Source organism: Arachis hypogaea, chromosome 8, assembly GCF_003086295.3.
Source record: "Arachis hypogaea cultivar Tifrunner chromosome 8, arahy.Tifrunner.gnm2.J5K5, whole genome shotgun sequence".
Taxonomy (NCBI): Eukaryota; Viridiplantae; Streptophyta; class Magnoliopsida; order Fabales; family Fabaceae; genus Arachis; species Arachis hypogaea.
In genome coordinates, this window is record NC_092043.1 from 8,517,935 (window position 1) to 8,590,023 (window position 72,089).

General features: G+C 32.3%; 3 protein-coding genes and 2 long non-coding RNA genes across 8 annotated transcripts; 3 read left to right on the top strand and 2 right to left on the bottom strand.

Annotated features, from left to right (window-relative positions):
- Positions 1–16,712: 16,712 nt before the first annotated feature.
- Positions 16,713–17,446, top strand: LOC112705951 (uncharacterized). The gene is made up of 2 exons (XM_025756992.3): positions 16,713–16,957; positions 17,224–17,446. Exons 1-2 carry the CDS (start codon positions 16,816–16,818, stop codon positions 17,295–17,297), a joined length of 216 nt encoding a protein of 71 aa, XP_025612777.1. The 5' UTR covers positions 16,713–16,815; the 3' UTR covers positions 17,298–17,446.
- A 2,154-nt stretch (positions 17,447–19,600) lies between these two features.
- On the bottom strand, positions 19,601–23,595 carry LOC112705952 (mitochondrial carrier protein MTM1). 4 transcript variants are annotated; one of them, XM_025756995.3, is made up of 11 exons: positions 23,250–23,595; positions 22,543–22,799; positions 22,247–22,336; positions 21,975–22,103; positions 21,762–21,821; positions 21,478–21,648; positions 21,021–21,126; positions 20,483–20,574; positions 20,245–20,397; positions 20,084–20,142; positions 19,601–19,988 (listed from the first exon to the last, which is right to left on the bottom strand). In XM_025756995.3, exons 2-11 carry the CDS (start codon positions 22,786–22,788, stop codon positions 19,865–19,867), a joined length of 1,230 nt encoding a protein of 409 aa, XP_025612780.1. In that variant the 5' UTR covers positions 22,789–22,799; positions 23,250–23,595; the 3' UTR covers positions 19,601–19,864. The 4 variants fall into 4 exon arrangements, with proteins under 4 accessions (XP_025612780.1, XP_025612781.1, XP_025612782.1 ...); XM_025756996.2 differs by having other exon boundaries at positions 23,154–23,267; XM_025756997.3 differs by having other exon boundaries at positions 23,177–23,262.
- Positions 23,596–30,967: 7,372 nt separating this feature from the next.
- Positions 30,968–37,852, top strand: LOC112705953 (uncharacterized). Its single transcript, XR_011864516.1, has 7 exons — positions 30,968–31,065; positions 31,151–31,404; positions 31,484–31,584; positions 32,109–32,173; positions 32,613–32,664; positions 35,423–35,501; positions 37,538–37,852. It is a non-coding gene; the product is annotated as an uncharacterized lncRNA (long non-coding RNA).
- On the bottom strand, positions 32,777–34,371 carry LOC140174795 (uncharacterized). The gene is made up of 3 exons (XR_011864517.1): positions 34,240–34,371; positions 34,061–34,121; positions 32,777–33,119 (listed from the first exon to the last, which is right to left on the bottom strand). It is a non-coding gene; the product is annotated as an uncharacterized lncRNA (long non-coding RNA).
- Positions 37,853–50,736: 12,884 nt separating the features above from the next.
- On the top strand, positions 50,737–53,259 carry LOC112708325 (low affinity inorganic phosphate transporter 4-like). Its single transcript, XM_025760501.2, has 2 exons — positions 50,737–51,145; positions 51,922–53,259. Exons 1-2 carry the CDS (start codon positions 50,751–50,753, stop codon positions 53,117–53,119), a joined length of 1,593 nt encoding a protein of 530 aa, XP_025616286.1. The 5' UTR covers positions 50,737–50,750; the 3' UTR covers positions 53,120–53,259.
- Positions 53,260–72,089: the final 18,830 nt, after the last annotated feature.

Sequence of the window (72,089 nt, forward strand, 5' to 3'; positions counted from 1 at the left end):
CGAATTGAGAAACTGAGGAACTAATGAGTTTTGGAATGGAAATGATGAATGGGTAATGGTTGTGATGAGTTGAGGACTCAAAGAGGAATGATGATCTTGTTGAATAATAAGAGTATGCCAGGCACTATATCCTTGGGTTAAGTATGATAGTGTGCAGGGTATTATGTCCCTGGGATTGAATTATGATTGATAATCTTTTCTGCTGTAAGAGTGTGCCAGGCACTATATCCTTGGGTTATGCATGTGGCTGGGCCCGGCACAATATCCGTGGGTCAATAGAGTGTGCCCGACACTATATTCGTGGGTGTGGCAGAAAAGCGACAGGGTTGGCATTTATGAACCGACAAGTGATATCACGAACCAATAGGACAGGCATTCATCATATGCATCTTTTATGTGCTTGTTTGCTTTGATTACGTAAGTTTGCCTAATTGTATAACATGCCTAATTGCTTACTTGAACTACTTGATTTGTATGCTTCTACTTGTGTTTTACTTGTTTGCATTAATTGTGATTGTCTGGTACTGAGGAGGCTAGGTAGACGGTGGCGATGGGATCGCACGGAGGTTAGGTTGGCGACGGCTGTGGGATACAGCGGTGTGGTTAGCATTAGTTAGAAATTCCCTAAGTTTACATGACCCGGTTTATGGTTAAGTTATTTATTTATTTATTTTTGTTCTAAGCTTGAATATCCGTATAAGATGTGAAGTTCTAGGATTGCCTTCGGCGTCCCAGAGCCTTACATCTTACATTATTGGGCACTGTTACCATACTGAGAACCTCCGGTTCTCATTTCATACTTTGTTGTTGTTTACATATGCAGGTCGTAATATACTTCGGTGAGATTGCGGATATGATGACAGAGTGGAGTATGGTTCGTTCCTTGTTTGTTTCTGTTTTACTTTTGTCGTAGTATTCTCTCACCTTTTGTATACTTATCTTTATGGCCTTAGAGGCTTATTTAAGAGATAGGTTGTATAAGCTGTTTTAATTTGAAAACTCTGTATCTGTCTATTTGTAACTAGTCGGCTTAAACTTCGCAAGCTGCAGCTAGTTCTCTATGATTAGTATATTCTTATATTTGTATATGAATTATTCTCTTATACATATATCTTGTATCGTATGTGTTAGCTTCGTGTGAACGCTTCACGCTTTTATAATTCTGTCTTTGAGCTTAATCCTTCATCAGGTTTCTAGTATATATTATTCCTTTCTATATATAAATATGTATAAGCCTTAGGATTGTCATAACCTCTGATTAACCTTTACTTTATGACTAGAGGTAAGACTTAGGATAATTAGGGTGTTACAATTCACATGTTTGATCATGAGATAAAATAAAACAATTATCTCTCCTCGAGTAGCTCCAAACATCTAACACTATAATAAGCTACATTGAAACCCAAAAAGCTAATTAAAAATGGCAAGAGAGTACAATGTTCTTAAATGACCTAATACATTTGTTCTTTCTACTACTACTAAAATCCACTCATCATGTTGTACCATTTATACTTTTATACTCCTAAGTCCTAACCCATAATTTTGTTTTCAATTTTCTTAAACTTTAATACAATTTAAATAACTGTGGTAACACCAACTGAAAAAAGGAATAAAAAAGGGAAAATGGATGGAAGTGTTGGGAGCTGCTGATTGGTGATAGGGAAATGCATTAGGACCCTTTCCCTTCAATTTTAATTAATGCCTACAAGCTATAATGCCACTGCAATTTACAAGCAATAAGTACACTAACTACACTAAATTGTTCAAAAATATAAACTACACTAACTCTATACAATCATTTGACTTGAATGGCAATAGAAGTAGATTAAATAAGACTTATTTTGAATAAGCAAAAAGCAAATTCAAATTTAAATAAGACTTATTTTAACTGATATGACCCATTTAATAGCATTCCTAATTTTAAAATCTTATTTTTTAAATCTGTTTTTTCTTAGACAAAAAAGTGAAGGGATAACCATTTTTATCTAAAGCTTTTTTATATATATAAAAGAATTATACAACAAAACTTACTTAAGTTGGTCAAGTAATTAATTTATTGTCTATTTAAGTAAGTGTTAAAAAATTGAGTTCCTTCTTATATATATAATAATCTATTGGCTAATAACAAATTTTAAAAAGAAATTTGTGACGAATTAGTTCTTACCCTTATAAATTGAAGAGTAAAGTATCATTTTTATCCCCAACATTTGGGGTAAATTCTATTTGTGTCCCTAACGTTTAAATCGTCTTATTTGTATCCCTAACATTTGTAAAAGTGATTCAATGTTATCATGCCGTCAATTACACATCATGAATGCTTTAGTTTGAGTTTTAAAAATCTCTTATTGAAGTTAGAATACAAATATCTGGGATAGAATTGATGATCCACTTCGAAAAATAGCTCATCAAAAGTTGAAACTAATTTCTACAACATTTACATAATTCACTTTTCTAGGGACATAATTGAATCTAAACACAAATAGTGGGTATAATATTAAAATCGAACACATCCAAGTAATACCTAATTGAGAATGAATACATCCAAATGAGAATAATTGAAAAATATAATCTGATTTGTTAGTATAATTGATAGTAGGATAACATTGAATCACTTTTATAAACGTTAGGGACACAAATAGGACGATTTAAATGTTAGGAACACAAATAGGACTTACCCCAAACGTTGGAGACAAAAACGATATTTTACTCTAAATTAAAAGATGCTATGAAAAATAAAAAAAAACTATATATAACAATTTTTTGAAAAAAAATAGGATGACATTATAAATATAAATATAAATAAATGATATAAAGGGAAAAAGGAAGAAGAATAGTGGAATGTGGATGTATGTGGTCCACTTTATATGACGTGCAAATGAAAAAAAAAGAAAAAAAAAAGAAAAAAGAATAATGAAAGTTTTAGGTTCAGTGTGGATGAAGCTACTACTAGGTCCATGCTCTACACCTTTTAATTTCGTCACACTCTGAACCTTATAAAACTTAAAAATATAGAAACTACAGTACACCTTGAAACTAACCATGAAACTGCAGAATCAATGAATAATGGCAAAGAAGACTGAGTATGGAATGGCAGAGACGAAAGCACCAGCAGGGACGAAGGAACAAAGCCGAAACAGCGGAACCTCTTCAAACTTGTTCTTCTTCTTCTCTCTCAATAGTTTCAGTGTTGTTAGTGGTTGTTACTGCAAAACACAAAGCATAATAACATTACTTTGTTAATTAGTTTCTAGCATAATTTTCTATTTTCAATCAAATAATACATCAAAAAATTTATGTAAACGACAAGCAAAAATACACATAGGAATCAGATACGGTGAAATAATTGAAATTACCAATTATGAATAATACACTTATCATAAAAACCTAGCTATAACAAAGAAAAAAAATACTACCAAAATCAATTTGCAGGTTAACCTTGATAATGAAATTTAAATGAGAGCAAGAAAATGAGAGTTTATGGTTAAACCGAAACTCAATCAAGGATTGTTCAATGCTTAAAAATAACATATAAGATAAAACAAGCAAAGAGATTAAAGAATTGACCAAGACTTGTAAGGAGACTCTTGCGGAAATTTCTAAAATCCTTTAGCAAATAAGATTCTTTTTGACACAGAAATCCGTTAAATAGAATCTTGTTGCACCAAACAAAACAATATCATTTAATAAAACAAGGTTAGGAAAAATCCAGCAGCATTTCAGCAATAAATTGGCTATTTTCCAAAATCAATCAATCAAATCAAATTTCATATGAATGCTTTAACAATTAAATTCATCAATATCATATATGCATGCATAGGAAGTGAGCAGAAGAGGAAATGCAAATTGAGAAATTAGCAGCAGCCAATGATTAAGGATGTAATGAGCATGAATGCATAATAAACACAAAGAATCGCAACGAGGAAACAAGTTGCTAACACATGGCGCGAAGCAGCAACACTTATTAAACAGCAGCAGTAAATAGCATGTTTCCGAGGTTCAAGCAAGCAGCAAACAGAATTCATATGACTTAACCAGTTCCACAAACTGAAATCATTGCAGTTCATATAATATGGACCAAGCAACAAGCAGAGCAGCACTCAGCAACAACAAACCAATAAAAATTAATTAAACAGTAACACTTTCACAGCATCTATTTTGGAAAATGAAAAAAATACAATAAACAGCAATCACAAGTCCAGAATTCAACACCAAAACAGCACAATAAACAAGTTCATCCAGCGCAACATTCAGAGGAAAGACAAATTCATTCCGAACAGAAGTAGTAAACAAAACAAAACCTACATCCACTAACCAGTCCAGATTCTCTAACCACCTAATTCAACTAAACTAAATTAGTTGAACTAAACAAGCTAAACAGAATGAGCTAAACTAGATTAATCAAACATAAATAAAATCAAATGAGATGAAGGGGAACCTGGGAAGCACGGAATTGGAACAGGGGAAGGGAAGGGAAAGATTGATGATGAGGAGTGAATGGCTGGAGCAACACGGTGGCGGCCTAGTGGTGGTGCTGGGGTAGCGGCAGTGGTGGAGGGTGGGTGCACAGTAAAACAGGGTCTTGCCATGTTCTTGGTTTCTCAGACAGCGAAGAGGGAGATTGATAAACCACTATTTTATGGTTTATCTTGTGCTCAATTGAGTGGTTTTTATCAAGCCTTTGCCCACTTATTCATATGATTTGCATGGTTTTACATTTTCTTTCCTGATTTTGTGCTATGATTGAAAACATGCTTCTTTGGCTTTTATTTTCTTTTATTTAAATCCTCTCTTATTATTATTTGATGTCTTGATATTTGTGTTAAGTGATTTCAGAGATTACAGGACAAGAATGGCTCAGAGGATGGAAAGGAAGCATGCAAAAGTGGAAGGAATACAAGAAGTTGAAGAAATTGCCAAAGTTGTCAGCCTGACCTCTTCGCACTCAAACGGTCATAACTTGAGCTACAGAGGTCCAAATGAGGCGGTTCCAGTTGCATTAGAAAACTAACGTCCGGGGCTTCAATTTGATATATAATTTGCTATAGTGGCCGTACAGATAAGTGACGTGAATGCGTGCTCTACGCGGACGCGTCGCAGTGACGAAAAACCAGCGTGGCAGATTTTATAACCAGTGAATTCTGGGCTGTTTTTGACCCAGTTCTCGGCCCAGAAAACACAGATCAGAGGCTATAAAATAGGGGAATGCATCCATTCATACATATCACATTCATAAGTCACACTTTTTATAATTTAGATGTAGTTTTTGGAGAGAGAGGCTCTCTCCTCTCTCTTAGGATTTAGGATTAGGATTTCTACTTCTTCATCACAGGTTCAATATTCCTTTTATTTATTTTCTCAATTTAGTTTATGAACTTTTTATGTTAGGATTTTCTTAATTAATATAATTTGAGGTATTTCAGACTTATGATTGCTTTCTTCTATTTATTATATAAATAATTTAGATTTTTCCCTTTTGGCTTTGGTTGAGTAATTGGTGACACTTGAGTTATCAAACTCAGCAGTTATTTAATATTTGAAGTTTGCTGGTTGATTTGGATCCCTCTAAAGCTAGTCTTTTCTTAGGAGTTGACTAGAACTTGAGGAATCAAATTAATTGGTTCAATTGATTTTCCCTTATTTAGTAAGGGCTAACTAAGTGGGAGCAACGGATAATACTCATCACACCTGATAAGGATAACTAGGATGGGATTTCCAATTCTCATACCTTGCCAAGAGATTTTCTAATTATTAATTTATTTTTCTTATCAATTAAATTATTTGTTCAAACATTTTCAAAACCCCAAAATATACCTTTGCATAACCAATAATAAATCATACTTCCCTACAATTCCTTGAGAAGACGACCCGAGGTTTAAATACTTCGGTTATCAATTTCAAAGGGGTTTATTACTTGTGACAACCAAACGTTTGTACGAAAGGATTTTCTGTTGGTTTAGAAGCTATACTTACAACGCGATTATTTTTGTGAATTTCTTTATCGACAGGAAATCCGATCGTCAAAAAGGCGCCGTTGCCGAGAAATTGCAAACGTGTGCCTTATTATTGGTTATTGTAAATAATTTTCAAAAAAAAAATTTTAATTTTTATCTTATCTTATCTTAGTTTTAAATTTCAAAATTCAAATCTTTTTCAAAATCTTATCTTATCTTATTTCAAAAATCATATCTTTTTCAAAATCTTATCTTATTTTTTTTTCAAAAATCATTTTTTTTTCAAAATCTTATCTTATCTTTTTTTTTCAAAAATCCTATCTTTTTCAAAATATTTTATTTTTTTTAGTTTTTATTTTTATTTTCTCCAACTACTATGAACTCTCACCCCTCTGGCTTCAAGTTTGATTCCAATGTTGTTGTTAGGAATGGGAACTATAATGAGAACGGACATCAAGGTTGGAAGAATCAAAGATGGGAGGAGCCACAAGGATTTGATCAACCCTCATGGCAACAACTACCTCCAATGGACTATCAACAACCATTCTGTTATGCATATCAAGGCAATGGCTATGGTGAGCACTCTTTTGATTATCAACAACCACCACCATATGCCTATGAACCCCCTCCTCCGCATGACTTTGGACCACCATACTCACAAGTCCCTTTTCGCCATTCACCTCCATATGACCCCAACCCAAATCCACCATACCAACCACCCTATGCACCGTATGAACCATATATAGAACCACTCCAATTCTACCCCAATTACTCCCAAGAACCACCACCTCAATATACACCATCTCCATATCCATCAATCCAAGAGCACTATGATCCTACTTATGATAGCCGAGTGCAACAAGAATCAAGGGATCGTCTCAAGGAAACAATGGAAAAATTTCATGCAACCCTTCGCTAACTGGATCAAGCGATAATTCGATTACCTTCCCGACGTTCAGACATTCAAGGAACCCCCATGGCTTCATGTGGAGAATCTACTGAAGAACGTGGCATGAAGGAGAAGTTGAAAACTCTAGTGGACAGTGAGTAGAACGACTTTATATTAGAACAATTGGAAGAAGCTACGCCTGCCATTGAAGAGGAAGAAGTGGTTGAAGACTTAGGAGATGCAAAACCTCCATGGAAAACTCAAGTCGTAGAGCCTCCTTCTAAGACGTTTGCAATTGATGTTGAGGAGGGTATACAACCTCCAAAGCATATTATGGTTGAAGACTTTGAAGGGGATGATCAAGAGATGGATTCAATCATTAATGAATTCTTATCTACATTTGAATCCTCTCCCGTTGGACTTGACATGGAGATTAAAGAAGAAGAAGCACAACCTCCCATGCCCTTGGTGCACAATGAAGAAGAGATTGAATTGGAAGAAAGCTACCAAGAAGAAGAGGTTGATATTGAAGAAGCTTGCAAAGAGGTGGTAGTTGTCAAAGAAGAACACAAAGGAGTGGAGCTTGCAAGTTCATTAGAAACCCTTCCCCCTAAGTTGCCATCATCCTTCACAACATTCAAGTGGGTAAAATTCATATCCCTTAGCTTTCTAATTCCACTTGAATATGGGCTACTGGAGACGGATGGTCAACTTAGAGCTCTTTGTGGCATTAAGAGTGAGAGGAAGATGATCAGTGGTAAGAATTGTCCTGCGAGATTCATTATGGTTGGAAGCTTTGAGTTTAAACGCAAAGGTTGGTGTAGAGCTCAACTAAATGGGTCTAGGAAGTTGTTTGGCTGCTTCAGTGAGAATTCAGACTGCTTGCCACCCGGATGGAACAATATTGCTCAACAAGAAGATGGGTGCAAAAGCAAGGTTTGGGACCCCGGAATTCAATCTAGAAATCAATACTCTTGGGGCCTTGTCACTTGCTTTAGCTTGCTTGAAGGCTTTCTGCGCCTAGTTTGGGATCCCGGAGGCTGTGGGAATTCCAAACACTGGTGGAGATTCTTAGATGAATACAAGCACAAGCCACCATAATAAGGAGCTCACTAGAATGTCCAAATTAAGGACTTTAACTAAAAGTGCTAGGTGGGCGACAACCCACCATGGTATGACCGTTCCTTTTTCAGTTTAAATTTTAGTCTGTTTTTTAGTTTTGATTGAACCTGGAATCATGCATAACATTCATGTTAGCATTGCATTCTGCATACTGTATTATGCATTTTTGCATCTATTAAAAAAAAAAGAAGCGCCTCCCACGCGTACGCGTGCACCACGCGCACGCATCACATGCGAACGCTAAACCTTACAGAGAGTTACGCGGGAGCGTGGCTGGAGGCGTGCTTTAGGCACAAACACGCCCACGCGGACGCGTCCGCGCTGTTTGAAAAATCAGCCACCCACGCTTACACATCAACGACGCGCACGCGTGTCTTGCGAATTCAATGTAAAAGGTATATTGGCCGAAAGTTGTGCTGGCCTAGTGCGGGCACTGTGCCCAAGGCACAAAATCACCCACGCGTACGCATAACTGATGCGTGTGCGCCATTTTTAAATTCTGACCACCCATGCATACGCTTGGGCGACGCTTACGCGTCACATGGTTACTGCGGTTTTCGCGCGCACGCGTGCCCTGCGCGCGCGCGTCGCGCCCCGTTCCTACATTCTTACTTCTTTCTTCTCTCCTTTCTACTTCTTTCTTCCTTCTTTCTTACTTTTTTCTTCTTCATTCCTTTAACCTCTCACCCCTCTTCCATCCTATTTCATTTAATTTATTTGCATACTTTCATTCATTGCATTATTTTCATTGGTGTTAGAAATTTATTTGGGTCATTCTCTATATTTTGCTTATGGATTATTAAAGGAATTGTTTGACAATTATATATTACTTTTTAAAGGGTTGCTTGCATGTTCAATTTAATACTTTCAACAACTTATTTCCCATGCATGCTATGTGTTTGTGAAAATGCCCGTATGGCGTGGTGCACTATTTTAGATTTCTTTTAATCTACTACTCTGAATGCTTGCTTTTCACAAAACCCTTTTTATATTTTATTAATTAAATATAATTATTATTACAATCATATTGTTAGTTTGAAAGACTTGGTAATCTAACTTGGACATTGAATGCTTGATCTATGCTACTCATGTCTTTGCCGGCATGCCAATAAATACCTTGCATTTAACTGTCATCACATGCACTTGATATATTTCCATTGATGACTTTTCACATGTAGTCATGACCATGTGTTAACGTTATTCTTCTTTACTGTGCGTTGATTACCACCTTCTCGTTCTCCTCCTTGCTCTAACCCTTGAAGTTTTAACATCCTTACTCTTTCCCTTTTAGGATGGCCACCAAGAAAGGAAAGGAGAAAGCTACTCCCAAACTACCGGCAAGGAAAGGAACAAAAAAAAAAAGAACACTAGCTACGGAGCCACCCATCCACCTGTACATCTTAGCATGCACTGAGGACGGTGCAATCTTTAAGTGTGGGGAGGTCAATACCGATCTCCGTGGGTTAATTACTTTTTTTTCTTTCAACACCAATGTTAATTTGTTAAATGTTGTATTTGCATGTTTGTTTTATTTTATGCATTTAGTTACTACTTGGTTGAAGTAATATTTTCTTTTTCAAGAAATTTTTATAGTATTTCACTAATTTAAATTGAAAAATTTGTGTTAAACTTGTTTGGAAGTCGTATTTGGAACATAATTTTTGAGCCAAAGAACACACAACCTGTGAGATTTTGAGCTTATTTACATGGTTACATTATTTAACCATAATTTTTTATTCTTGTGTGTTTCCTTCTCTATAACTGCAATCTAGATTTTGCTCTAGTCTATATGTCTATTGTTTAGTATATTTACATGCTTGCATATGATTGAGGCTATTATTTATATTTTTGCTCACTTATCCCAAATAGCTTACCCTTTCAATCACCCTTGTTAACCCCCTTGAGCTTTTTGACCCCCTTTTCTATTTTATAACCACATTACTAGCCTTAAGCAGAAAAAAATAAAATAAAAATCCCAAGTTGAATCCTTGGTTAGCTTAATATAGATATTGTGTATAATTTAAGTGTAGAAAATTTTATGGGAATATGGGATGATAAAAAAAAGTAAAGAATTAAATTGAATAAGTTATTTGAAAATTTGGAAGCATGCTCATGTGAAATCAAAATAATTAAATTACCATGTGCATTGAAAAAAAAAATACTACCCCAAATGCAAAATAAAAAAGAATCGATGCACATGGGATAAAATTCAAAAATAAGTTTGATACATGAGCATGTAATACATAAGTGAAAAAAAATTTGGGTAGCTAGGTAAAGCATTTTAAATTATATAAAGTATGTATATGTTAGGTGAGATCTTAGACTAATCAAGGATTCACTTTGTTAACTCACTTAGCCTTATATATATATATATATATATATATATATATATATATATATATATATATATATATATATATATATATATATATATATATACTTACCTTTACCTCAACCCCATTACAACCCTGAAAAGACCTCAAGATGTTTGCATTCGTATGCTAAATATTTGTTGATTGGTTAGATGAAGAACAAGGTTTAGAAAGCATGACTAGGAAAGAGTAGAGTGATTAACCCTAGATACTTGAGAGACTAGAGTGATACACACTACCGTGAGGGTTCAATGCTTGGTTCTATGTTCCCTGCTTTCATGAGCTATCTTCTTACAAGTCTACTTGTCTTTTATTGTGTGATTTGAATTAGTGGAATTTGATTCATGTTTGTCTTGGAGAACTTATTCACTTTTAACCAAGTAGGTAGAAACATTTTGCAGGTAGTTGCATAGATAGGTTGCATTGCATACTCTCTATCATTCCTCTTCACTCCTTTATAGCTTTTCTTGAGCTTAGCATGAGGACATGCTAATATCTAAGTGTGGGGAGGTTGATAAACCACTATTTTATGGTTTATCTTGTGCTCAATTGAGTGGTTTTTATCAAACCTTTGCCCACTTATTCATATGATTTGCATGGTTTTACATTCTCCTTCCTGATTTTGTGTTATGATTGAAAACATGCTTCTTTGACTTTTATTTTCTTTTATTTAAATCCTCTCTTATTATCATTCGATGCCTTGATATGTGTGTTAAGTGATTTCAGAGATTACAGGGTAGGAATGGCTCAGAGGATGGAAAGGAAGCATGCAAAAGTGGAAGGAATACAAGAAGTTAAAGAAATTGCCAAAGTTGTCAGCCTGACCTCTTCGCACTCAAACGGTCATAATAACTTGAGCTATAGAGGTCCAAATGAGGCAATTCTAGTTGCGTTGGAAAGCTAGCGTCAGGGGCTTCAATTTGATATATAATTTGCTATAGTGGCCGTACAGATAGACAATGCGAACACGTGCTCCACGCGGACGCGTCGTAATGACGAAAAACCAGCGTGGCAGATTTTATAACCAGCGAATTCTGGGCTATTTTTGACCCAGTTCTCGGCCCAGAAAACATAGATCAGAGGCTATAAAGTAGGGGAATACATTCATTCATACATATCACATTCATAAGTCACACTTTTTATAATTTAGATGTAGTTTTTGGAGAGAGAGGCTCTCTCCTCTCTCTTAGTATTTAGGATTATGATTTCTTTTAGGATTAGGATTTCTACTTCTTCATCACAGGTTCAATATTCCTTTTATTTATTTTCTCAATTTAGTTTAGGAACTTTTCATGTTAGGATTTTCTTAATTAATATAATTTGAGGTATTTCAGACTTATGATTGCTTTCTTCTATTTATTATATAAATAATTTAGATTTTTTCCTTTTGGCTTTGGTTGAGTAATTAGTGACACTTGAGTTATCAAACTCAGCAGTTGATTAATATTTGAAGTTTGCTGGTTGATTTGGATCCCTCTAAAGCTAGTCTTTCCTTAGGAGTTGACTAGGACTTGAGAAATCAAATTAATTGGTCCAATTGACTTTCCCTTATTTAGTAAGGGCTAACAAAGTGGGAGCAACGGATAATACTCATCACACCTGATAAGGATAACTAGGATGGGATTTCCAATTCTCATACCTTGCCAAGAGATTTTCTAATTATTAATTTATTTTTCTTATCAATTAAATTATTTGTTCAAACCTTTTCAAAACCCCAAAATATACCTTTACATAACCAATAATAAATCATACTTCCTTGCAATTCCTTGAGAAGACGACCCGAAATTTAAATACTTCGGTTATCAATTCCAAAGGGGTTTGTTACTTGTGACAACCAAACGTTTGTACGAAAGGATTTTCTGTTGGTTTAGAAGTTATACTTACAACGCGATTATTTTTGTGAATTTCTTTACGGACAGGAAATCCGATTGTCAGAGATGGAATAAGAATGTTACGGTGACGCTAGCGATGGTGGAACGCTGGGCCACCGCGGTGAGGAAGAGCTAGTGGCTCTGGGCTCGCAGAGAAAGGGGTTGTGGTTGAAGCGCCGTAATGATTTTGGTAGTGATTTTGCAGCGACGAAGCTAGCGCGTAATGGAGACGACGACGTAGAGGAAGAAAAACAGGCAGTAAGTAAAGGCAAAGAACTACAGTGTTGCACCCTTTTGCATACAAGAGTTTAATGTCTCAAGAGCTTCTAATGGACTGTCACAGTCTAACATTCTCTGTCAACGAATAAGGGGAATCAGTATATACCACTACTGGACAAGGGGAATCAGTCTAAAATTGACTCACATTCTAGCTTATTAATATATTTTCTACAAGTTAAACTTACATAGCTATTTAAAAAAACAAGATAAACAACTATTTGTAAAGAAACACATGCTTGATGATTTCCTACCATAAAGTATAACAATTTTTTAGAAAAATAGAAAGTATACAAAATAAAAATTCTAAATAAAGTGAATTGATAACACTGGACATCGGACAACCATCATTGTAAAGATTAAAATGCAAATCAAAAGGCATACCTTTACAGATTCATATATATCTTCAAACAACAAGCTAAGATCACACTAACCCGGTTTGGATATCTTTCAATACAATATTTATTAGGTTTTGAGAACCTTAGCTAATCTGTTTATTAGCTAATGAAGCTACTGAATTCATATATAGAAAAAATTTTCTTAGCACAAGAAAAAAAATATTAGGCTACAGTGTAGGGATTGTAAAACAATATAACAGCTAAAATATCAAAATTCAAAATGCAAGTTTCGAATCTAAATATCTTCTCACAAATTCCCCAAATTTTCAAATTACGCCAATCACCCATTCTCTTTTCATCGTTATTTTTCAATTCCCATTCCCAACCAAAACATCCCCTAAATTGTGCACAACATTAAAAAACCCCTAAAATTTGCTAATGCACGAATCAATTTCATATCCGAAAAGCAATGCCGGCGCGAATTGAAACATGAAAGAAAGAAGAGAAGAACCTGAAACAACGCAACGAAAGCAACGATTCCTTCAACAAGGGCAAGATCGACATTGACACCGAGCAAGAGACACGAAAAACAGTTGCCGCCTCCGAGCTTCGATATCTTCCCACATTGTCCCTTGTCGTATTCACTTTTGGAAGGAATCGGTTAAAAGAGGTAGCACTGACGCTGACAGTAAGGATGCTGTAACAGCGACGAGGAGACGAGGCGGAGAGGGAGCGGAGGCTAACGGCGCAGCGAGGGTGGTGCTGGTGACGGCGGGGATGTGAGCTCTTCGGAATGAGTTTCTTGAAGCCTGAGCTTCAGTTTGAAAACAAACATATTAAGTGGCTATATTAGAAGCAAAGGCCTCCAGAAATTTCATATAGAATGTGCATCAATGACTAGCTTTGCCGACAATGCCTTCAAGAGAAATGAATTCCCTAATTTTACAAATATGAGCAACTTAGAGATAAAATTTGCATAAAAACAATAATAATCACGATACAAAAGTTAAAGTTCTTACTTGCAGAAAGCGAGAACCTTGGGGAGACATGAGAGGAGGTCTTCTCAACACCTTTTGCAGGCTTGGAGAGCAACCAATATGAAATTGGGCCATTGAGGACACAAACAATTTCAACTCCAAGCCAAATAAAAAAAAATAGACACTCAATCACAATGTTAATAATCTGATATGCGTAAACACGTAAAAAAGATAAGAATTGTGTTTTGAACATAATGATATACCAAAATAGTAGGACAATGTCAGATACAAAAATCAAGAATAGCACACTCCCAAGTCAAGTAATCGCTAGACAGTAATAAAATATAATACAAACATAATAGATCGAATTTACATGCAATAACTTCTAAAAATCTGCCATAATATCTTCTGAACTTGAACCTTAGTCCATGTATAATAATGACATAGCAATGCTTCTCAACAACAAATATAAACGGTTTTGCAAAATTTTTATCTTCCATTGACAAAAAAACATAACTAGTCAAAATTACTAAACTAACCAATGCTATCTGAAAGAAAGAAAAACATAACTTTTTGAAGTGCTAAAATTGCTAAAACTAACCAATGTTATAATTTCGCACATGTTAAAAAAAATATTAGCAAACTTCCTCATATTATTTCCATTTCTAAATTGAAATCAAAATTTTTAAAAGAGAGAAACTAAATTGAGAGATATATCTGAACTGAGTTATCGAACTAAAGTAGAGAGTCAGAGACAGTGAGTCCAGAAAGAAGAAGAAATGTTGCTTCAACTTCAAGCAAGCACGGAAGAGAGACATAGCGAGACCATCCATCAGCGCAACGAGATACGGCAAGACACAGGGAGAAGCAGAATAGCAACGACGGTACACGGTGAATAGCAGAGAACCAGCAATGGCCCAGGGTGAGAATCAGAGAACGAGCAACCATAGAGAGAGAGAAACAGGGAATGAGCGACAGTGGTAGAAGGAGGCAAGAATTTTAGTAGAGACAAATGTCTCCTCTTTAAAACTGTGATTAAAAAAAAAGGAGAAGAATGTGTAAAAAACATAAACAGACAGATAAATGTCTAATTATAAATTCTTTCAAAAACAAAAAATAGGATTCTTTTTATAAATATTTTTAGGATAGTTAACCATACTCTCACATAAAAAGTAGGAGTAAAAAATTCATGGCCTAAATTTAGATCCTCTAAAATAAAAATAAAAAATTAGTTAAATAATAAAATAAAAAATTAATCATTTTAATTTTATAACTTATAAAATAAATGTCTCACTATCTTAATTTAAAAATGATTAACTCTTTATTTATTATTTTATCAATTTTTTCACTTTAAAATATCTTCATCCTTAATATATAGGATCTGCAACTTATATATAGTATGCAATCCCATTACCTAAACCCCGGAATATATCTACGATAACTGCAGAAATAATATAAGTAAAATAATGTAAACAACAACGTCAGTTAAGTAGTAGGAATATGTAAAAGGATATAGAATAAGAAGAATTTAACAGTATTAGAGAAAAATAAAAAAATAAAAGAAAATTAGAAAAGAGTTAAGGGAGAGAGATAGAAGATAATTCTATTAATAAAATTTTAAATAGAAAAAATATAAATCACTAATTTTATGATTCTATCATTATTACTCTATTTATAATAAATTTTACTCTTAATAAAACTTTTTAATTAGACTATAGAATCCAGTTTTACTCCTTACAAAATATATTCAACACAGCCAGCAGAGCTACTAGAAGAAATGGAAAGTCTGCCAAATAAATATTTCTTTTCTTTAGCATAATTAAGAGCAATAGCAATTTTAAATTTCAAGAGCAAATATATATTTCTTTTCTTTAGGTTAATTTGTTATAAATGTTTGCTTCAATATCTATTATCTATATGTAATCTTAAATGTAATTTGCAATCACTTTTAGAAAAAAAATATTTGAAAAATAATAAAAAAATCAGTTTAAAACAATCTAAATCATCTTAAGTTATATTCTTTAATTATCACTTACTTTATTTTATATATTTTAAGTATGGTTAGAATGATTGAATAATATTAAGGATTTGTTTGGTGAGTTTCTAAGAAAATATCTTTTTTTAGAAGATCTTATGTAAAAGTAAAAATAATTTTATGTTTGGATATCTCATGCAAAAATATCTTTTTATCTATCAATTATGTTTTGGTATAATAATATAAAAGTACTTTTTTGTTTATTTATTACATGAAAAATATTTTTTTTAAGGAAAAAAGATCTTTTAAAAAAAGATGTAAATTATAGCTTCTCAAAAAAGATCAATACTTTTTTTATTTTTCTAGTACTTTTACTTTTATTACTAAAAATTTGTCAAACACGTTAAAAAATAATAAAAAATATATTTTTTATCAAAATAATGGTGTCCAAACAAACACTAAATATAATAAATAATGACATATATGAGTACAGATATTTTATACATAAAATTTTAAATATTAAACTAAATAAATTAACTTTGACTTATTATTTCTCTAGCATAATCAAGGTTGTATCCATAATAGAATTTATTATACAAAATTTGTTAAAGATCTATGAAAAAAAGAGACAATAATTAGAAGGAAAAAAAAAAGCTAATAAACAAGATAAATATAATGAAAGTGTGAATATACAAAGTGTTAACCTTTTAGTAAAAGAAAAGTTTTTAAATATATTAATAAAACACACGTACTTGTAGCATTAACCACAAATGTGTAACAATGGCCTCTCATATTTGAAGGCCAAAGAATAGCCAAAAAAATAGCAAAGAAAATCTTAATTTGAACATGAATTTTCGAAACTTGCGGATACACCTCACATCCACACTCAATTGTCACTATAAAAGAAGTTTCATGTATCCCATGAAACTCACCACCCTCAATACATTTTTCTCTTACAACTTTTGTGTGGTCTCTCTCTCCTTTTCTTTCCTCAAAGGGAGAGAGAGAACAATAAAAAAAATAAACAATATTTGTAAGAGAAAAATGGCTTCTTCAATGAGGGTGGTCTTCTTCCTGGGCCTCATTTATGCAGCCCTTATATCAGTGGCGGTTGCTTCAGAACAAACTGCCACTTTATCTATTGATGTTGGTAAAATTCCCACCACAAACGCCAACACAAACGATGGTAATTTTTCTATTCCTCTTTTTATTGTTATTCAAATAATGTTTTATTTGACAAATAATATTAACTTAATGTATATAAATATATAACTAAATTAACTAAAAGTTTGATTTAATTTGTCAAACAAAACATTTTTGAAGAGTCATTTGTTATTTACATTTTTTAATATTTATTTTGTTAAAGTCCTAAGATTTTGACGTTCAAAATGATTATTTAATTTGTTCCAGGTGGATACATTTTGTTAATTATCTTTTGTTTGCAAAATGTAGGTACCACAATTGATCAAGCGGTTGGTTATCTTCTAATGTTGTTGGCTTTGTTGCTCACCTACCTCATTCATTAAGAGATCGTTAAGGAAACAAAAATGCTAGTGTTGATAAGAGAGAAGAATTATTTATTGTAACACTTATGAGGAATATTTTTGTTGACAAGAAGGAAGAATGGTTTTTTTGACAAGAGAAATATGCTTCAATTGGAAAAAATTTATGGATACCTAGATTATTTTTCTAGCTCCAATAATGATATTATAATTGTTTGGCTTGTCTTTTTTATTGATATTCGTTTATTTGTTTTATTTATTGTTCATTCAGAATAACTTATATGAAATATGAAGGAACGAATTATAATATAGATATAAATGAGAGATATTCTTTAATTTTGAATTAATAAATGACACCATTTGATTATACTTGTTGAATATGACATTTGACAGATGATTATATCATCTCCATGACAAAATTTAAATCACATTACGTAAGTAGTATGAAAAAGGGGAATAATAAATTTAACTAATGCTTTTAGGCAAGTGATTGACCATAAGTAGATTTAGTTAGCTATCTGCCTGCGATTGATTTTGAGTTAATAATTTATCTAATTTAAATATTAATTTTATTTGTGATGTGATTTGAATCGGATGATTTAATTTTCTCTTTGATCCAATCATTTTTAGCAATCTAAATTGGATTATATTTGTAATTTTATAAATTAAAAAAATTAAATATATATCAAGTCTCAAAATTAAATCTTAAAAAACTAATAATAACATAAGTTTCAATTGTATATTGAAAAACTAACAAGAATATAACAATAGAAATAAAATTATAGGATAATTAAAATAAATAAATAAATATTTTTTTAATTTATAAAATATTCACTAAATAATAATAATAACATATGAATAAGATAAAAATATATAACAAATTCAACATATTATAGATAAACTTTAAATATAATATTAAAACGATAGTATTATATCACATTGTGTAATTTGAATTGAATTAAACCGATTTTAAAACATAGACCTGAAATCTGATCCAATATAATTCATGCAATTTGTCAAAAATATAATCTAATTAAATCTAAATTAGTGTAATCTTAATCAATTTTTTATTTAGATTGAGTTGGATGAGCAGTTTAACTTGTATCGATTTAGATTTGAAGAACCTTAAATTTAGTTAAATTATTTTGCTAAATTAATTTTTAGTGTATACTTAGTAATTTTGTTATCGATAGGTATACCAATTAGTTGGTTAGTTGCGATATTTATGCCCTATAAATATATTTGCTTTGCAAATTTTCTTGAGATTCATCATTCTCTTTCATTCAGACTCTGTTTTTTTCTCATTTTACTCTCGGTTCCTCTTGCTTTTTATTTATTTATTTATTTATTTATCTTTACTTAACACCGGGTTGTAATAGCAAGATTATTAAGTATATGCTCTTCTTTATTTGACTTGATGCCAGAAAAAGTAAAATACACAGCCATAGGCCCTAACATTGTATTATTAGAATTACGGAGGGAATATGATGGAACAAAAAAAATTGGAAAGTAAAAGAATTTAAAATATGCTTCATAAATAAAAAAATTCAATTATCAAATTAATCACTATATATTTTTGTATAACTGTATATATATATATATATATATATATATATATATATATATATATATATGTTATTTCATATATTTTTCTAATAAAATAATTAATACATATCATAATAGAATAATTAAATATCTTTACAGTAATATATAATCAATTCTTTTCATAAACATAAAATATATATTTATATAGTGATTAATTAATAACTAATTCTTGATATCTATGTAGCATAATTGAAAGAATTTCACTATGCAATTCAATTGGGCTATCCGTTGACTTCTCTCTATTTTTTTGGATCGAAATGTGCTAACACCCCCTAAGAATGAAGATGCAGAAGTGGAAATAGATAGAGAATATGTATGTAAATTTATTTTATTTTGTTTATAACTATCTGTGAGATCTCATCGATTAAGTATATTCAAACATGAAATAAAGCGTCAATTAGCCATATCAATTATTATTATTATTATTATTATTATTATTATTATTAGAAATATATTTATCAACGAATTCAAGGAGCCAAATCACAATTTTAAAACCTTTTTAAATACATTTCCTAGCAAAGATATCAAGAATATTGCTCCAACTAGCCTCTTAACATAATGGACTCCATTTCTCAATTCTTTGGTGCCGCATCAACTTCGTTGCAACTTGCATGGTTCAGTCTTCTGTCCATTTAATAATAATAATAATAATAATAATAATAATAAATAAAATCCATTTCCTCCACACGTTCCACCCAAAGACAAAATATACTTCAGGAAACTGGCAAAAAAAACGGGTCAAATTTTATTCCCGACGTAATCTTCTTCAATTGAAGAGTTGTTGTTGTCAACAAAATTTGTGCTGCTGGACAAAGCAGCAAAATTACAATTACAAGAAAAGCTCAAGAACCTTATAAGTTAGTTGCTTGCTGCATGCATGGCTTATATTTAATTTAACCCTTATGTAATTGACAATTTGCTATTTCATGTGCTGTGTTGTGTTGTTAGTTCCGTGATGATCAGAGAATCTGTTTTGTCATGATGATTTAGCGTTGTGAATGAAGAGCGAACTTGACAACTTCATAGAATGAAACCACTATTCCAACGGAGGGGCCAGCTCTTCCAATTCGTGGACCTAAACCTGTGAACAGTCCCTTCATGCCTCCATCTCTGTTCAAGAAACAAACACCAATCACAGTTGGAATCACCCAAGAACAGAAAAATCAAAATTTGATCAAGGCTGTGTTCCAAAATATTAGTCATACCTCCAAACTTCCATCAATGTTTGTCTTGTGGTCATTCTCAGTTGCCTCACCGGATCCCTCTGCGTTTTTTTGAGAGAAAATATGAAATTAGAACAAGACCAGATAGGGTTCCCTTCTCTTCGATTACGTTTGAATAACTGAAAGCAAGAAACGAAACAAACCTCTATTTGCCTTCGAGTTTTCGCTACATCTAGCGGACATGTAGCTCCTGCTGCTAGAGTTCCAGCAACAAAACCAGCTGAAAAATTTGCCCCAAGAACACCCAATGCATTGGCGTCATCACCCCCTACCAGGCTAAGGAGTTTTCTTCTAGTCTGCAGAGCAACCCAATTTGGAATAAGAAATATAGAATACCGCGAAGAAGAGCTTCTCGCGTAAATGATTCGGAGTGGAACTCACAGGTTCTAGAATTGACCAACAAATTGCAGAGAAGGGTACATCTCGGGCAAGTTGTGCTCCCATACCAGTCCACAGAACACGATAACCTTGCCCTGCAAGGAATCAGTTAGAAGGTAGGATTGATATCTTATTCCAAGAAAAAAAAAAGAATGTAGACATTCTGCTACAGAAAATTATCAAGGCAGAAAAAGAGTACAGGCAGCTAATCCAAAAAATGAGCACATTCTAGAGGGATTTTCCTATTGGAAGGAGCTAGAATCCCACTTTTAGCTTATACCAGAGAATTAAAACTACAGTTTATTAACTAGCTAAATCTAAATAATTGATTGGCAAAGACTTCAATGTTATCTCAAGTACATTAACCATCAACTCGGAACAAAAAAATTAATGAACCATATGAAGATGTAAAAACTAGCCAATTTTGTAATCCTTGACAAACTTACTTATCTATGTAAAGTCAACATAGAAGTAAGTCTACTACAATTTTTTTCATTATTATGGCAGATATGTTAAGAATGTCACAAAATTAGATACTTACAGGTGTTCTGAGGAGGACTATTTGAACCCTTGACATGTGAAACAACACCTACAAGAGTCTGAAAAACTCCAGGAGGCTTTTTACCAACTTGAGTCTCTTGAAACGCCTATAACAGAGGTGAACACAGTTAAGATAGGATAATGTATCCAAAAACAAATAAGCAAAAATCAACCATTCATAAGTTATATAACAATGAGCAACAATCAAACATGAGGAGAAAACCCAAGTTGAAAATGGAGGAGGATATATGTTGGCACTTATACATGAGAAACATATTGAACATTATGTGTATACTGTACACGGAATTACGGATTCACAAAAACAAAGGCAAAACTCATAAACGTGATTTAAGCAAGCACCATACTTTACTAATAAATAATAGGAACCAAAATGTAAAGTCTTATGCTTGCACTCAGTAGGCGAGGTTATATAATATGCATCAATTTATCTTAAATACCTGCATACGAGTTCTGGCGAGTTCAATAGGATAACAAGTTGCACATGCAAGGGAGCGTGACAATGAACCAGCCACTAAAGGTACATATGGTGTTGTCATTGGAGCACTTCTTGCTGTGAATTCCTCCAACCAGTTGCGGAACAAGTCATAGCATGGAAGGTAAATTCCCACCTGTGATTCAACCATTGAATACAAAATTAAAAAGTCATTCAATTTCTCTATCTTCATTATGTAATGTTGACTACTTAAAACACTGAAAATTGCTGATAGAATTGTGAACTTACGGTTGGTATAGCAAGTGCCAGGCCTGCATTTGTACCCCTCCACAGCCTTGAAAATCCTTCCTGCATACCAGCCTTCCATTGATTAATGCAATCTTTGCTTATTTACAAAGCTAATAACTAACAAGCATCTGAAAGCTTCAAGCACAGATATATAACAAAGTAAACTTAGTGTCCACATCCTATGTCTACATTCTATAAGATTAAACCACCAACCTGTTGTACAACTTTATACAAGACATCAAATGTTCCCTTGTACCGAAAACACTCAGGAGGGCAAAGCGAAATTGTGCCATGGATTCCAGCACGGGAACACGAAGGAGAACATCTTAAATCAGCAAACATCTGATAAACAACACCAGAACAGTCAAACTAATCACTCAAAGAGGCAGCTATAAACATGGAATCTCTCACTAGCATGCAAACAACATTTGTTTATTTTGTGAATGAGAAGTACTATATACAAATTCTTTGAATTCGAGACATACCATGTTTGGGCCAAAACAAGCCATACGACTGGTCATATTACTGAGGCGATGAGAATAAGCCACCCCTGCGGCTTGTGCTTGCAACCTTGTCTGATATTAAACAGCAACAACAAAATCAATCAGAACAATACATAACATAAATAAATAAATAACCGAAACGCCATTAAAAAAAGTTCTAATCTTTGGGCAAAGGGTTTTACTATGTTCCTAAATTCATTGATAATCAACAATAAGTACCACCTCCTATTCTTCCGAGCTCCATACATAATAAAGCAATTAATAGGGTTTTGTTATACCTTGGCAACATCAAGGGGATTAACAATAATGGCGGAGATGAAGGCGGCGCCTGCGGCAGAGAAAGCTCGTTCGCCAATTCCCAATTTGTTGGCGTCAGACGATTGCGGCGGCGACGGCGGAGGCTGAAGAGAAGGAGATTCGAGCAACAACGGAGCTTGAGCGTTCAATTCAGCTTGTGAAATTGAAGCAACTTGGTCGGAAGAGGAAGCTATCCATGGATTTTGGACTCGTTCTGAATCCACCATTTTTTTCCTCTCTTCTCAGATGTTAGAACAAAAAACAAATAAAAATTCAGAACCGAGTTCAACGATTCAACCCCCCGATTTAACAAAATAACGAAACAAAATAAAAAAATAAAAAAATGGAATATAGAGAAGGGTCTCCGGGTATGTTGGGGCGAGGGCGAGAAAGAAAGAATAAGCGTAAGCTACGCTAATGTAAAATTAGCGCCACGTTTGTTGACAAGTGTGGGGAAACGTCGTTTTCTTTTCACATAGTAAAATAAGATGCTAACAAAAAGTCAAAAACCAAAACCCTAATGATGATGTTGAAGAAGAAGGAGAAGAAGAAGAAGTGCGTGGCCACAATTAGTGAAAATTCTTTTAGGTACCTCAAAAATCAAAATGCACATACGTTATGAATGACGCAAAATGTAGAATCCGGAACCAGAAGGTGAAAGAAGAAGAAAGCGAAAAAGCGGCGCTACCTTCAGCCGAGGGAACTCGAGTCTTCTGTCTTGAGTCTTGAGTGTAGAACTACTACTGTTTTTTACGAATTACGGTTAATTTTTTTCATTAAATAGTAATCCTTTTTATTTTTATGTTGTGATCTATCATATCATATCTTATCTATAAAAAATTAAGAATCTCTATCTTTTAAACACTTTTTGATAATAAATTTAACATAACAAGACATGTGATAATAAAACTCATTTATAAATTAGATAAAATAAAGAAGATAAAATTGGATACTTTTTGAGTTAACCTAGGCGGGTAAACCATAATATATTTCCTTCTAGAGCTTTCTAGCGTGTACAACAAGCGGTTCGGCGCTCATGCCTCATAGTATACAAGTACATTTATATGGACTAAACTCTTCACTCTTCAGTTCAGTTAATAAGAGTTTTTTTTTTTTTTACTTTTAGAATTTTATAAAAATTTAAAATAATAAAATTTAAATTATATCATATTTGCTATTTTTATATTTTTTATATAAAATTTTAAAAGTATAGTTAAAACAAAACTCAATCAAACCTTGAGCTTATCAAAAATTTAGTAAATATTTGTTTGGGCATTTTTATTTTAATAAAAAAAGATAATTTTAATAAAAAATATTTTTTTATTTTTTAGTATATTTGATAAATTTTTAGTAATAAAAATAAAAATATTAAAAAATATTTTTTTGAGAAGCTGTAATTTATATTTTTTTAAAATATATTTTTTATGTAATAAATAAACAAAAAAATTACTTTTATATTGTTATATCCAAATATAATTGATAAATAAATTTTTTTTTTTTTAAAAAACTCATCCAACCAAGTCCAAATTTAACATGCTTAAAAAGTATACAAACGTGCATACTATTTTATTTTTATAGGAGTAAGAAATTAGCAAATTATTGTGTTTGTTTAATAATAATAAAAAACAGAAAACATTAAAAAATGGATATTATGATTGGAAAAATAACATAAATTCTCAGTATACACAATTTACATATTATAAAAAAAAGAGAAGGATTTGAATTACTTTAAACATGAAATATAATAAAATATAAATGTTGAAATAATATGGATTTATTTTAGAAAAATAATAGAAATTCAAATTTATGCTTCTAATTATTTCTCTAACTTTTAAATGAAAATAGTTCTAAAATTTTTATATTTTGATATTTTTAAAAGATAATATATCTATTTAAACTTTATTTATATATTAAAAAGATAACCAAAAAGATAAATTAGAATTCTTCATTTACATGAGCAGCCAGGTAGTAACAGATTCTGTTAGGCAGTGGGGACTACCCCTAACCCCTTTGTTTTGTTCCCACAAGTGGTGTTGAGGAATGGGGAGTTGTTTATAAATACGCCAAGTGTAAATAAGTGGAAGCAACACATGTTCGCTTTCACAACCACACCTAGACCCATCAGTTATTGCCACATGCGTCAACCAATATTTATCGTTAGGGGTGTGCATGGCCCGGTCCGATCCGAAGATCCAGTCCGGTCCCGAACACTTTTGAGACTAATTTGGTATGATTTCATCGGGTTTAGGACCGGGTATGGGTCTTAAAAATAGACCCGGTCATTATTTCGAGTTGGGTCCATATCTCGGGTCACCCGAAATCAGTCCGGTGGCCCGGTCATCGTACACAATTAATCTTTTGTGTTATTAGTGATGGATGATGGCTATTATTATGTGACATTTAAGTATTGTAAACCTTAATATTTTGTATTATTAGTCATTATATATAAGACTATAAGTTAATGTTTTATATTTAAAATGCATAAGACTTTAGACTAATGCATAATCTTGTATTATTTGTATTGATTTAAATATTTGGTGTTATTAGGTAATATTAGTATTGATTATGTTTATGCTTTAATTTTAGAGAAAAGTTGGTTCTTATTATATTTTTCTAAGTGAATTTTACTATGTCAAATAATAGTTGGAGTCTTGAAAATTTGGATATTTTTACATGCTAACTTACAAGAAGGTATCAAGGTAATATAATGTTAACAGTCCGGTTTTCACCCGGTTTTTACCCGGTATAATCGTGGCCCGAAAGTGTATAGGTTTCATCAGGTCTAGGATCGGGTTCGAATCTAACAAATAGTCCCGGTATATATTTCGGGCCAGGTTTGAATTACATCAAACCCGATTTCACCCGACTCATGCACACCCTTATCACAAAAACTCTCCAGTAATATTTTAAAACATCATTATTAGGATTTAGGCCCACTTTAAAAAAATAACTTAATTAAGTTTTTTTTTTAAAATAATTAAAATAATAAATGACTATATTAATTATTTTATATTTAAATTTTTAATTTTAAAAGTGTTTAGTTTTATAATTATCAGAATCAAATCGATAATCAAACCGATCAAACTACTGAATTACTGGATCATTGGTTCAACCGGTAAGTTATTGGTTGAACCAGTTAACCCAATCCTATGTAAATAAAAAATAAAAAATAAAAAAAATTAAAATTAAAATTTAAAATATATATTTTTACTAACATTTTAAAAATATTCGGCTATTCTAAAATAATATGAAATAGAAATAATAAGCATTTTATTAATTTTACTCTATTATAAATATTTTATTTTGGTTTTATATTAAAATAATAATTATTTTCAAATTTTAATAATTTATTAATAAATTTTATCTATTATACTATTATATACTACAAGTATTTATTAAAAAATAATATTAATAGATATTATATAATTATGAGAAAAAAGTTAATTTATAATTATTATTAAATAAAAATATAATTAATTTAAAAATAAATGAGTTTATAACTAAAATTAAAATAAATTAAATAAAAGTAAATATATTTGATAAAAGATATCTGTATATATAATAATTTGTAAACATGTTAATTAGAATTGTAATAACCTGCTGGTTGTGACTTGATCTTTTTAAATTGAGGACAGGATTCGAACCCAGCTCACCCACTTATTTTATAAAAATGTGGTAAATGTGGTAGAAAGTAATAGTATTACGAGAAAATTCATTTTTTTAACTTCTCTATAAGCTCCTAAATAACTTCTTAAAAGGTCGCAGTTTGGTTTTGAAAATTGCACCAAATATCTATACTACTACTTTTCATAAGTCAAAAACTCAAAAAAATTACTTTAAAAATTTTCAAACGGACTCTTAATTATATATAACATGTTAAGAATCTATTTTAATAGTATTTAATAGTATAATAGTCGAAAATTTTAATTTTTAATATATTAACAAATTATTTTTAATAATTTTAATAACTTATTTTTATAACATTTTTATTGTTATTATTGTCGTTGTTTTTTTCTTATAACTACTATTTTGATAGCCAAGATAATTTACTCAAAATTTCGAACTTTTATCCCGGTAAATAATCGATCCTGATACTTAGCTAGAAGAAAAAAAATTATTCACATATTAAATGTTCTTAACATCGGTATAAAATTACGATTATTATTTATTAATTATATATTTAAATTATTTTTAATTAACAAAATAAATAAAATAATATTTAATTATTAAAAGAGATTGATATTAAAATAATATTTGTCAAATTTACATATTTAAGTAGATTCGTAAATTTGTACAGTTTACGTATTTATTATATATTTTAAAATAAAAGAATATATATCATACATAATATATGTTTACTCAAATGTAAACAATTAAATCAACAATAACAAAGAAGAATGCTTCAGAATTTTAATATTATTGGGCAGTCTGAAGAATAAAATAATGAAAATGCTGATACTAAGAAACTTAAACATTACTCTTATCTTTTTTTATAGGTTGTTTCATAACTTTTTACTTATGAAAATTTCCTATTTTGTCATTGTTTGAGGTCTAGCATGAACCTAAAAAATTATTTTTATTAAATGAAATTTGATTAAAAAAAACATAAAAAAAACAATCAAATCAATAGCTTTAATCTCAAAGCACATATAATAAACTAAAATAGCAGGACAAATTATAATAAATAACAGATCAAATAATCCTTTATAATTATACAATAAGTACAACATAAAAATAGAAAGAACATTCATAATTATGCAATAAATACAACATAAAAATAGAAGTAACATTAGCAACAGATGACCTTATGCGAAACCAATATTCTCAAACATTTTATCCCTAGATCAACAAAATTAAATAATTCAATTACTAATATTAACAAGTAACAACCATGAATGATGAACCATATAATTTGAAGAAACTATTAACATTTAATACTAGGATAAATTAAAAAGATAAATAAAATATATTTTTTGTTCTTAGAATTTAATAAAAATTTTAATAATATTCTTAAATTTTATTTTGTTTTAATTTTGTCCTAAAAATTTTTTATTTGCATCAAATATAATTTTGACAGCTAATTTAAAAAAATTAGAACCAATTCAACAACAATTTCAAAAGAATAACTTTTAACATAAGCAAATTAGATGTAATTAACATGTATTATTGCTGGATTGGTCTTAAATTTTTTGAAAATTTAGCTTAGGGATATATTTAATGCACATAAAAAATTTTAAAGATAAAATTGAAACAAAATAAAACTTTTAAAGATATTTTTTGAAATCTTTAACAAATGTCAAGGACAAAAAATATACCTTAGCAAATTAAAAATTATAACGCTGATAAAAATCTAAATTTGCAATAGCCTAACCCGATAATGCTAAAAGTAGAGAATCAGAGACTCATAAAGGCAGAAACAAAGGCACAAACAGAAGAAATTAAAGGTAGGAGAAGCAAGCAAACATTGGAAAAGCTGCACAGCGAAGGACATATGTGTGAAGCAAAGCACATGCAGCTGAGAGGAAAAGACGTGCGCGCGCGCGCAGAGAGAGAGAGAGAGAGAGAGAGAGAGAGAGAGAGAGAGAGAGAAGGACATATGTGTGAAGCAAAGCACATGCAGCTGAGAGGAAAAGACGTGCGCGCGCGCGCAGAGAGAGAGAGAGAGAGAGAGAGAGAGAGAGAGAGAGAGAGAGAGAGAGAGAGAGAGAGAGAGAGAGAGAGAGAGAGATGTAAAATCCTGAAAATTGGTAAATTTTTATCCAATAAATTAATTAATATTTAAAAAAAAACTAGAAGATTAAATTTTATAGTTTAGAATTGAAAAAATAATTAAAATACGAATTTTGACACTAATTTTAAAGACTTTGGTCCAAAAACAGGTCAACGAGTCAAATCGGTTGAACCATGTCAAGGCCCATTATGTAAACGAGGCATTCAGCCTCATTCTTTTCACAAAATGGGTTTCACGCCGAGGAATAAGGAGAAAAGAAACGAAACCCTCTCCCAATAATTCAATTCCACGTAATTTTCAATTCGGAGTTCCGATTGACGAGCTGTCAGTGGCGACGTGTTCGTCTTAGAATTCTCTACAAAATCCACGATCAATTTGGGTTGAGTTATCTCATTGATAGTGTTGGGCTTTGTCCATTTCATCCATGGATAAGATTGAGTTCTTGTTGATTTAGAGTTCAATTGGGCGGTTTGGAACGAAATATGGGTGATTAAACTTGAGAAATTGATATTTGGAAGCTTGGAGTTTGTGAACGGAGAGGTTTTTAAGGTGTTCCGAGCTTAAGAAAGAATCGGCCAAGATGCAGGTCAGGAGGCACCATACAGAGCATTCTGGAGACCTTATGGAAGCGAAGAGCTATATTTTTGGGTTTAGCATTATGTTCTGATTGTATATATAGTTACATAGTTGTTCTTCGCTCCTGGTATTTTGTACTTTGTCCCTCCTAGAGGTTGACTTGAAGAAACAGATGTTCATTTTACAGTTTGGGGTTGTCGAAAAGACCCAGATGGCATCTCGTGAACGTGAGTGACGTGATATAGTTGATTTTATGGCTGCTGTTTTGCGAGCTATTGCTAAATGAGATGGAACGGATAACCTAGGAATGATGACAAAGGCAGCAATGGATTAGGTGGTGGAGACAACCAAGTATTAGAACTCGTGCAGCTAAACAAATGGTCAATGGCGTTTAGTTAGAAAGGTATAGAGATTCAAGGAGGTTCTAAAAGCAAGTGAAGGATTAAGTTCTTAGTGGTTGATAATCAGAGTGATGCTGCGAAAGCACGGTGATTTTGATGGTTCTAGAATTGCAGTGACGTGAGTAAGGAGTTTTGGGATATGAGTTTGTTTCGGGGATTAAAGTAGGATCGAAGAATGAAAAGTGTGAGTGTGTGATTTAGGGTATAACAGGTCGAATTAGACTAAAAATTGAGAAATTATTTAGTGTTTGAGATGTCAAGAAGGATTTGAGGCTTAATTTGATTTAGATGGCACCCTTGAAGAATAAGAAAATTTGTAATCGCTGAGAAAGAGTTAGATGAAGCTAAGAGTGAAACAAACGGGTATAGCTTAGGCTTGAATTTGGTTAAGTTTATAATCTTCTACCTGAGAATGAAAAATGTGAATTAATGTCTGAATTAATGTGGGAGAATGGTAGAAATTGGGTGTGAGGTTGGTTGGTATTGAGAGAGCGTATATGAAGATTTGAGAGCAATTTGGAGGGCAAAATTTTTAATTTGGTGGGTAGGATGTAAAACCCTGAAAATTAGTAAATGCTTAACTAATAAATTAATTATTATTTAAAGAAATTAGAAGATTAAATTTTATAATTTAGAATAGAAGAAATAATTAAAATATGAATTTTGACACTAAATTTAAAGATTTTGGCCAAAAAATGAGCTAATGGGTCAAACCGATTGAACCGGACTTGAACCGAGGCCAAGGCCCATTATATAAACGAGGCATTTAGCCTGCTTCCTTTCATAAAATGGGTTTCACATTGAGGAAGAAGGAGAAAAGAAACAAAACCCTCCTCCAAAAATTTAATACCACATAACTTTTAATCCGGAGTTTCGATTGACGAGTTTCAGTGGCCACGTGTTTGTCTCAAAATTCTCTACAAAATTCACGGAACAATTTGGGTTGAGTTAGCTCATTGATAGTATTGGGCTTTGTCCATTTCATCCATGGGTAAGATTGTATTCTTGTTGATTTGGAGTTCAATTGGGCGGTTTGGAACGAAATTCGGGTAACTAAGCTTGAGGAATTGATGTTTGGAAGCTTGGAACTTGTGAAAGGAGAGGTTTTTGAGGTGTTTCGAGTTTAGGGTGGAATCAGCCAAGATGCAGGTCGGGAGGCACCGCACAGAGCATTCTGGAGACCTTCTGGAAGCAAAGAGCTACATTTTTGGGTTTAACATTATACTCTAATTGTATATATATTTACATAGTTGTTCTTCGCTCCTTGTATCTTGTACTTTGTACCTCCTAGAGTCTGACTTGGAGAAACAGGTATTCATTTTACAATTTGGGGTTGTATTTTGGGTTATGTATATATATAAGCATAGTCTGACCGGCCTTAATTTCGTAGGTCGAGTCGGAGCTTGTTATCAATATTTTAGAATTCTGATCCATATATATATATATATATATATATATATATATATATATATTTTAAACATTCCTTTCGAAATTTGCTTATCCATCTATGTGTAATTTCCGTGAATGATGTGTTTTCTATTTCGTTTTTTATTAACTTCTCTTTTAAGGATCCTAGTTACAACTTCCTTCAATTATATTACATTAGTACTTTTATTTTTTAAAGGTCGTAGCACCTCGGCACCTCTAATTTACGCCCTAGGTGTAAAACTTTGCGTAGTAGGGTATTACAAACAACAACAGTATGGTGGTGAATATCAGACAACAGAAATATTGAGAGCATGTGATTTGTGACAAATGAGAGTGAGAATCTACGCATAGGGTGATAGAGGAGAGGAGTGAGTGTTTTGGACAAACTTTGGTAGAAAATAATGCTATTTTGTCTTTTTTTGTGCTAAATGACATCTTTTTTGCCAAAACTAGGTCATTCATGCTCTCTCTCCTCCGCTGGAACTCGATCTCTCTCATCTTTCTCGACATCGCACTCAAGCTCCTCTTTCATCTCTGGTCTTGTAATCAAGGTCGTCGCACTCAATGTCCAATTTTCTTTGGGAAAAATAGGTGTAAAAGATTTGAAAATTGCATTGCAAAACTATAAATCAGTTTTTGCTGATGCTCTTGGACAAGCAATTTGGTCTGTGGCTAAAAATTATCGATTTGAGCCTGCCTTAGTGGAGGTATTTGCTTCTTGATTCTTGAATGCTTCTCATCTTAAATTATGAATCTAGCTTTTCAGTCACGTAAATTTTTTGGCAGGGCAAGAAACTAGTTGCTGAAATCGGGGCAATGATGAGTGTTCAAGTTATTATTGAAGGATCAATGAACAGTTCAAACCCCTACTTTGCAAGCTCTTGGAGGCGTGATTTCACTATATGTGCTTTGTGATTAAGTTGCTTAAATTCGAAATTTTGTTTGTCACATAACTCTAATGCCTTGAATCACTTCAATAAGCTCTGTTACTTGGCAAGAAATAAAGGAACTGAAGAATATATGATATCTTAAAGTTAAACAAGTATAGTAGCGATATGGTTGAGATTCTGTTCTCACATATGAAATGCAAATGGACAGTGTAAATTTTGGTGATTTGAAATAACTTCATGCTATCAACACAACAGTTTGTTCATCTTTTATCCTACTAAACTTCTATATATGCAGTCATCTTTTTATTCTTTCTGAGAGGGAGGTGTCATTCTTTGGAGATGAAATATACTTTGTTTTAAATTAAGGTTTCTTTTATAGTGTATTCTTTCTCTCTTTTTTTGCCAAAAATTTAATTTATTCAGTTAGAAATCAAGGTAACAAAGTAACTCCATTAAAGTCAAAACTTATTTATTTGATATCTAATTAACATGTCACCCAATTGATTATTTCTAATTCATAGGTCTCTAAAACTGTACCTGTAGAAGTGTCCGACCTGTGAAGATCATATTTCTTTTTCACTTGAAGGTATATATTACTTTTATCGCATATTGGATTCCTTCCCTTTACAAATTGATGTAATTCTTAGGATACATGTGATTATTGTTTTATGCTCACTAAGAACTTGTATGGATATGTCCCTTTTTAAAGTTGGTGGAAAGTAGATGCACAAGCTGAATTTGCCTCTTTAATTGCAAAGATAATTTATAACAATGAAATTATTAAAGGATTGGTTGTCATAGTTAAATTTATAGTTTACCTCTTAGGTCCTAGATATCTTAGTATGCTATGTCTTATGTTGCTCAAATTCATCTGTTGTATGAACCGTTTATATATGTATCTTTCCATATATCTCATTATCTATTTTCTTAAAGGTGTGGTTTGTTTGATGATTCCATCAATATCATTATTTATTTAGTTGTTAATCCAACACTTTGTTCATGTAAAATTAATTGAATGCTTCTAGGTTTGGGTAAAGTTGTGACAGAGACGCCAGTTCATTCCCCAGAACAAGCTAGGTAACTTAATTGATAATTTTTTTATAATAAATCAGTTGTTCATTCCTTCTTTGAATTGTCCTGTTATATTTAGCTCTTTCTAGTTTGTGATTAGTGCAACAATTGTCAGTGATTTGACTTTTAGATTGGATAGTACCTGATTTTGTTACAAAGTAGAAATTTGCTTTGATTCACACTTTTACTGTATCAACTGGTCTTTTCACTCACATACAGCTCATAACAAGCATGCCAGTAGCATTTTTGATAGTATACGTAATCTGTAGCTAATTAAAATGCAGATTTTGATTATTTGAAAAGTCTTTTCTTGAACAAATTTTATAAAAATATATTCCTGTTATCTCCATCTAGGCTTAAAAGTTCTGGCCTCTTCTTGTAATACATCTCTGTGCATTGCGCGAATGAATCTGCATCTTGTTCAATTAATTTGAGCATTGCCTGTGTATTCTTATTCAGTTCTGCCATTAAAGAAAACAAACACATCAATTCATTTTCTTTCCTTTTACCTCTCAAAATTAAAAAGCATAGACACCATACATAACAAACTGAAAAGTGAATTCTAGAAGAAAAATGAGAATATTAACTTGAAAAGTAACAATCATGAGATATTTAACTTTCTTTTATTAGATACAAACGCATAGGTTGCCATTTTAATATTTAAGTCATCCAAATCCATGTATGCAGGAGGCTTAAATAAAATCGGAATCCACTGCAAAATAAAAAAAAATTGGTGAGATTACTAAGTTATGTAACCTTAGATGATTGACGCGAATGCTTGTGATATGAGGACTTACAGATGGCCATTAAATTCTCCATTTATTGTACTCAATTTTTTTCTGGTTTAGGGTAGGCATGCTAATAGAATATCTACTTGGTGTACTCTTTTTTAAGAGTACCTTTTGCTCCTCAGTTAGAGATTTGTGTGAGATTCCTTTTGTAGTTTTTTTATTTTTTGAAAATTTGTTTTTAATGGAGGCAGTATTCACACCAACCATATTTTCAGAAAATGTGAATTCCAGACAATTCTTCTCTTGACCATAGATATCTTTTTATCGCATACACTTGTTTGCTTTTATGCTTTCTTATTTGTACCAGAGTCAAACTGATGATGTTGCGGAGACTTTAGCAGTTTAAGAATTTCATCTGTATCTCTTGGATTAGTATATTGAAAAGGATATAAGAGAGTAGGAGGCTGAAAATTTGTGACAGTTGGACCTATAATAAATGATTGTGGAAATATGTTGTATAGTGATGGATGCATGATTGTCAGAGATTGGTTAGAATATACTACAGCAGTATAAAAATCGTGGTGCATAGAATAAAAAAATTAAGGTATGTGAGGTATATGGTTGAAGTACAGATAATGTAAGAGTTGGTTATCAATAACATTAATACTAACCTCTCTTGTGTCTCTTCTGTTCTCGCTAAGTTGAGGTGATCCGGATCATTCACGTTATGTACTATATTTTCAATTAAAAATCTACCATTATGAAAATCTAAGAAATCATGAATCACTATGTCTAGATACAAACCAAGATGGTATTAAATATTAACTATTAAGAAGAGTAGTGAACTAACCATTGAGTGTGGATTGCAGCCATTGAGATCTTCTAATGATGGTGTGTGTGTCAAGCCTCCACCATTGTGAACCTTGATTCTTCATAATTTCACTCATATTATCCTTTGATAATCTCTCCTTAGATATCACCTACACAAAGAGCTTGTGTACATTAGAAAAACCACAGAATAAGAACAAAAATGAATTTTTAAGTTTGAATTTCCCAAACTAACTAAAAATTACATTAAAAACAATCAATGCAAGAGATAGTAACAACTTATGTTATCCTGTTATTTGAACATCACATAAGGACAACATGTCAAAAAGCCTCTTATTTAATTCTATGTGATATTCGGATCATGCATATCTTAGTAGTCTCTGTCTCATATATATACATATAATTTAATTTTCAGGATAGAACCAATTTACATAAATAACCAATTATGTATAGTCACATTAATAAAAATAATTAATTTTTAAATTGACTGCCAAGACTTAATCTAAAAAACGTATTTAAATGCATAAATCTAATTAGATCATGGCATAGATTGTGAATACTACTCTAGCTGAAAAAATCAAACTGTATATATAAGAATAATAATTTAGCTAAAAAAATTGTGAATACCACTTTTAAGTTTTAATGCATAAATTAAAAGATAAAAGGGGTCGATATCTATTAATCTATGTATCTCAGATTAATCCAAAAATAAATTGAAGAAAAAATACACGTCTTAAGTCTTCTATTTTTCAAAAATATGATTTTGAATTCACATTCTCGAGCTAAAATAAAAGCTAACATATCAAGATGATCAAAAGAAACAAAAGGAAAAACTGAAAAATTTCGAAACCCCACAATTCTTTTATCAAAACTTCGTTTATTTGATGCTACCCCAGATGAGGAAACCGTAAGAAATGGACATTAAAATGACGACGAAGAAGAAAAGACTCAAATTTTGGAATGCCTATAATGCAAAAAATAACACAATAGAGAAAGAGTGAAGAAGCAAGCATCTGGTTCAACTCAGCTCGCTAACTGTGACTCGTTTGACTTAGCATGTTTTAATTAGTGATGACATATTACAAGAGGGTTAATAATAATATTATCGTTCTTTGGCAATAAAGGTCATTTGAATTGGGAGTTTGGCACAACCCAATATTTTTCATTGATGCTAATTTGTTTTTCTTTTTCAATGTTCATCTCAGGTGCAAGATTTACACCTTATTATTATTGACTATTTCTTTTGAGTGGAGCAGTGATACACACCCGCTTTCTTATCAGCAGGTTAGTATTATGTACATTAAAATGGCACATTCATGGATATTCTGATATGTTGGAAACCATGCGAGTAGATTGTTAATTATTTTTTTATTATGCATATATATATCAATTTTATAGATAAAAATGATATTCCTAACTATATAAGTCATATCATTTTTATTTGAATCCGTTGTATTCTTATTTTCAAAAGAAAGACCATATAAAGTTAATAAGTCAGAGAATTTTTTCCCTAACTCATGGTTGTCATATAAATAACACTCTTATGCATTAATAGCTCTTAGGTTTTATAGAATTTGATTGACCAATAATTTTAATCCTAAAAAATTAAATTTATTTTGCTTATTCCATTCTCCTAGCATTTATTTAGTAGCTAACATGTTAAAATTTTAAGTTCAGTCACGGAGAATGATGGCAAAGAGTCGTATAAGGATGGTGATCAATCTGAGGATTTAAATGTTAAGTATGAGTGCAGTTGTGATGAAAGTGATGATATGGTGGATGTAACTGTAGATAAAGCAGAGGTAGATCTAATTAATGTTGATGGTTTTGAAAAGTTGATAACTGAGTTGACCATCGAAGACATATGGAGATTGGTGTTTGATACGAAATCTCAAGTTTGTGAATTTTATGCCAAATATGCCAAGTGCTATGGATTTGTGTCCCAAAAATACTTGAAGATGGTGGATGTTAATGGCAACATTAATACAAGACAATTGGTTTGCAATAAAGTAGGAGAAAGACATTGGAAGCACCTTAAAAGGGACAATCGGCAAAGGGAGCATAGGATAATTACTCGTGTCAACTGCAAGGCTAGGATTCGTTTCATTCATCACTATAGAACGGGTAAGTGAAAAGTCAGTGTCTTTGAGAGTTGACATAATCATCCACTGTGTCCACCTAGGTACAGACATCTTATTGCCGCGAATCGTGGGCTTAATGACGCCGATAAAACACAAGCAGACAGCTTGCGAGCATGTGGTGTTAAAACTTGCCACATAATGGGTTACATGGTTTCCTAAAAAGGTGGATACGATAAAGTGGGTTTTACTTGCAAAGACCTACATAACCACATTAGTAAGACTAGGCGTGGCAAAGTGAAAGACGGTGATGCATTTGCTGCGTTGGCCTATCTGTTGTCCAAGATAGACAGTGACCCGTTATTTCTAGGAAAGTTCACCTTAAAAGATGGTAGATTGGATAATTTGATGTGGGCTGATGGAGCAAGCATTGTTGATTACAAATATTTTGGTGATGTACTCGCTTTTGACACCACTTACAAGAAAAATATCTACAACAAGCCCTTAGTTATATTTTCAGGGACCAACCACCATGGCTAAACAATTATCTTTGGATGCGTGTTGCTTTCGGGTAAAAAATCTGAAACTTTCAAGTTTGCACTGAAGGAATTTTTGGAAATCATGTCGGGCAAACTACTCGGAGGTGTTGTGACAGACGGGGACCGCGCTATGAGAGAGGCCATCTTAGAAGTATTTCCTGGAATATCCCACTGCCTTTGTGCATGGCATCTTCATCGTAATGCAGTACAAAATATAAAAACAAGCATTTTTGGGACGACTTTAATATATTATTGTATGGACAGTTTGCTACAGAAATATTTAAACAGAGATAGAACGAGATCTTATCGAAATATGGACTTGGTGAGAATGAATGGGTCCAGGGCATTTATAATGACAAAATGAAGTGGTTACCGCATATTGTATCAAAATATATTGATTTAAATGAAATTAGGAAAGTAGATTGCTAAAGTTTTGGTCCCACATGCATCTACCTAAATGAAAAGTTATTTAAATTGAAAACCATCCTCACCATGATTTATTGAAGTAATAGTATGGAGTATAAAGTGAAAAAGTTTATTAGCCTATGTTATTATTTCATGATTGTTACTTTTCAAGTTAATATTCTCATTTTTCTTTTAGAATCCAATTTTCAGTTTGCTATGTATGGTGTTTATGTTTTTTAATTTTGAGAGGTAAAAGGAAAGAAAATGAAATTGATGTGTTTGTTTTCTTTAATGGCAGAACTGAATAAGAAGACACAGGCAATGCTCAAATTAATTGAACAAGATACAGATTCATCCGCGCAATGCGCAGAGATGTATTACAAGAAGAGGCTAGAGCTTTTAAGCCTAGATGGAGGCAACAGGAATATATTTTTGTAAAACTTGTTCAAGAAAAGACTTCCCAAATAATCAAAATCTGCATTTTAATTAGCTACAGATTACGTATACTATGACAAATGCTACTGGCATGCTTGTTATGAGATGTATGTGAGTGAAAAGACTAGTTGATACAGTAAAAATGTGAATCGAAGCAAATTTCTACTTTGTAACAAAATCAGGTACTATCCAACTTAAAAGTCAAATCAATGACAATTGTTGCACCAATCACAAACTAGAAAGACCTAAATATATCAGGACAATTCAAAGAAGGAATGAACAACTGATCTATTATAAAAAATTATCAATTAAGTTACCTAACTTGTTATAGAGAATGAACTGGCGTCTCTGTCCCCACTTTACCCAAACCTAGAAGCATTCAATTTATTTTACATAAACAAAGTGTTGGATTAATAACTAAATAAACAATGATATTGATGGAATCATCAAAGAAACAACACCTTTAAGAAAATAGATAATAATATGAATGATTCATGCAACAGATGAATTTGAGCAGCATAAGACATAGTATACTAGAATATCTAGGACCTAACACTACAAGAAAAAAGGCCTATGGCCACGCTTTTTTTTGCTACGCTTTAAAAGCGTGGCCAAAAGTAGGCTATGGCCACGCTTATGTGTGGGTGGCGTTTGAATAGAGATTTTGCCACGCTTTTTTTTGCTACGCTTTAAAAGCGTGCCGAAATCTCTCTATGGCCACGCTTTTATGAGGGTGGCAGTTGATGTGAGATTTAACCACTTTTTTTCTGCCACGCTTATAAAGCGTAGCCATAGAGAGATTTTGGCATGCTTTAAAAGCGTGGCAAAAGGAATTTGTTATTGTGGCGTTTTAGAAGCGTAGCCGTTTCCTACAAGCCTTTTGGCACGCTTCAAAAGCGTGGCCAAAAGGTTCCCTCAGAAAAAAAAAATTAAAGAAGCTCGAATTAACAAAAACGCTCCAGATAGCTAGAGATAGATCAATTCTTCGTGATTCTAACACTAAGAGAAAAAAAGCTAACTCCTTCTGCCCTAACTCCTCCTTCGAAAGCCCCAATGGCAACCACCAATCTCCTCCTTCTTTGTGCCTCACCGCTTCCCCCTCCGAAATCACCAACCACCAATTTTTTCGCCTTAACCCTTCTTCAAAAGCCCTAACCCCTGCCCTCACCGCGACAACAACACTCCAACGAAGAACAACGAAGCCCTCCCTTCCGCGCTGCCGCTCGCTTCCTGCTTCTTCGCTTCCGTGAAGAACGACGAAGCCCTCCCTTCCGCGCTGCCGCTCGCTTTCTGGTTCTTCGCCTCCCTGATTTAAAATTAGTAGTCATCTTTTAAATTTTAAAATTATCTATGATTTTGTAAGGTTTATAAAAAAAGTAGTGCCAATAGGTACTGAACTATTTTACAGCCACGGTTTAAAAGGATGGCCATATTGTACAACAGCAATCAATAGCCACGCTTTATAAGCGTCGCTGTAATTTAGTTCAGAACCTATTGGCACGCTTATAAAGCGTACCCATATCTCTACTTGTTCCCACGCTTTGGAAGCGTGGCGATATACGTTGCACTGCGCATGAACAGCCACGCTTTAAAAGCGTAGCTGTATCTCACACCTATTGGCACGCTTATAAAGCGTAGCCATATGTCTTGCTATTGGCACGCTTTAAAAGCGTAGCTGTATCTCACACCTATTGGCACGCTTTTAAATCGTAGCCATATGTCTTGCTATTGGCACGCTTTTAAAGTGTAGCTATATGGCATGCTATTGGCACTCTTTAAAAGCGTAGCCATATCTTGCTATTGGCACACTTTAAAAGCGTAGCAATAGTTCACACATATGGCCACGCTTTTAAAGCGTGGCGATCTTTAAAAGCGTGGCAAGAAAAAAAGCGTGCCAATAGGTCACAAAAAGCGTGGCGATAGAGCAACCGGCACCCTTGCAGTTGTGACCCTTTCAAAAGCGTGCCGGTAGCTCAAAAAACGTGGCGAAAAGCTATCGCCACGCTTTTAAGGACTTTTCGCTACGCTTTAAAAGCGTAACAAAAAGCTTGTTTTCTTGTAGTGTAAGAGGTAAACTATAATTTAACCATGACAATCAATCCTTTAATTTCATTGTTATAAATTATCTTTGTAATTAAAGAGGCAAATTCAGCCTGTGCATCTGCTTTCCACCAACTTTAAAAAGGGACATATCCATACAAGTTCTCAATGAGCATGAAACAATAATTACATGTATCCTAGGAATTACATCAATTTGTAAAGGAAAGGACTCCAGTATGCGATAAAATTAATAAAGTTACTTTGTTACCTTGATTTCTAATTGAATAAATTAAATTTTTGGCGAAAAAAGAGAGAAAGAATGCACTACAAAAGAAACCTTAATTTAAAAACAAAGTATATTTCATCTCCAAAAAATGGAACCTCTCTCTCTCAAAAAGAATAAACAGATGACTATATATATAGAAGTTTAGTAGGATAAAAGAGGAGCAAACTGTTGTGTTGATAACATGAAGTTATTTTAAATCATCAAAATTTACACTGTCTATTTGCATTTCATATATGAGAACAGAATCTCAACCATATCGCTACTATACTGGTTTAATTTCAAGATATCATATATTCTTCAGTTCCTTTATTTTTTGTCAAGTAACAGAGCTTATTGAAGTGATTCAAGACATCAGAGTTATGTGACAAACAAAATTCCAAATTTAAGCAACTTAATCACAATGCACATATAGTGAAATTGCGCCTCCAAAAGCTTGAAAAGTAAGGTTTTAAACTGTTCATTGATCCTTCAATGATAACTTGAACACTCATCATTGTCCCGATTTTAGCAACTAGTTTCTTGCACTGCCAAAAAATTCACGTGACTGGAAAGCTAGATTCAGAATTTAAGATGAGAAGCATTCAAGAATTAAGAAGCAAATATCTCCACTAAGACATGCTCAAATCGATAAATTTCAGCCACAGACCAAATTACTTGTCCAGGAACATCAGCAAAAACTGATTTGTAGTTATGCAATGCAGTTTCTAAATCTTTTACACATGTTTTTTCCAAAAAAAATTGGACATTTATGTAACTAGGGTTTTCAATCCTTAGTTAAGTAGGGTCTCGGATACGAGAAGAGGGGCGACGACCTTGATTACGAGACCGGAGACGAGAGAGAGCTTGAGTGCGACGCCGAGAAAGATGAGAGAGATCATGTTCCAGCGGGGGAGAGAGAGAATAGGAAGAGGAGAGAAGAACAGATTTAAGAGAGAATTTTTGAAACCCAGTTGAACAAACAATTTTGATTTTTTTTTGTTTTTCAGATATGTTTTTGTTTTGTTATTTAAATTATTTGAAAATATAAAATTAGGATTAGTTGAATTCTAAAATTTGATTGATTTAAAAGGATATTTTTGTCTAATCAAATAAAATAAGGATGTTTAAGATTTTTTATAAAATTACATAAAAAATTATTTTTTATTTTTATTTAATTAAACGGGTATTATAATAAAAGTGGTGATATAATATATATTTTTGAAAAAAAAATAAATGCTAATGTGGAAAATAAATTTCACATGGCTAATTATTATTTGTCCATATTTTAAACGTATCGGTTACGTATGAATTTATCAACGTACCGAATCAAACACCTTGAACTTTTATTTATATTAAACTAAATACTAAATACTTTTTTTAAAAAAAATTAAATCATACTTAATAATTTATTACTATTCCTTTTAAAAAAAAACTGGGACCGAGGCCTTCACTCGCCCCCCTTATGTTCGTCCCTATTGCCGACGAGTTATAGTTTAAACTTTAAATGACATAATTTTTTATACTCATTTAAAAATTGCGAATTCGAATTTCATCACTCTTAACTTAAAAAAATAGCACGCAAATTTATCCGAAAGTAAGTAAATAATAAACGTACACCTTTATTCAGAATTCAAAAAACCAAAGTCAATACAATAAAATCCTAACTAGCTACTACTATGTAATCCTTGTCTCGCTCGTGATGATCGGTGGTGCGTCTAGGTGTTGGTCGTGGTGGTAGTGGATCGTCAGCAAGTGATATTTGCCTTGTCACTCCTCCCATTCCTTCGTTAACTTAGTTCATTGTTGAACAAGGTAATCTACTCTCTAAGGTCTATAAGTCCACTAGCCATGATAGTAAAGTCCAAAAGAAAGAAAAAGAAAACTTTCGATGTTCACAAAGTATATATACGTACACACTACACACACATCCCATGGCTTTCAAAGAGAAGGTAAGCTCATTCTCACGTCCAATAAAAATGGACCATTGACAAAGCCGTAGATTTTTCATCTTAGACCATCATGCAACAATGTTCTCTTAAATCAATAGTTATAAGAATTCTTTCAATTATTTGCTTACAGCTAGTAGGTAACGTTGTTTTTTGACTTTCAAAAAGATCCTTCAACACGATATAAATAGTTAATAGAGGAGGTAAAAATTTTAAAGGGTAATTAGATAGAAAATCACATTACTTTTTGATAGAAAATTAAAATAAAAGATAGATACCTCCTTCTGAAATTGATGAATGATCAGGTATAATTGACTTAGAGTTCTTGGTGGATTGTTGACGGCGTCTTGTCGTAAGGCTTGGCCATTGAAACGTAGTTGTTGTAACCGAAAGGAGGAGAAAAAGTCACAGCAAGGTTGCCGTCGAGATTGCTGGTAATAGCTGGCATGGCAACGACCAGTGGGGATCGGAGAAGACAGGGTAGATTATAAACAATAAATAAATAAATACAAAAATTTTAAAACAATATACGAAAAAACACATATAAAAATAAAATTCCTTTTATAAAAATAAATTGATTTTAAGTTAGGGACTTTAGTCTTCTAAATTTTAAAATATATAAAACAGTCTCCAACATTTATTTTTGTTTCCCCAATTTGATTCAGAGTAACGCATAAAATTTTTCCTAAGAATTTACAATTATCAAAACAGTTTTTAAAATTACTTAAAAATTTTAAAACAATTATTTCGATTACAAGAATCAAATTGAAAGGAGATTGTATTATGTCACAAAAGAATAAACATTATGGATTGTTTTGTTTGTTTTAAAATTTAGGAGATTCAAATGTTTAATATTAAAAAATTTTAAATACATTTTAAAAAATTTATTAAACATAATTAAATTTAAAATTTTAAAATTTTAAAATTTTAAAATTTTAAAATAATTTTGAATTAATATTACAACATTTCAATTAAACATCTATAATTTGTAAGATATGTTAGTGTTCATAATACTAACATAAATAATAGAGTTTTATAAAAAAAAATTTAGAAACCAGTAAAAAGAAAAAAGAGTTTCAGACAAAGAAGAAGTGTCACGGAGGGTATTTTCCTCTTTTTTTTTCTCTCTTGTTTGTAAACTGGATTTTCTCCTTTTTTTTTAGAGTAATGTATTATAAATTTGGTTATCTACTAGTTTAGTTTAAAAAAAATTTAAAAAACCCAAGATCTTTTCTTCCTGGTATTTATCAATTTTTGTTCGTATTAGTGTTGTGTTTTTCATGTTTTTATTGGCCTAGCACAGCTCACATCATAAGATTCAATTTTTGGTGCTCAAATTTCTATTTTGTCCTCACAGTAATATTTGATGAGTTATCGCACCTTTATCATTCTCATTATTAATTAAGCAAGTTTCCTTTCATAATCTTTTGGCCAAGTGTCACATATTTATTGGTGGGTCAACAATTAGCCACCACTAGGTACCATTTCTTGTACCACCATAGACTTGGCCATAAAAAATATATAATTTATGAAAAATATTATTTGTACACTAAAATCAACCACTAAAATCAACTATCAATTTATTTATGTATAAATACATGTGTGGTTTAATTTATTTTCAATATATATTTATATTTTAGTATGTATTTTATACTGATTGCTGACTTTGGTTGTTAATTTTAGTGTACACGTAGCATAACCCGTAATTTATATTTATATTTATTAAAATTTTGCATACAAGAATTAATATAGTTTGTATTTATATTTTTTTAAAATTTATACATATAAATTAATAAAATTTATTTATTATTAAAAATAATTTAGTATCTATAACCATTAAATAATGGAAAAAAAATAAAAATTGTTGACCCTCTTTTTCCCTTTCTATTTGTGTTTGTTGTGAATGTTCTACATAGGATGATTAGATAGGCGGTGTGGAATGAACGCATTACTCCGTTATTGGTTGAAGGGATAACGTTGAGTTGTCACATTTGCAGTTTGCGGATAATACTATATTTTTTTGTCCTTCTAAAGAAGAGATGATCAGAAACTATAAGCGGTTGTTGCGCTGCTTTGAGATGATGTCAGGACTGAGTATCCATTTTGACAAGTTCAGCTTGATCCCGGTTAATTGTGAGCAAAGTGGGACACACAGATGTGTCAACTGTTGGGGTGTAAAGAGGCGTATTTACCTGTCAGATATCTTGGCATTTCTCTGGAAGCGAATCTGAGGTTGGTCAAGACATAAAAACCAGTGATTGATAAGGTGAAGGAAAAGCTAAGTCTATGGAAAGCAAGGTCTCTGAATAAAGTGGGTAAGCTGGTTCTCATTAAATCTGTTCTTTATAGCCTGCCTATTTACTATGTCAGCTTGTACAAAATGTCGAAGACAGTAGCAGACAAAATAATATCTTTACAGAGGCGCTTTTTGTGGAGTAAGGAGGACGAGATGCCTCTAGTGAAATGAGAAGTTGTATAGGCCCAAAAAGGCAGGAGGTTTGGGAGTTGGTGACGCGGTAATTCGGAATACAGCGCTCCTGTCTCCTGTTCAAGTGGTGGTGGAGATTTTCAAAAGAGAATTATCCACTTTGGAAGAAAATTGTATGTTCCTGTAATAATATGAATCCTTTTAAGATGATTTGTGTTCAGCTTGTACCTACAAGAGGGAGTCATTAAAAGGATATTTGTCAACTACAAATCAGGGAGGCACAAGTGAAAGAGAAGATGATCAGAGGCTTGGCTATGGAACTAGGGGATAACAGGATAATCCGCTTTTGGGAGGATAGCTGGTTACCTTGTGGTGTTCTGAAAGTTACTTTTCCAAGACTTTTTTCGGTCTCAAATCTTCAAGGATCTGTCATAAGGGATTGTGGGTTTTGGGATGGGTTAGAATGGATTTGGATTTTTCAGTGTTGATGTAACAACCACCCCTTCTAAAAACAAAAATTAAATTCAAAATTCGAAAGTCAGTTGGGAGCTGGGCTTAGAATTTTGAATTTATGGATAGGAATCTAGTAACCGCCTTCCGTTTGAATTTAAAATTATCCCAACCACCCTATCACCAAATGTATATAAATAGGGGTGCACCTATATGTAGAAAATCACTTCTCTCAAACACTAATTCTCTCCCTTCTCTCTCTACAAAAATATATTCTGTGTGCAAACACAAGGAACACAAGAGGCAAGCTCATAGGCAATAAGGAAGCGTTAGAAAAAGTGTAGGAAATTATGCCTTTCTTACTTATATTGGCATGTAGTATGCTCTAGTTTATTTTTCTTCCATCCATGCATGATTTCTATCTTTTCATGTGGTACATGGCATTAATAACTTGTTCTCATCCCTTATCCATATTGATCATGTTCATCTATTCTATCTTGATTCATTAGTATATATCTTTTTTACCATGTTTAATTATTTCATGTGTATTTACATGACTTTTTATTCTATCATTAATGTTCCTTTAATATTGAGAGTACATACTTTTTTACCATGTTTAATTATTTGATATATCCTAATTTTTGCCTTATGCAATTACATGACTTTTCATATCATTATATTATAAATGTTCCTGATTTTATATTTTATTTAATTATTTAATATACCATAATTCTACCATATGCATTTACATGGCTTTTCATACCATTAACGTTCCTTTACTTTTGAGAGTACATGCCTTTCTACCATGTTTTATTATTTAATGTACCATGATCCTATCATATGTATTTACATGACTTTCCATATCATTATATCATTAACATTCCTTTAATGTTAAAAGTACATATCTTTCTACCATGTTTTATTTAATTATTTAATATGCCATAATTTTACCATGTGCATTTACATGACTTTCCATATCATTATATCATTAACGTCCCTTAATGTTAAGAGTACATATCTTTCTACCATGTTTTATTTAATTATTTAATATGCTATAATTTTACCATGTGCATTTACATGACTTTCCATATCATTATATCATTAACGCCCCTTAATGTTAAGAGTACATATCTTTCTACCATGTTTTATTTAATTATTTAATATGCCATAATTTTACCATGTGCATTTACATGACTTTTCATATCATCATATCGTTAATGTTCCATTAATATTGAGAGTACATACCTTTTACCAGGTTATATTTAATTACTTAGTATATCCTAATTTTTTCCATCTTCATGCATGAATGCTTCTTGTATGACCCTCTTTTTATGTATGCTTAAAATAACCCTGACTGTAAATTAAACTGAGGGCATGATCCTTCGGTAAGGGAAGGTGACCCCCAAGAACAAGATAATCGATATGATCCTTCGGTAAAGGAAGGTGATCGAATCGAGATGATCCTTCGGTAAGGAAAGGTGATCGGCAAACTTTTGGGAACCTTCGGTAAGGGAAGGAAACTCCCATCAATTTTATAATAAAATATCTTTGTTGATATAACTCCTTTCTTGTGTATGTCTAAATAACCTTGATTGTAAATTGAATTGAGGAAATGATCCTTCGGTAAGGGAAGGTGACCCCCAAAGACAAGATATCGAGATGATCCCTCAGTAAGGGAGGGTGATCGATCGAGATGATCTTTTGGTAAGGGAAGGTGATCGCCAAGACATTCGAGATAAGAACCTTCGGTAAGGGAAGGGGACTCTCATTTATACCGGTTTGAGCTCAATACCTTCCATAAAAGTTAAAAGTTAAGAAAGAAGAAAGCATGGATGAAAGTTTGATTTTTTATTTCTTTTCAGATTTATGTATGATTATGTTGATGCTACTTAGGATGTTATCCTTCTATTTTCCCTGTATGCTTTCTCTTCTTACACACATGTTCTACAAGAAAGATGCATATTACATGCCATATCATACGCCTCTTTTTAAAAATCCCGCACGTGGGCTGGAGATGGATATGGAGGTGTTGCATAGTACTCCTACTGAGACGTTAGGTCCTCACTCCCTTTCTTTTTTTCCCCATACTATCTCCAGAGGAATATGGCACAACGGAATCAAATCTTCATTGTGCGAAAAAGTGTTGGAGAAAGATTGCTAGTACCTCGATTTGCGAAGAACTGAAGGGTTCAGGCCAAGGATAGGACATGACACAAGGATGGAAGTTTCTTCGATGAAATTAGTTAGGATGCATTAGTTTCTTTTTCGTCATAGTTACCTTTAAGCACTATCCCCTTTAGGACCGTATTCATGGGAATTCTTTTATGTTTGCTTGAACCTCTTTGAGTTTTGTTCAATTTCATCCTTTAGTACTACTCGATTTCCACCCAAAGTTTCGCGCGTGTTTTCCTTCTCTTCTTACCTAACGATTTAGTTATTTGCTTTTTCATATTAAGTGTAACACCCTACTTAAAGGCCTTTAAAGGTAGAATATTAACTTAGGGTGTTACATTATTGGTATCAGAGCAAAGTTGATCCTAGAAATCCTGTCTTAGAAGGTACGACTGATAAAACTTCTACCTATGGTTACCCATGAACAGGAAATCTATGGCAAGCCAAAGAAGCCCACTAGTCAGAAGATCGAATCGAGGGTAAGTGCACAATTAATGGAGTTCCTTTAACTATTCTTTACGATACCGGTGCTTCTCATTCATTTATATCTCTCCCTGCTACTAGTAGAATCAGTTTACCCATGACCAAACTACCATATGTCCTACTAGTGACTACCCCAGCCGGTAAGAGTGTCAAAACTCAGCAGGTTTGTCAGGAAACTTGCATCCTCATTTCAAATAAGTCATACCTTGCTGACCTAGTGTGCCTCCCTTTAGTAGGACTAGACATCGTAGGAATGGATTGGCTCAACAAAAACTGAGTCTTGTTAGATTGTTTTGAGAGAAAAGTCATCTTTCTTTCTCCATCCATACATGACACAAGTGACCTTCCAAATCCTCCAAAGGTACAAGTACGAGACAAGAATGTGCCTTGCTAAATTCGGTAAAAGCAGATCCCAATCAGGAGTTGTGTGAGATACCAGTAGTACGAGACTTTTCAGATATCTTTTCCAAAGATATACCCTCTTTTTCCCAACACGAGAAGTCGAGTTCTCCAAAGAATTGGTGCGTGGAATAGGGCCAATCTCCATAGCCCCTTACTGGATGGCTTCGTTGGAGCTCATTGAACTAAAGAACCAACTAGAAGAACTGCTGCAAAAGAGATTCATCAGACCAAGCGTCTCTCCCTGGGGAGCTCCAGTATTGTTCAAAAATGATGGTAGTATGCGTCTCTGCGTAGACTATAGACAACTCAAAAAAATCAAGGTGAAGAACAAGTATCCCCTCCCAAGAATAAATGACTTAATGGACTAACTACAAGGTGCAACGGTGTTTTCAAAAAATTGACTTGAGATCAGGGTATCATCAAATAAGGATAAAAGAAGAAGACATTCCGAAGATGACTTTTTGAATGAAGTTTACAGTAATGTCTTTTGGGTTGCGTACTAATGCAATGCAAGAAGGTAGTGGCATAACCGTCAAGGCAACTAAAGACCCACGAAGCCAACTATCCAACTCACGACCTTGAACTAGCCGCAATAGTAATTTCACTGAAGACATGGAGACACCATTTCACTGCAGCTCTGATACCTTGTGAGGTATCAGAGGTTCAACCACTTTTAAGAACAAACAAAGAGAGAGAAAAGAAAAAGCTGGAATAGAATAATCTGGATATTTTGTATTGAAGAAGTTGACATTACAAGTACAGTAATATGTGTTTATATAGTGCAAAGTGATAACTAACTTTAAGAGCAAGTAACTGAAAACTAATCCAACTGGCATAACTGTCCAACTAACTTAGTTTGCTTGGTCAATCATCCTAACACACAATTCATGCTCGCCAATTCATGAGTTTGAGCGAGTCCTGTTGAGTCTAGCCGAAAGAAAGAGTTTAGGCATAACAAGATTAAAAAAAGGTATATTATCTCTTTCTCTATCTTTTGTTTAAAGGAATTAACACGTGAGTAAGTTTATACTCGACTTTTTAACAATTCAATAAGATAAGTCTATAAATTTATTTTTTAATGGAGTTTAAATTTAAATTTGAATTCATATATTAAATGTGTTGAATTAGTCTATTGGCTTATTAATTAATTCGATATTATATATAATATAAAAAGAGCTTCCCAAGTAACTTGAGGGTTATTAGCATTGTTCTTAACCATAAGGTCCTTGGATCTAAACTGGCACACAGAAGAAGTAAAGAAAGGGATATATAATATAAAAAAATAAGAATTAAAATTAAATAGAAGACAATTACTTTATTTTTTGTCCAATATTTGAATGGAATAAAAAAAAGACTTACGCAATCTCACTTGTAATAATTAATGACCATTTTTTCATTTTAATTATATATTTTCGTTTCAACCGTACGTGTTAATACCTTTTTCGGCTCTTATTATATATACATTAATAATATATATTAATTATATTTCAGCTACTTGTTATATCATAAAATTATAAAATAAAATATCTAAATAAATTATAAAATCAAATAATAATAGCACGCAAATTTGTCAACGAATTATAATTCAAATAATATAAATTTTTTATACTTATCTAAAAATTACGAATTCGAATTTCATTCCTAACTTTAAAAAAAATAGCACATAAATTTATCCAAAAGTAAATAAATAATAAACGTACACCTTTATTCAAAATTCAAAAAACCAAAATCAATAGAATAAAATCCTAACTAGCTACTATGTAATCCTTGTCTCGCTCGTGATAATCGGTGGTGCGTCTAGGTGTTGGTCGTGGTGGTAGTGGATCGTCGTCTATAAGTCCGCTAGCCATGATAGTAAAGTCCAAAACAAAGAAAAAGAAAACTTTCGATGTCCACAAAGTATATATACGTACACACACATCCCATGGCTTTCAAGAGAAGCTAAGCTCATTCTCACGTCCAATAAAAATGGACCATTGAGGCATTGACAAATCCGTAGATTTTTCATCTTAGACCATCATGCAACAATGTTCTCTTAAATTCTAACGATCTCCTATAAATGTTGTGTGCACATAAAAGGTAGCTAGCTATCTAGCACATCACTGTAACCACTAACGCTAATAGTTAGTGAACCATACTTAGTAAATATTATTAATGCGGCCATTTAAATAAGTATAGAAAAGTTATACTATTTGAGTTATAATTTATTGGCAATATATTTATTTTTTTAATATTTTTAAATATTTTACACATAAAAAATATATAATTTATATTTATAATTATTAAAATTTTATACATAAATTAATATAATTTATATTCATATTTTTAAATTTTATATACATAAATTAATAAAAATTTATTTATTATTGAAAATAATTTAGTGCCTGTAACTATTAAATAATGACAAAAAAAATACCAAAAATTATTGACTCTAAGAATTTTTAATAAAAAAAGTCTAGGGGCCAGCAGTTTTATTGAATTTTGGTCAGCATGTAACTAGTAGAGGAAGGTGAGCCATTGGATGAAATCTCATACCAATCTCACACCATCAAATCATCATTGATGGCTAGTTGATGGTTAACAATCACAAAAATTACTGGCCCTAGCATTGCTCTTTTTAATAATTAATCTGATAAGCCAGCTATCACTAACTAATTTTCCAAAATCAAACATATAGCAATGGAAGAATATACCCTGTATTCCATCAACAAGAGACAGCAACATCCACATAAATCACCAATCCAAATTTCTCGTTCATGTCTCCCCCACCCCCGCAACCTAGGATTATTCACCCACACCTAAATGATCAAATCCTCTTAACCACTATATATACATATCCACAACCATAATGAATTAAACTATACCTAACTAACTAACTAACTCATCAAAGATGTCATCACTAGCGGTGCTTGAAGCACTGGACTCGGCGAGAACGCAATGGTACCATGTAACCGCCATAGTGATCGCCGGGATGGGGTTCTTCACGGATGCCTACGACCTCTTCTGCATCTCCACCGTCTCCAAACTCTTGGGACGATTGTACTACTTCGACCCACAATCACCGAAACCGGGAAAGCTTCCAACAACGGTGAACAACTTTGTGATCGGGGTGGCGCTGTTTGGAACCCTCACAGGGCAGTTAGTGTTTGGTTGGTTGGGTGACAAGCTGGGGCGTAAGAAGGTGTACGGTATAACCCTCATCATTATGGTTTTCTGCGCCATCGGCTCCGGTCTCTCCTTTGGTCTTACCGCCAAGTCCGTCATGACCTCGCTCTGCTTCTTCAGGTACTTCAAATATATATATATAACTTCATTAATTACCATAATCTCAACTAACTAATCTTATTCATTTCTAATTACAGCCTTGTTAGTGCTAAATACTAGTTTTTTTCAACATATCTAGCCAACACTAGTATAAAAATTATCAAAAATATTATTTAAGATTAGTCTAGTGGACAGTATTTTTATTAAAATTTGATCAGCATTTAGTCAACAAAAAAATGAGTAATTCTTTACTATTAGATGAAATTTGACACTAACAAAAACACTGTTATAATTGCTAATTGATGGCTACAAATAACAAAATTTGTTAACCCCTATAAGTATTCCTCTATTATTTATATATCAAAATTAATTATTAAAATCAATTATTATATATTTATATATATAATTTATTAATTTATATTTAATATATATTTTATAATTTTAAAATATATTCTACATTAATAACTAATTTTGATATACTACATAACATGATTAAAAAAATATAAAATATAATAATTTAAAGATAAAAACTCAAAAATAATTAATTTTACGTAAAATTGATAGTTAAGAATTGATAAATGATAGTTTAGTCAAATTTATCAAATTAATTAATAACTTTCAACTATCAACTTTACATAAAGTTAATTACACTTGAGTTTCTTCTAATTTAAATATAGAGCTTTCAATATTTATATAAACAAATAAATTAGCTGATCACTGTACAAATCAAAGATGATGATTGGTAAAGCATAGCTAAAGCTTTAGAAATTTTGTACTAATTAATACCTCTAATGTAGGTTTTGGCTAGGGTTTGGCATAGGTGGAGACTATCCTCTTTCTGCGACGATAATGTCCGAATACGCCAACAAAAGGACACGTGGCGCTTTCATTGCGGCGGTGTTCGCCATGCAAGGCGTGGGGATCATTTTCGCCGGTCTAATATCGGTGATCATCTCGGCTCTCTTCTTGCACAACTACCCTGCTCCGTCGTACAACACGAACCCCGCACTCTCGACGCAACCGGAAGGCGATTTTCTATGGCGTATCGTGCTCATGATCGGTGCAGTTCCCGCACTGCTAACATTCTACTGGAGGATGAGGATGCCGGAAACCGGTCGCTACACGGCCTTGATCGAAGGGAACGCCAAGCAAGCCGCCACGGACATGGCTAGGGTTTTGGACATCGAGATTCTTGCAGAACAAGAAAAGATAGCTCAGTTCAAATCAATGAACCAATACCCTCTCTGGTCCAACGAGTTCTTTCGGAGACATGGCCGCCACCTCATCGGAACCATGAGCACGTGGTTCTTGCTGGACATAGCTTTCTACTCTCAGAACCTTACTCAGAAGGATATCTTCCCTGCCATGGGAATGATTCCCCAGGAGGTCAACATGAACGCCATTGAAGAAGTTATGAAAACTTCACGCGCTATGTTCTTCATTGCTTTCTTCGGAACCTTCCCTGGCTATTGGTTCACCGTTGTCTTCATTGAGAAGATAGGAAGATTCAAGATCCAACTCATGGGTTTCTTCATGATGTCGGTTTTCATGTTCATAATGGGTGTCAAGTACGAATACCTCAAAGAAGAGAGCAAGATATTGTTTGCTCTTCTTTACGGATTGACGTTCTTCTTTGCGAATTTCGGACCCAACAGCACGACGTTCGTGCTGCCGGCCGAGCTTTTTCCGACGCGTGTGAGGTCCACGTGTCATGCGCTGAGCGCCGCGGCGGGAAAAGCCGGTGCAATGGTGGGATCATTTGGGATACAAAGTTATACGGTGAAGGGTGACTTGCATCAGATAAGTCGCGCCATGAAGATTCTGGCGCTGACAAACTTTTTGGGATTCTTGTGTACTTTCTTGGTCACCGAAACGAAGGGGCGGTCCTTGGAGGAGATCTCCGGCGAAGATGGTAGAGAGAGCGATCTCACTCAGTCCACAATTATGACCATGGAAAATGGTGGTCGCAACGAAAAACAAACCGAGACGATGTGAAAATATATTGCATAATTAATTAGTATATATATGGTATTTGTATTCAATATTTTATGAGAGACAAAAAATAATCATGTTTTGTGTCACAGTTTGATTACAAATTATTGTGCGTAATTAATAATGTGTGGGATATGTACGATGTAAACTGTAAAGGCACGAGATTGCCAAATAAGTGTGATGAACATTTTGTACTTGTGTATAATCATGCCCTCTCTATTGGGAAAATTTATATGAGTAGTGCTAGGGAATTAATGGCCTAAGTGTATAATGTGTACAATGGGCTAAATCTTTGATCTATGACCAAGGATCGAACCCACGACCTTTTGGATCTAAAACTCTAATATCATATTATGAAACCACTCATCCCAAAAGTGGAACTTGATAGGACAATGTAACATTAACGAGTATATCTCTAATACTTCCTAAACCTCCATTGTTCGCATTGTACGCTTATACTATTGGCTCCTTATACTTTCCCAATTTATATATATGAGTGGCAGAAACAAGAGAGGAGCTATTTAATATCCTTTTTCAATGTTAGTTCATCTCTAAGTTTCATTTTTGTGAAGAAAATCTTTTATTAGATTTGATTTTATGGTGTAACAGTTTGCTATGCCTTTTATGTCCTAATTTGTTTGTGAGTAATACATATATTAATTATAATAATAAATTATGCTATTTTAAATTAAATGACTTATATAATAGTGATCTCAATTATTGTTATAAATGCTAAATTGAATAAGTCATTATTACTTTTGATTTGGAATTAAATGAGAATAAAATTAGACGTTATCTTTTATTCCTTAGATAATTATCTTTTGAATTTTAGATATATTATCTTTTGGATTTTAGATATTATTTTATTTGAGCTTTAAGGTTTAATGGGTGTCATGCTCAAATATAAATAGGCTTTCAGGTTTCAGTCCCCAATATATCAAAGTCGCATTTATTGCTCTTTCTCCATTAAAGGAGTTGCAATTCAGCCACCTAGAAATACAGAAGACTTTGATTGAAAAAGATCGAAAGAACTACAAAATTTAAATTCTTCCATCAATTTCTGACTCTTATGAATAAAGGTATGATTCCACGTTATATTATACTTTTGGTAATTTAATATGGATAATTTGGATTAATAAAATTATTTATTCCAACATTTTAGAGGGTTCTTTTCCTACTTATGTGCCTCTTAAGAAACACATATTAAAAGAAAGGAAAACGACGAACATATATACAATCAACTAATATTAACTTCTACTCACATAAAATTATCTTCGTATAAAGTAAATAAAATAGATAATTAAAAATTATTAAATAACAATTTAATCAAATATTTAATTATGGATCCACTCAGATAAAGATGGCAAAAATATCTTTTTTTAAAAATATTTTTTAATAATTAAAATTTAATATATATAATCAGTTAAATTATATTATTTTTATTAAAATTAGACAGGACAAATCAGTTTTGTCAAAAAAATTAATAAATAATGTTAAATCGATCTAAATTAATATTTTTTATAACAAATGACTATAATATTTCTATTATAAAAAAATAAAATATCCCTATTATATATATATATATATATATATATATATATATATATATATATATATATTTTAAAAAACTTTAAATCTTAACCGTATGACGACAAAAAAAGGTTAGAATTTAGGATTCTCAAAACTAATATATATAATAGGAGTATTTTAGTCATTTTCTATTATAGGGATATTGTAGATCATTTTCTATAAAAAAATAATATTAATTTAGACTAATTCAAAATTTGGTTCACCATTTTTTCGGTCAAATTAATTTGTCTGGTCTAATTTTCACAAAAATTAACACGATTTAATCGATTATATGTGTTAAAATTTAATTATTAAAAAATATATTTAAAAAAAGACATTTTAGACATTTTTATTTAAGTGGCTCCCTTTAACTATTCAGCAGTTCACCTCTATCTATTCACATAAAAATAATTTTATATAAATAATCACCTTAATATTAAACTAATTCCATGGTGTAAGGTGTCTTAGACACTAAGTTATTTAAACCTTCAAAAATTAATTACTGTATGTTAATTATAATAATAAGTAACTGTTAATCCTATTCAAACCCCCTATTCAGCTATAATTTTTTTTAGCTTGCCTGATCTCTTTGGACAATTTGACACTCTAGACAACATCTTAACATTATTTGGGCCAAGGCGTATCTTAGATTAGGAAATTATTGAAGCACTAGACTACTCAAATAACTTGTAAGGAAATAATACCACTTTTGGAGGCGAGGAGAATGACGAAGGTGATATAGATGAAAAAACCAGAATAATAATAATAATAATAATAATAATAATAATAATAATAATAATAATAATAATAATAATAATAATAATAATAATAATAAAATAAACGTATTTTTTGTAATAAAAGACAGCCCAAACCCAATAAACAAATTAAATGTCATAATTCATTACATTTTTTAAGCTTTTGGAGAATCATTTTTTCTTTTTACTTTTTGGACTTGAATATCTAAACTAAGAAAAGGTTTCCGAAACTCCCAATGGCTTGATATATGATTTAGGTCCAATTTTTTGGTTTTTGTAATTATTGTACAGTTCTAACTTCTAAGTTGAGTTCCTCTTTTTGGTCTGGAGTTATCTCAACCTTGAGCCCATTAAGGCTCAAAAGGGGCCTATACGGTGCACCTAAATTTCTTAAGGTTAGCCCACATACCAAGATTATCGACCCAACAGCTGTAAATTCAATTGCCCAAAAGAAAAAAACAGCTGTAACCTCTTAATCACCAATACTACATATCCTAAATAGTCTAATCAAGATCCCAAACAACAACAAGGTCTAATGATAATAGGACACGTTGAGCAAAGAAAAAATATTTCAACTCCTTCACAATATGTTCACAAATAAATTTCCGTGTACTTCAACAAATTAATATATAGATAGGGTAATACACTTTTATTGCAACATATGATTTTTAAATATTAGTGTTAGAAATAAAAAAGTAATCTAAAACAAGTGATTGTGTATTATTGAATGTCAATAGAAAGGTATAATTTATAAGGATATACGTAGGTGTTAGAAGAATTAAAGTAATAAAAGTACAAAATCTTATAACAAATATATAGATATGCTACATAAATATAAATTATACTAACTGATCTTAATTGATTCTAATTATATTCTAATATCTCTCTAAAAAATAAAGTGGGAGTTAAAGATATCATCTTGAATTTGGATAGTAGAGTTTGAAAACGAGTAAGATGATGGGCTTTTGTGAAGATATCTGCAATCTGATCCAAAGGTCCAACAGTTATGAGACAAACAGCATCAATAAGGAGACGTTTCCGAATAAAGTGACAATCAATTTCAATGTGTTTGGTGCGTTAATGAAAAATATCATTATGGGCAATCTGAATAGCACTGGGATTGTCACAAAAAATATCAGTCGGGGATAACTGGAGAGCACCCAAATCTTTGAGAAGCCAACGAATGGAGACAACCTTAGCAGTGGTGTCAGCGAGAGCACAGTATTCAGCTTTTGTGCTTGAGCGAGCAGTGAACGTTTGCTTCTTGCCTCGCTAGAAAATAAGAGAGTCAAAAGAATCAATCAATAACCAGTAGTAGAACGACGATCAGTGGGATCACCAGCCCAATCAGCATCTGAGTACGCCTAAAGATATAAAGATGAATGGGCAGAAAAATGAATTCCTTGAAACAGAGTGCCTTTAATGTAGCGAAGAATGCGAAGAACGGCCCCATAGTGAGTGGTACGAGAAGCTGACAAGAACTGGCTAAGAACAGTAATTGGCTAGGCGATGTTTCGGTGTGTGACAATCAAGTAGATGAGACCTCCAACTAACTGTTGATAAAAAGTAGGATTATCCAAAATAATGTCATCCATAGGAGTAAATCAAACATTAGCCTCAAGAGGAGCAGACTCAGTGTGACTATCTGTAATCCTGGCGCGAGCAAGAAGATTTGAAACACACTTAGCTTGAGAGAGATAGATATCGTCATCTGTGGATATGACCTCTAAACCAAGAAAATAACTGAAAGAACCAAGATCTTTCATCTCAAAAGTATGGTGAAGGGAGGCTTTGAGATCAAAGATACCATCAACATAATCTCTAATAATGATCATGTCATCAACATACAAAAGTTGAAGAATAACTCCATATTCACTTTTACGAATAAAGAGAGCATTCTCATGAAGACTGCAAGTGAAATCAAGATTGCATATAGTAGTGCTAACTTGTCAAACTATTCACGAGGAGCTTGCTTAAGACCATAAAGTGTCTTACGAAAAAGACAGACTTTGTTAGAAAGACAACGATAACCCATAGGTGGTTTTATATAGACTTTCTTTTTCCAATTTTCATTAAGAAAAACATTCTTCACATCCATCTAACTGAGAGACCATTTTTTGACCGCAGGAAGGACAAGGAGAGTTCGAGCAGATGTGAGACGAGCAACAGGAGCAAAAGTCTCTTCATAATCAATACCATACTCTTATATACAACCTTGAGCAACTAATTGAAGGTCGTGGTAGGCTTAGAGAAGGGGGTTGAATCTATGCCTTCCTCTTAGGTTGCTGTTATTACCCTTTTAAAATAAATGTGCAATTCTGATTCTGTTTGAACTTAGCAGCAGAAATTTATGAGACAATTTATTTTTGTCTCATGAATATCAGAAAATAGAACACAGTAGAGAAGAGAAAAGCTAACACCAGCAAGTATCCTGGTTCGGTTGCCTTGTGCTATGCAACCTACATCCAGTCTCCTCCACAACTATGGAAGAATTTCACTATAGTTAACAGTATTACATACACCAATAACACAGGATTGACTCAATCCTTTCACACTCAAGTTCTAACCTAACTTGACATTGGCTATGCTAATACCTAACTATACCTCTTAGTGCTAACCCAACTAAGAAAGGGATACCTCACAGGTACAAGATACAAGACATAGATATACCTAAAGAAATTTGAAAATAACTCTAGACTTTTCTCTCAAGTGTTTCACTCAGCCTTTTTCCACTCATGGCTTTTACTTGAGCTTTCTCACAATGCCTTTTCTCACAAGAAATTACAGAAAGATAAACATAGAAAAGTACATTACAATCAGTAAAACATGAAGGAGATTGACTTCATCAACAGCCTCTTTGCTATGTTAAAAACCAGCTTTGCAAACCTCTTATTTAGTTCTTCAGTATTGGCCGAATGCTTCTTTGATAGAGAGCATTATTCAAGTAGAGAAACTTCACAGGGAATACTTCACAGAACACAACTCTCAAACTCTGGTTTTCTCTCCTTAGTTCTGAATGAGCAGGAAGTCTTCTTTTATTCTCCTTGCATGTTGCTGGGATCTTCTCCCAAGGTCAACTTCTTGAGCTGTGTGCTTCACCAACTTACCACGTCACTTTTCCGGTTAATCCCCAAATTAGAAATTTGAGTCTGACTTTTTCTTGCTTGACCGAAAGCCTCAGGGAAGCAAAGAAAATTATTTTCAATGGTGAACCCAAATCTGAACCCTTGAGATACTTCTTTGTCCCCAAGAGACAATCTTGACCATTGATGTACAGTAGTGGTGAACAGAGATTACTTTCTTCATTTATCCTAAATTGATTTCCAAGCTGTCTCCTTTTTGCTTGACCGAAGACATTTGACATCATACACAGATGTTTCCAATGGTAAAACCCCATCTCATCCATTGAAAACCAACTTGGTTCCCAAGATACACTTGTGACCGTGGATACACAGCAGATTAGAGCAAAAATCAACTTTCCCTTGTAACCCATTTTTGGAATGGCAGAGTGTTGGGAAGAAGAGAAGAAAATGAGATGCATGTAGAAGGAAATGAAAATCACCTTTAACTTCTGACCTCTTCATGATATAGATTGATGATGGGTGATTAGACTTCTATCATTTGCTTAATCTTCACTTTCTTGCTTCTTTAGTGAATAGCTTAGGGAAGAAGCTCTCTCTTTCTTTTTCTGAGTTCTAACCAAGAGGGGACAGGTTAACGTTGCTTTTGGGTGAGAGCAAGATGGAAGAGTTTGAATGAGAGAGGCAACGAACTGGGCTTGGATCGGATCTTTTTCATTCAGCCCGTTGCCTTGTATTCTTTGTTTCTTTTGGGCTTCGTTTGCATTTTAGCCCACCAGCCTTGTTTATATGTTTCTCTCATTCACTTGAGCTGCTGCTGCATTATATTTATTTTTGGCCTGCAACATATCATCATAAATAATCAGCAGCATATAATTATAAATAATTAATATTTAATTATTTATTTTGCCCAATAAAATAATGTTTGTCATCACTAATTAATTTAGTTAATTTTCTTAACTCAACACTAATCGTTCCTTATAACGGTCAATAGAACCATCAGAACGAGTCTTGATCTTATATACCCATCTATTACCCACAACTTCTTTATCAGAAGGAGGATCAACCAAGTCCCAAGTGTGTGCTTTTTCAAGTACCTGGATTTCATCCTGCATTGCTTACTACAAACTTGGATTTATGGAGGCTTTTCCGAATGACTTAGGTTCATGGTGATGAAGAATAGTAAAAAAGCAATGAAAATCAAGAAGATGAAAAGGTGGATTTCTTACCCTAAAAGAACGCGTGAAATGAGGAGGCATGACAGCAAGAGCAGGAACATCGTCCGGTTTGGAATCATTGGAAGATAGAGAAGGCAGAAAAGTAGGAGACTGTAGAGGTTGACTCGAGATAGAACCTATAGAGTCATCACTAGGAAAAAGATCAACATTGGGTTAGTGAAAAATGATGACTGAGTAAGAAGAATGGACTCAAATGAGGAAAATTTAGAAAATATGTGATGCTCCCAGAATAAAACACGATGAGATATATGAATATGTCTAGAGAGAAGATCCCAATAACGATAACCTTTGTGTTTAGTGTCGTAACCAAGGAAAAAATACATACGAGACCGAGGTTTAAGTTTACTATGTTCATGAGGTTGAAAAAGAGCAAAACAGACATAACGAAAAACTCGAAGAGAACTGTAATCTGGAGAGGTATGATAAAGACGCTCAAATGGAGTAATGTTACCAACGACAAAAGAAGGAAGTCTATCGATAACATGAACAGCAGTAAGAACAGCTTCACCCCAAGTATGCTCAGGACACGAAGAAGAAATAAGCATTACACGAATAGAGTCAAGAATATGACGGTGTTTGCCTTCAACTCGTCCATTTTGTTGAGACATACTAGGATAAGAAAAATCAGACAAAGTACCCTATTTTGCAAAAAAAAAGGTTAAAAGTTTGGAATCACGGTATTTCCAGAGTATTATCTCATCGAAAAATTTTAATGACCTTGGAAAACTGAGTTTTAATCATAGTGGCAAAGTTAATATAAATCTGCGGTAGCTCATGGCGATTAGTCACCAAATAAACCCAAGTAAAGTATGAATAATCATCAATGAAAACGACAAAGTATCGAGCCCTTCCCATAGGAGCGGTGGGAGTGGGACCCCAAATTAGAGTGGATAAGATCAAAAGGAGAGCAAGCAAGAGATGAATTATTGTGAAAAGGATAAAGCAGGTTGTTTGGTAGTTTGACAAGAAATATAATAAAAAAACTCATTATTAACCTGACCTAAAACATGTTATGACACAAGAGAACGCAATTTTCCTAAAGAGCTGTGGGCAGGAAGGGGATGCCACAAGTGAAGAGTAGATAGAGAAGAAGCATCATAGAGATGTGCCAAAAGAGGAATATGAAGATTATCAAGTTCAAATAACTTTCTGACTTTACGCCAGTCTCGATTTGTCACATTTGACGATCCTGTACATGACAACCATAAATGAAAAAATTGACATCAAAATCGAGATTAACAAGTTGACCAACAGAAATAAGATTAAAGTTCAATTTTAGAATATAATAAGTATCAGTGAAATTAAGAGTTGACTAGGAAATAGAACCCTTATGTGTCATGTGCAAAGAACCATCAGCAGTATTGATAGAAGTTGCATTTGTGGTGGTAGATAAAGATGAGAAAAGATGACGCAGAGGAGACATGTGATAAAAGCAACCAAAATAAAAATACCATTTAGAATTACCTGGGGGAGTTGAAAAAGCAGCAGGAGTATTACCAGAAAATGAGAGAAGATGCTTAAGAAGATACCCAATTTTAGATAGAGAGACAAAAGAATGATTGAGAAGAGCAGAGTTGGTAGATTCAGTAGTAGCAGCAATAGCAGAAGTAGACACATTCTTGAAGAAGTTCGGACGAGAATGATGCTTGAGTTGATCAGGACGTGGTGAGCGAGTAGGACAGGTAGTAATCAAATGTCTCGAGAGTTTGCAATAGTGGCAGAACAGTTGTGGATAATTGTAGCTGATGTGACATTTCTATTGGCATTTGCGACATTCAATAGAAGGACGGTCTGAGAAGAGATTCCTAAAATGGTTACAGTTTCGACATAATTTATCCTTTCTTTCTGTGGCAGCAAAAATATCTGATTTTTCCATAATAGTAGATATAGAGGAGAAAAAACTGCAAATTCGGTGCAGAAAATGAGAAAACAAAAGACCAAATCGAAAAGAGCTCCCCAAAAATTCTTAGGGAGGATCCCATTGTCTGCCACATCACCAGGAAAGGCCATGTGGCAACACATGATAAGAGGAGGAGAACGCGTCAGCGCTAACGTGGCGAGGAGGTGGCACGCGCAGGTCGTGAAGCGAGTTGGGTCGACAAAGACATGGGTCGAACAACAGATCTGTGGAGGTGTTGTGGTGTGACACATGGCGCGATGCAGAGCCGTTGATCCAACAGTGCTGGAGGCGTCTAGAGGGAGGAGAACCTCAAACGGATAGGGGACTTCAGGTGGCGCGTCCGGCAACAATTCTAGAGGCGTTAAAATCGTGACGACAAGACGAAGACGAGTAACGACAGTGATGAACCAATGCGTCGAAAAAAGATCAAAAAATAAGGATAAAGAACTGCTAGAGAAGACAAAACACACGAACTAGGAACCAATTGTCATTGAAAAGAGAACAGCCTAAGCTCTGGATTGTGTATTATTGAGTGTCAATGGAAAGGTATAATATACAATGATATATATAGGTGCTAGAAAAATCAAAACAATAAAAGCACAAACTTCTATAATAAATATACAAATATAATATATAATTATAAATGATACTAATTAATCATAATTGGTCCTAATTATATTCTAACAATTAGTATTCAGTAAAGCTTAGGTTAAAACTAACCATTGTGTTAAAGTAAAAGTAATTTTGTAACTTATAAAAAGTAAAGTTACTTTAATTCTCATTCATTATTATGACTTTGAGAGGAAATTTTACGAGCTATATGCTCTATAAAATACAGCCATTTCATTCAGTTAATGTGTTTATATATAGATTATCAAATCTTTAATTTTTTTATATCCTGTTTATCTAATGAAAATTTAAAATTAATGTAATCATATTGAATACATCATACTGCATCCTGTATCTATATCAATATTGGTGCTTCATGGGTCATACTTATATTCTCAAAAAATGTGGGCCAACCATTGGAAACAGCTAAGTAATTGATGGAGTTTATACGTGATTGGAGAACAATGTCAACCATGCGATATTTGATAGCTAGAATACTAGAAAGAAAGAATGTCGGAAAGTTTTCAACTTTTCCTTTTCCCACTTTTTGACTCAATTAAACCTTTTGAATTTTTATCATTATTCTTCAGATTAAGATGTAGCAAAAGGCATAACAACCAATGCAAATAAGCAGAGAGATTTGAACACATAATTAGCCTCATCATACTGATCTAAGTCTAAACGCTTCTTTTCATTTCCCATTGGCTACCTAGCTACATTGTTCATGCATGAAGAAAAGAATAATAATTAATTTTAACAAATCCGTTGATATGTTTAAAGATATGATTTTCATTAGACAGCAACAAATAGAACATTCCTTCCTAGCTTGTCCAACTTTTTATCATCATTCTCTCCTTTTTCTTTCGTTCTTGCCTCTAATTTACTATTAACTTTTTCTTGTCTGTTAATCCTTCATAAACTTGAAAGAGACATGAAAGATTTTTGTGTATTGAAAAAGATAAAAGTGTTAGGTATTTGTTTAAGGATAAGCAAATTATAATTGGAGCCATACAACTTGCACACCATACACATTTATCATTGTGTATAAAGTGGAAGAACTTTATATTATATATATAAACAAGAAAATTAATTTTGTTCAACTAATGAATGAATACGAATCAAAATTTGTCATATCACCATTATCATGTTTGCATCAAGTAGGGAAAAGATATTAGGACATTCTTTTTCATATTCATATGATGCTTAACCTATGAATGATAAAAGAGGATAATGTTATAGTAAAGAGTGAAATTTTGATATGAAAAATAACGATGATTTTTTTTAATAAAGAAAAATCTTATAAAAAAAATTGTACATATTCTTTATAAATTTAAAAAAATTCTTCTTTGTTTGATGTTTGTAAATATAAAATTAATCTCTTATAAAAATAAGAACAATATATATGAAATATATATAAAATTAATCTGAAGTTGTTGATTTAATTTACAAAATTTAAAAGCTTTTATCAAGATCTTGGTATGTTCAAATTGATTGGATAGTTAGAAAAACAAATAAAGCGATAGATTGGATGACTAATATGGATCAAGAAATAATCCCAATCACGTGATTTGGTCAAAGTCTAATGATTTTTTTTCAACAAACCATGAGTTCTAATTTAAGATAAGTATTTACTTTGGTCTTCTCTTTTGTTTAGACACCTAAAAAAATAATACCTTAAATTTGATAATGAATAAAATACAAAACAAGATGTAATTATTATGTTGAAATTTTAAAAATTAATTAAAGAGAAAAGTCCAAGGACTAACAGAATTTATTATTTTTTGCCAACACGTTTAGTCATCAATCTAATTTTTTTAGTTTAACAATTCGACAACATATTTTTAGCTCACACTTTAAAACATTGCTAACTAATTACAAACAAAAAATAATAAATTCTATTAATCTTTATTTAAGAAGATTTATTTTTATAATAAATTATTTATTTAAAAATATTGTACAAACAGATCTTACTGAGGTTGTAGCGACCTTCAGTTTTAAAAAACATAAATATAAATAAGTTATAATTTATTTCATAAATTGGAGTTTTCTATTTTTAGGAATTATTTTATTATCAATAATTGAACTAATTTTATAACTTTTTGAATTCAATCAAATTCATATTTTTATATATATATTTTATGATGAAATATTTTACATAATTAAAACTATAATTCTAGTCATTTATAAGAAATGAAATTTATATGTATATCTTAATTTGAGTAATTGATATTCTAATTTAAAAATAGAGTTTAGTTAATAATATTATTATCGAATTCGATATCTGCTAATATGAATAAATATCGATATTTTTATTGAGCTTAACTTTGTTAATACTTTATCAAATATTTTTCACCTTTATATTACTAATGTCATTTAAATTAGTAATTTATATATTATTAATTTTATATATAAATTATTATTATTATTATTATTATTATTATTATTATTATTATTATTATTATAAACATTGGATATAATTGTCATGAGGATTATATGTATTATGAGTTTATATAATCCCTAGTATTATATATTCATTGTTGGTATTATATTCAGTAGGTTACTATTATTATTATTAATATTCCCTTTCATAATGCTTTTATATGTATAGATACTTGGCTTATATATATAAAGAAAGCCAAATGCGGCTTACCAATTAATCATACACATATATATGTATATATGATTAGCGTATGCGAGAGAAAAAGAAAAAGAAAAAGAAAACGGGAGAGAGAAGGGCGTAACCGCGATAGAACGTAAATTTCACCAAACTTCTGGTTTTGATTTTTTGTAATTTATAACTCTAATAAAAAATCTAGTCCGGTAAAAATATTTGTATTTTCTTTCTCTATATATTAGCACCACTTTTAACCGGTAGAAATTGATGGTGACGTAGCTTCTCTACTTCTAGAGTTTGGTCAATGGGAGCTTTAGGAGGCACAGACGATTCTAGACGTTTTCTTTTTTGATAGCTCGGTCAGAAAGCTTCTCGGGAGCTTTGAATATTTTGATTCCGTACGAAGGTATGGTTTTGGTTTCTCGTAATTAATGTTTAATGTCACGTAAAAATTTAGGCTAGAAGACCTTAAGATAGAAATGAACTGAATGTATAATTGATGGATTATGTATAAAATGTGTGGTTTAGCCGTTGTTAATAATTTGCTGTTGAAGTTGGTTAGTTTTGGAAAAAGATTTAGTATTGGTATTTGTTGATTTTGAAATAGTTTGTTACTGGAAATGATTTGAATGATTGAGAGATGTTTGGTTTGGTAGTTGGAACCCTTGAAAAGTGGCAGAAATTCGAGTTTTAGAGGAGATACTGCCAAAATTTCTATAAGAATTGGAGTTTTGATTTGAAGTGTTATTTTAAAAAAAGAAAGGGATTACTATGTGGCTTGTGTATTTGAGACTATTTGTTGACCCTCTATCGCAAGATGTGACCGGACACTTTAACTCCCCGGATTCTCCCATGGACATGCATATATATATGAATATTGAATATTATATTTGAGCTTGGAGTTTAACTCCATGGAATACTATATTATTGAGTTTGGAGTGTAACTCCATGGAATATTATTGAGCTTGGAGTGTGACTCCATAAAATATTATATTTGAGCTTGGAGTTTGACTCCATGGAATATTATTGATCTTGGGGATGCGCGCACAGAGGGACTGTTCAATGGTTAACTACCAGGACTTGTCGGGTTGGCTGTATAACCGACAGATGAGACTCAGCAGCCATAGGACAGGCATGCATCATATGCATTTGTTTGCTTTGCTTGAGTGTGTGTTGTTTTAGTTTGCTTAACTGCTAAGTTCTGCTTATCTGCTACTTGTTCTACTTGCTGTAAATAATCTCTATCTGTGTTTTCTTGCTTGAATTGTATGTGTATATTTTCTGAGAAACCCCTCTTGGTAGAGGTGTGAAGAGGATTGTCCTACGAGTGATTCAGAGGATTAGAAGTGACAGAAAGTAGAATGTTAGGTTAAATTTAGATTCAGAACTTGAATACTTTAGATAACTTACTTAATTCTGGTTTAGTTGAATCCTTAAGATAAAGTCTGAGTGTCGAAGTTCTAGGAACGCCTCTGGCTTTCCCGAGACCTTTTATGTTAACTATGCGGGCACCTTTACCATACTGAGAACCTTCGTTGAGCGTCTGGGTATCCTCCATACAAGCGAAGAACTACTTCTTTTGACTGTCATATTTTGATTTTGGGCTATGTATATATGTTTATAGAATCTCTACATGTACATTTTGTGTTTTGTCTCTCCTAGAGGTCGATTTGGAGATACGGGGGTTTATTTTGTAGTTTGAGTTTTATTTTGGGTTGTATATATATATAATCATATACTCTGGCCGACCTTAACTTCACAAGTTGAGACTGGAGCTTGCTATCTAAGTTTTGGAACTCTGATATGTATATATGTTTTCAGCTTCCTTTTGATTTTTTTTCCTGTCCGTTTTACAAATAACTATGCGAGTGTGACACGATTTTCTGTTTATCGTTTTTGTTTAGGTTATCATTCAAGGCTCCTAGATATGATTTTATCTAATTATATATATGTACATATCCTTTTTTTAGAGGTCGTAATACCTTACCATTTCTACTTTATGACTTAAGCGTAAGGCTCTGTGTGGTAGGATGTTATAGAGGTATATAAGTATGATTTGAAAATGATTGGTGATAATAAATTTTTTAGTGACTAATTCAAAAAATCTCTAAATTAACATAATTCAGTAGAATCATAGCTACAATGTACTAAATGCTTAAGAAAATATACACTTTGTATTTAAAAAAATGAATTTTATAATATCTTTTGGTTTAGTATCTAACATGTCTAAATTTATTTATTCTATTATATAAAACTCGAGTTTTTGCACTACATAATAAAGTTGATGTGATATGCTTTTGAGAGTGTTTTTTGATTTATTTCTTTTAATTCATTAAATACAAGTTATTACGATAAACTAACTATATCAACTAATTGATTTGATTAAATATTTAAATATCACATAATTTATTATTATTTATATCAATCTGATTTGGTAGTATTTTTTTAATTTATTTCTTTTAATATTCTATTAGTATTTTTTAATTTATTTCTTTTAATTCATTCAACCGTATTTATTATGTGTATTAATTAATTTGATTAATTTATTAGTCATTAAAACAATAAATCTTTGAATACAATAGACAATCAAAATATTTTCAATTAATAATCAAATCAAATAAAATCAAATAATATATATCGAGCCAAATTCAAATAATGTGAATTAAGGACTAAACTAAAATAAAATTATTTTTTACTTATTCAAATTAAATTCAATAAATACAAATTAATTTTATTAGATAATCATGGTCTTTTGGTCTATTATATAGATGACCACACAAAATTATAAGAATCATTATTTTTATTGCTCTTGCTATTTCAACACTTCTTTTCTTCTTCTTTTTTTATGTATAATTTCTTTTATTTATAAATGCACTCAAAATGAGAAGGTACGGATAAGTATTTTATTGATGGTTTATTTGACGAATACTATAACTCGAAAATATCTCAATTTAGGGATTCTACCACTGTCGATGGAAGTTAAACTTGTAGTAGTTCAAGGTGGCTAGTGTATTTTTTATAGTATTGAACAAAAGAATATTTATTAAAATAAATATACCCATTGTAATGAATTTTATTTCTCAATTGTTAGATTTTTTATGTTAGTCTTGTGAATTCTTTGAAGACACAAGACAATAAATAGGTTGACTTTAGTATCATTAGAAGCTAAATTTAATTGTTCAAGTAAGCATCACTAATTATGTTAATAAAGTAATTTTATAATAATAAAGTGATATACATTTAATTTTTTTCGAATAAATTCATTTCAAAATGAGAGAATTAGACTAAATTACGCTAAAATTTGAAAAGTAATATAAAATTTCACAACAAAATTAACATTCATTAAGGAAATAAATTTATTTATGGCTCTTTCCCAATTATAAATAATAACAAGACTTAGAAAAAAATATTAACGTCATCATTCTTACTAACTAAACCATAATATTAGGTAGTTGATAGTTTCATAAGTAGAAATTATTAAGTAATAACGTAAAAATTAACAACGAACAAGCAATAAGAATTCATAAAAAATTTATTATATATTATCAATTTTATGATTAAAATATGTCACATATCATATTCTCATCTATTCTATTTATTATCTATTCTATTATATAAAAATTATGTTTCTGCGTTTAAGAATGGAACTAACGTAGCATGCTTTTAAGAGTGTTTATCAATTTATTTCTTTTAATTCATTAATTTATTACGATAAACTAACTATATCAACTAATTGATTTGATTATATATTTAAATATCACATAATTTATTATAATTTATATCAATTTATTTGATAGTATTTCTTAATTTATTTTTTTTAATGTTATGTTAGTATTTTTTAATTTATTCTTTTTAATTTATTAAATCAAATTAATTATACTAATTATCTATATTAATTAATTAATTTGATTAATTTATTAATCATTAAAATAATAAATCTATGAATAAAATAGACAACCAAGATATTTTATACTAATAATTAAATCAAATCTTATCATAGATATTGAGCTAAATTCAAACAATGTGAATTAAAAATTAAACTAAAATAAGATACTTTTTACTTATTCAAATTAAATGCAATAAATATAAATTAATTTTGTTACATAATAATCATGGTCTTTTTTTTCTTTATGTATAATTTTTTTTATATATAAATGTACTCAAAATAAAAAGGCATGAATGAGTGTTTCATTAATTGTTTATTTGAGGAATATTATAGCACGAAAATGTCTTAATTTAGCCATTCTATCGCTGCCGATGGAAGTTGAATATGTAGTAATTTAGAGTGGCCAGGATATTTTTTATAGTATTGTATAGAAGAATATTTGTTAAAATGAATATACCCATTGTAATTAAGTTTTTTGTCAATCTGTTATCTTTTACCTTCAAATAATATCTATGTTGAATATATTATCTTCATCAGAAGTCATACATAATTGATTCATAATTCTATATAGGATTAAGTATTTTTTTCATCCCTAAAGTCTTGGATCAAAATAAAAATCGTCCCCGACCTTTTTTTCGTATTAAAATCATCATCAGCGTTACAAAACGTTATAAAATCATCCTTTTGTTTATAAATGATATTTTTTAGACAATTTTGCCCTTAAACAAAAATGAAAAAATCCTTCTTACCCTCACCACTAACTTCCCTGCATCATCATCATCTACACATCTCTCTTTCTCTCCCTCTCCCTTTCCTCCTGCCCATCACCACTGCCACCATAACCATCACACATTCTTTTTCTCTAAATCACTATCACCCAGTCATAAACTAAATTCAGCAACACCAACCAAATTCAGCAATAAATTCAGCAATTTTAGCAAATTCAGCAACAGCAACAGTAACATCCACAAAATAAATTAACAAAAATTTTACATTTAACAATAATTCACCAATCATCAACCACAACTTCAAATTCAAAATTAGCAATAGCAGACATTAAAAAATTTATGGTTATATTCTTCAAAAAAAAAAAGAAGGAATAGAGAAGGAAAAAAGTCATGGTGCCATTAACCTCTGGCCGCAGCCGCCCTCAGTGCGCCGGTTCTACCCTCCTTCTTCCTCCCTTTCTTTTCTTCTTCCTCTTCCTTCCAACTGCCACCCAACATCATTGTCCGTGGAAAGCCAGCAGCCATTGCAAGCACCGTATTTCCCTTTCCTATAACTCGATCCCAAACCCGCACCCTCTGATCTCCCGAAACTGCCGCCCACCACCTTCGATTTCTGGATAAGGATGAATTTGAACACCCCTCCTCCTATCAGAATGCTTCCCACTCCAATTCCACTTCCCCTCTCACCCATCCCGACGCCATTTCGAATCAAACGGTGATAATCGCTCTGATGCAGAACTGCTGCTGTGCTTCATCGTCTCCCCCAAATTTCAGAAACTGAAACAAAGACCTGCTTCTCAGTCCTTTCTCTCGCTTACCCAAATTTCAGAGGGAAACAAAAAAGCAAAAATAAAACTTTTCGCATAATTGTGCTCCAATTAAGCTCAGATCGGATTTCTTCGACTCCTGAATCATGTTCCATCAAAGTTACAATCTTTTATGCGTTTCTGAACCATGGAGAGTGAAGGGAAGGAAAAGTTTGGTTTTGATGATTTGGTGAGGGAGAGCAGGAGTCCGGAGAAAGAAAGAGAGAAATAGGCTCGGTGATGATGAAGGGAGTTGGGGGTTAGTGGGCAGGCAGAGGAGTTTTTTTATGGGCAAAATCATCCAAAAAAATTTGTTTATGTACAAAAGGACAATTTTATAACATTTTGTAACGTTGAGAATGATTTTAATACGAAAAAAAGGTCGGGGACGATTTTGATTTTGACCTAAGATCTTAAGGATGAAAAAGTACTTAACCCTTCTATATATAAAAATACTCATGTGATAATTAAACACTGTATTGTTAACTCGCAAAAGTTAATTCTTCTATGATTATGCTAATCTATAGCACTATTAGATGAAAACTGATTAGGTTATATTTAATTCCAACGAGGTGGACGAACTTTTAGGCCTAATTGTAAGAACCGAGACTAATTAACCGTTTAATGAAATAATTAAACTGCCCAAATTAGGTTCCAAAAATTTAGAACAAAAATTAGAAAAATTATATATGATTTTTGGACTCAGTAGATTTTTCTAAGTCAAAAAATGTAATTTTCTACAAAAAATGAGTAAAACTGCGAACTGGCAGCTGAATCGGTCAAACTGATTTAAGTATGTCCGGTACTGTGCGAGAATAATAAAAAAATAGTGAAAAACTTTAGAAAAATAATTAAAGTCGAAAATCGGGCATTAATTTTAAAGGTTTGGCCCAAAATTGGGCCAAACAGGTTGAAAAAGCTAATAGGTTGGATCGGGCCCAAATTGGGCCCAAGCCCAACATATATAACCCAATTAATGAACCACAATCAGCCATAAAACATAACACATGCAGCTGAAAAGGGGAAGAAGGAGAGAAATCTCCGTTAACACTATTCACACCTCACTTCAATTCGCCATATCTCGAGCTACGGTGCTCTGATTCGCGTGCCATCGGCGGCTACGTGAAACTCTCACTGAGCCCGTTAATTCTATTCCACTTGTATAGGTAAGATTATGAATTTTTTCTTTCTTCCTGCTGCCCTAAGAATTTCAAGTTTGGTGGGTGTTGGTCTTGAGTAAAATTTGTGTTTTGGTTGTTTAGGTTCTAATCATTAGTGAGGAAATATTTGGTTCTATCCCAAATTTTAGTGAATCAGGTAAGGTTTCTCAAGAATCCTTGTAAATTGATAAATTGTGAGTGTTAAGTTTTGATTTATATGAAATGTATGATGTTAGTTTTAATTTTGGAGCTTGTTGGAATTGCTTTGGACATTTGGGAGCTTTTGGAGTGGAATTGGTGACTTGGTTGTGGTTAGAAGCTTGATTTGCATTTGATTTAGGTTTTGGTGCATATTGAAAATCGGCCAAGGTATGATTTCGGTTTTTTTCTATGTAATATATAATATTTTTGGACACTTAGGTTAGTGACCCATAGGATAGGTTTGGATTGAATAGGTTGTTGAATTTGTTGAATGATGAATTATGATAAATTATGATGATTTGATGATTTTGAGTATGTTGATGAATTATGATGTTGAAATTGATACAAATTGTGCGAACGATTTAGATCGAGCTGAAATGAGATTGATTATGATGCTTGGTATTGATAGATTAATGATTGATGAATG

Excerpts from the sequence above, each read along its gene's own strand:
- LOC112705951 (XM_025756992.3), top strand. The coding sequence starts at position 16,816 with ATGGCTTCTTCAATGAGGGTGGTCTTCTTCCTGGGCCTCATTTATGCA. Across the intron at positions 16,958-17,223 it reads AAACGCCAACACAAACGATG|GTACCACAATTGATCAAGCG; the intron begins GTAATTTTTCTA and ends TGCAAAATGTAG.
- LOC112705952 (XM_025756995.3), bottom strand. The coding sequence starts at position 22,788 with ATGGTGGATTCAGAACGAGTCCAAAATCCATGGATAGCTTCCTCTTCC. Across the intron at positions 22,104-22,246 it reads CTTGTTTTGGCCCAAACATG|ATGTTTGCTGATTTAAGATG; the intron begins GTATGTCTCGAA and ends GTTGTTTATCAG. Across the intron at positions 20,398-20,482 it reads GTTGGTCAATTCTAGAACCT|ACTAGAAGAAAACTCCTTAG; the intron begins GTGAGTTCCACT and ends GTTGCTCTGCAG.
- LOC112708325 (XM_025760501.2), top strand. The coding sequence starts at position 50,751 with ATGTCATCACTAGCGGTGCTTGAAGCACTGGACTCGGCGAGAACGCAA. Across the intron at positions 51,146-51,921 it reads ACCTCGCTCTGCTTCTTCAG|GTTTTGGCTAGGGTTTGGCA; the intron begins GTACTTCAAATA and ends CCTCTAATGTAG.